Source organism: Physcomitrium patens, chromosome 13 (assembly GCF_059467195.1).
Source record: "Physcomitrium patens ecotype Gransden chromosome 13, ASM5946719v1, whole genome shotgun sequence".
Taxonomy (NCBI): domain Eukaryota; kingdom Viridiplantae; phylum Streptophyta; class Bryopsida; order Funariales; family Funariaceae; genus Physcomitrium; species Physcomitrium patens.
In genome coordinates this window covers 9215580-9287668 of record NC_143422.1, presented here as the reverse complement: position 1 = coordinate 9287668, position 72089 = coordinate 9215580, and the positions used below count along the sequence as shown (strand labels likewise).

At 35.2% G+C, this 72089-nt stretch overlaps 5 protein-coding genes across 8 annotated transcripts; 2 read left to right on the top strand and 3 right to left on the bottom strand.

Moving 5' to 3' along the window:
• Positions 1 to 30153: 30153 nt before the first annotated feature.
• Positions 30154 to 35042, top strand: LOC112290144 (uncharacterized). Of its 2 annotated transcripts, none has more exons than XM_024536133.3 (15): positions 30154 to 30323; positions 30520 to 30645; positions 31081 to 31168; positions 31827 to 31868; positions 32026 to 32115; positions 32243 to 32365; positions 32511 to 32579; positions 32729 to 32841; positions 32999 to 33020; positions 33172 to 33237; positions 33358 to 33414; positions 33684 to 33730; positions 33970 to 34051; positions 34317 to 34406; positions 34511 to 35042. In XM_024536133.3, the coding sequence occupies exons 1-15, from the start codon at positions 30253 to 30255 to the stop codon at positions 34670 to 34672; spliced, it is 1248 nt and encodes a 415-aa protein (XP_024391901.1). In that variant the 5' UTR covers positions 30154 to 30252; the 3' UTR covers positions 34673 to 35042. The 2 variants fall into 2 exon arrangements, with proteins under 2 accessions (XP_024391901.1, XP_073394373.1); XM_073538272.2 differs by having other exon boundaries at positions 30175 to 30323; positions 30517 to 30645.
• A 9759-nt stretch (positions 35043 to 44801) lies between these two features.
• Positions 44802 to 47565, bottom strand: LOC112290211 (uncharacterized protein At4g37920). Its single transcript, XM_024536280.3, has 6 exons — positions 46955 to 47565; positions 46476 to 46772; positions 46172 to 46340; positions 45761 to 46005; positions 45260 to 45432; positions 44802 to 45057 (listed from the first exon to the last, which is right to left on the bottom strand). The coding sequence occupies exons 1-6, from the start codon at positions 47255 to 47257 to the stop codon at positions 44898 to 44900; spliced, it is 1347 nt and encodes a 448-aa protein (XP_024392048.1). The 5' UTR covers positions 47258 to 47565; the 3' UTR covers positions 44802 to 44897.
• Positions 47566 to 48191: 626 nt separating this feature from the next.
• Positions 48192 to 51298, bottom strand: LOC112290398 (phenylalanine ammonia-lyase). Its single transcript, XM_024536590.3, has 4 exons — positions 51293 to 51298; positions 50437 to 50927; positions 49914 to 50140; positions 48192 to 49702 (listed from the first exon to the last, which is right to left on the bottom strand). Exons 1-4 carry the CDS (start codon positions 51296 to 51298, stop codon positions 48192 to 48194), a joined length of 2235 nt encoding a protein of 744 aa, XP_024392358.3.
• Positions 51299 to 53821: 2523 nt separating this feature from the next.
• On the bottom strand, positions 53822 to 55721 carry LOC112290229 (dirigent protein 11-like). 3 transcript variants are annotated; one of them, XM_024536311.3, is made up of 2 exons: positions 54653 to 55721; positions 53822 to 54477 (listed from the first exon to the last, which is right to left on the bottom strand). In XM_024536311.3, exon 2 carries the CDS (start codon positions 54452 to 54454, stop codon positions 53924 to 53926), a length of 531 nt encoding a protein of 176 aa, XP_024392079.1. In that variant the 5' UTR covers positions 54455 to 54477; positions 54653 to 55721; the 3' UTR covers positions 53822 to 53923. The 3 variants fall into 3 exon arrangements, with proteins under 3 accessions (XP_024392079.1, XP_024392078.1, XP_073394128.1); XM_024536310.3 differs by having other exon boundaries at positions 55652 to 55721; XM_073538027.2 differs by having other exon boundaries at positions 54865 to 55100.
• A 2786-nt stretch (positions 55722 to 58507) lies between these two features.
• Positions 58508 to 60152, top strand: LOC141046086 (cytochrome P450 CYP82D47-like). Its single transcript, XM_073538137.2, has 2 exons — positions 58508 to 58961; positions 59094 to 60152. The coding sequence occupies exon 2, from the start codon at positions 59506 to 59508 to the stop codon at positions 59866 to 59868; it is 363 nt and encodes a 120-aa protein (XP_073394238.2). The 5' UTR covers positions 58508 to 58961; positions 59094 to 59505; the 3' UTR covers positions 59869 to 60152.
• Positions 60153 to 72089: the final 11937 nt, after the last annotated feature.

Below are 72089 nucleotides of genomic sequence, written 5' to 3'. Positions count from 1 at the left end.
CACTTTTATATACGTTCATTAATATCATATCTATGCCAATGAATAAGATATTCCAAACTATTTTAATATCTCTTTGAATCTAAAATTTCTTCTACTTCAAATTTTTAATTATTATCTATTTTTATAAAAAGAAGTGATATTTGTCTTCTTCTTGAGATATTAACTATTTCATATGGCTCAAAAAAAAATACATGAAATATAAAATGAATCCGTTTTCGTGTTATGGTTTGGCTACTATATGAAAATAATGTAATTATGTAATTAATATATAACTTATTAAGTAACATGGTGAGAGCCATGTTAGTAGTTTTTAGTTGGTTGTAGAATATAATTTGATTATTACTTTGAGAAGAGGTTGTTTAAAAAGATTACTATAGAATTTGTATAACTTTAATTTTCTTTTGATAGTGGCTTTTAAGATTGGTTTTGGTTGATAGTAACTGTCACGGCCATAATCATGTAAGCTAATAATTACATATAGAAATAGGTAGAAGTAAGTAAAAGTAGATAAAAGTAAGTTAATTCTATAATATTTAATATAGAAGCTTCTTAGAAACTTCCTAGACGTTGCTTTGACTTCATAGGTGTCTTTAATTGACTTTTTGGATTAGAAACGTGGTCAACAAGTTGGCCATGTGCCACACATGTTGTTAGCTTGAAGATCAAGCTAATTATATGGCCCACACGTAGAAAAACTTGCCTTGTAAGTTAAGGCATGCGTCCTACAAAGTCAACACATATTAGAGGTCCTATAGAACGTCGCCACGTAGCCCCTAGTTAGATAGTATATATAGAGACAAGAGTGAAGGCTTCTTCACTCTTGTCAACTCCTTTCTTGCTTCTAGTCCAGGTTCAAGAGTCTTTAGTTTCTTGTCTTGTGGCAATAGCCATTCCAGTTTCCTTTTAATATACCTACTTGTTTATATTTTGACTTATTATATCGAGATAGCCTTTTTGTGTATATTTCCCTTCATCGAGTCTTTGTCCTTGACAGATTGACAAGAGTGCACTTACAATATCAGAGCTTTGTTTTTCTTGAATAAGTGTGGATTATCCCTTTCTCTTGACAAGGCATAAGCGTATTAGAAGTTTGCGGATTATCCACTTCTAAACTGATATTGTTCTTAGTATCTTCTTTGTTATCAAGTCTTTCTTTTCTTTTGTCTTGAGCAATATCAAACAAATTTTTTTTCTTAGTGTCATTATGGCAGAGCTTGTTGAAATGAAGAGTGCAATGGCACAAATGCAAGAGCAAATGAGGGAGTTAATGCTTGCGTTGCATCAACTCAATTCACCAACACATGAAAGAACAAGAATAGCAGAAAGTAGGAATATAGAGATGATCGGAGCTGCTTCAACATCTGCAACAAATCACGTTCCTTCTCCAATTGTACAACAACCTGTAAGCACTAGAGAACCAAGAATTGCCTTACCCAAGAAATTTCATGGTACGAGATCAAAGTTTCGAGGATTCATCAATCAAGTAGAATTGGCAATTGAACTTCAACCGCAAAGCTATCCAACTCCAGGATCACAAGTCAGGTTTATTGGCACTCTACTTTCTGGTTCTGCATTATCGTGGTTTTCGTCTTTTCTTGAACAACGAAATCCAATATTGGACAATTTGGAAGCTTTTTTGGCGGAGTTTCGATCTATGTATGGTGAATACGATGTAACTCGTGTTGCAAAAAATAAGATCCGAATTCTGTGACAAAGAAATCGCTCAATAGCAGTATATGCTTCACAATTTCGACAACTTGCAATTGACATCAAGTGGGATGATGCTGCACTCATCAGTCAATTTCTTTATGGATTGTAATACGAAGTAAAGAAATTGATGCTCAACTTACCTGATCCTCAAACTTTGAGTCAAGCAATCGATTTTGCGGTAAAATGTGATAATCGACTTTTTGAATTTCGATCCGAGAATCATTCACGGAAACCTCAACGTTATTACTCAATGGCAACATCAACATCTTTGCCAAACATACATTCGGAAGTAGAAGACATGCAAATTGACGCGGTACGTTTTAAACCCCTAACTGAGCAAAAAAAGATTCGTCGTCGTCAAGAAGGATTATGTTTATATTGGGGAGAACCTAAGCACATTGCTCAACATTATCCAAAGAAACGACGCAACTATAAAATGAGAGGTACGACGGTCAAAGAAGACAACATGTCAGAAAACGGATTCGTCCAGCTACAATAGGGACCGTGCAGGTGGAACCTTGTACAACTCCTAATGAAGGTCCTATCCTCTCCTCAGAACCCTCTCCTTATTTTATAATAGACTTATATTTAGGACCTAAGAATTACAAAGCCTTTGCTTTATTAGATTCAGGAGCCTCAGCATGTTTTTTAGATGAACAATTTGTTAAAAGTCGTAAAATATCTTTTGTACAGAAACCTAAACCAGTACATATAGAAGTCATAGATGGTCGTCCCTTGTCTTCTGGAGATGTCACTCATGAAACTCATCCTATAAAAGTAACAATAGACGGTCATGATAGCTACATAGCTTTTAACATAATTAAATCCCCATCCAATCTAATTATTTTAGGTTTATCCTGGCTAGAAAAATATAACCCTCGAATAGATTGGAATTCACACAAACTTGACTTTTCCTAGAGCGTTATTAATAGTTCTACCAACCAAGTAAAAAATTATAAGTCTAGTATAGTAAAACCTGTACTGATAGGTACAAAAGCATTTATACACGCAGCAAAAGAAGGATCAACTTTTGCTATTTATGCTGCACCTATTTCTGAAAACGTAAAGACTTCAAGTAGCATTCCAAGTCAATATCAGGAGTATCAAGACGTTTTTGAGAAAAAGAATGCAGATATTCTTCATGAGCATCGTCCATATGATTGTTCAATCGACCTCAAGGAAAGAACTCAGCCACCATTTGGACCAATTTACAGTTTATCGCAAGATGAGATGGCTGAACTCAAGACATATATTGACGAGAATTTAGCGAAGAATTTCATACGCCATTCAAAATCTCCAGCAGGAGCTCCAATTCTATTCGTAAAGAAAAAAGATGGATCTTTACGAATGTGTGTTGATTATCGAGGACTCAACAAGATCACAATCAAGAACAGGTATCCATTACCTTTGATATCAGGACTCCTTGACCAGTTGAATCAATCTAAGATCTATACAAAAATAGATCTAAGAGGAGCATATAATCTAGTACGGATCAAAGAAGGAGATGAATAGAAGACTGCGTTTCGAACCAGGTATGGACATTTCGAATATAATGTCATGCCCTTTGGACTCACGAATGCACCAGCTGCTTTTCAACATCTCATGAATGATGTATTTCGTGAATTCTTAGACAATTTTGTCGTCTGCTATCTAGACGATATCTTGATCTATTCTAAGAACGTCGAAGAACATGAAATACATGTCCGTCAAGTATTACAAAAACTTAGAGATGCAGGATTGTACGCTAAGATGGAAAAGTATGTATTTCACACTACTCAAGTTGACTTTTTAGGATACATCATTTCAAATGATGATCTCATGATGGATTCTAAGAAAGTCCAAACAATCATGGATTGGAAGATTCCAAGGACAGTAAGAGATGTCCAATGTTTCTTGGGATTTGCCAATTACTATCGGATCTTCATCAAAGATTTCTCACGAGTTGCAGCTCCACTTACACGCTTGACTAGTAGAGATAAATTCCAATGGAATCAAGAAGCGGAATCAGCATTTGAAGCCTTGAAGACATCGTTTGTCTCTGCACCAGTCTTATATCGTGTTGACTTTTCCAAGGCATTTTTTATGGAAACAGATGCATCAGATTTTGCCTTGGGTGCAGTTTTATCACAAATGGGAACAGATGCTAAACTTCATCCGATAGCTTTTCATTCAAGAAAATTCTCAGCAGCCGAGATCAATTATGAGATCCACGATAAAGAACTTCTTACGATCGTGGATTCCTTTCAAGAATGGCGTCATTATCTAGAAGGCGCTTCTAGTCCAGTCACTGTGTATACAGATCACAAGAACCTCGAGTATTTCATGTCAGAACGCGTGTTGAATCGTCGTCAAGCTCGTTGGAGTATGTCTTTGTCAAGATTCGAGTTCATTATCACTTATCGGCCAGGAAAACAACAAGGTTTGTTCGATGCCCTATCTAGACGTTCTTATTTTGCACCAAAAGCAGGAGATGCAACTTCTGAGCAACAAAGAACGGTCCTCTTGAAACCAGAGCAATTTCATCTCCGAGCAATGAAATCAACATTGACTGTTGATTCAACTTTTGTCAAACAAATCCAGTCCAGTATGTCCTCAGACCCTCTTGTTTATGATATCGAGAATAATTCTTCCAAGTCTCATGATCCTTCTAAGTTCGAGTTCAAGAATAATCTATTATATTTTGAAGGATGCCTATATGTTCTAGAAGGAGAAGCACGTTTACGTGTTCTTCAAGCACGTCATGACTTTCAAACAACAGGGTACTTTGGATATAATAAGACTTTGGAACTCATATCAAGAGATTTTTGGTGGCCACAAATGTGGAAGTCAGTCAAAGACTTTGTACAATCATGTGATATTTGTTCAAGATCAAAAATTCCTCCTCATCGACCTTACGGACTTCTTCAGCCATTACCTATATTAGAACAACCATGGTCTTTTGTTTCTATGGATTTCATCACATATCTTCCAAACTCAAAATCTTATGATTCTATATTTCTGATAGTAAATCGTTTCACCAAGATGGCACATTTTGTGCCATGTACAAAATCTATCACAGGTGAAGAAACAGCTAAGCTTTTCATTGATAATATCTATCGCTATCATGGATTACCTAAAGATATCATATCGGATAGGAGAACTCAATTTGTGTCAAGATTTTGGAGGACCCTTTTCAAGATTTTAAAAGTGGACATAAAGCTATCTTCGGCTTTCCATCCTCAAACTGATGGACAAACAGAGCGCGTAAACCAAGTCTTGGAGCAATATTTAAGGTGTAGTATCAACTACCAACAAGATGATTGGACAACCCTTCTGCCATTGGCAGAGTTTGCTTATAATAATACGGTACATTCTTCCACGCAACAAACACCTTTCTTTGCCAATTATGGCTATCATCCACGACTTGATACTTTTGATTTTTCAAAAGTTGATAATCCTACAGTAGAAGATATGGCAAATCGGTTGTCAGAGTTACATGCAATAATGAAGACGTAATTGAAGGAAGCTCAAGAACGACAAAAGATAAACGCAGATCTATATCGTAAGGAGCAACCACAAATCAATGTGGGTGATAAGGTATGGCTACTTCGTCACAATATCAAGACTACTCGACCTTGTGACAAGTTGGACTATCGTAGGCTTGGCCCCTTTTCTGTTTCTGAACAGATCAACCCAGTTGCATATCGGTTACATCTACCGGAGTCAATGAAGATCTATCCTGTATTCCACGTGTCTCTTCTTGAACCATATGAGACAGTGGATATACAAGGAAGAAGACAAATGCCACCGCCTCCTATAGAAGTAGATAATAATGAAGAATTTGAGGTGGAAGAGATATTAGACTCAAGGCGGCACCGAAATAAGCTGAAATATCTTGTTCATTGGCGCGGATATGATACTATTGAACGCACATTGGAGCCATCCAGGAATGTAGCAAATGCATCACCTAAAATTAAAGTTTTTCATCAACGACATCCATCAAAATGAAGATGAAAATCTCTCTTATAAAAGAGACAAGATTGAGGCAAGATAACATTCAATTTCCTATCCTTGTTTGTAACTTCTTTGCATTTGTGACACTAATTAGATGGAGAGCCAACAACCAGCGGATTCAACTCAAGAACCTTCGTTTGCTGACCTACCGGATGAGACATTACAATTGTCACAACCTTCAAGACGACGCAATCGAGATGAACATCTTCAAGAATGACATGTTCTTCCTCGAATAGATGGTGAGATACAACGCGTTTGGTATCACGATTTGGGAAGGGACTCCCGATGTTTGATGATTTTGCTAGAGGTAGGAACAACTCCTGATGGTGTTCCAAATATTCTATTCGAAGGAAGTTACGAAGGCCTCAACAATGATCAAATAACTGGGTGGTCTTCCCACCCTGGTATGGGACACTACCGATGGTTGAGAGGCCCTATCAATCAACTTCGAAGAGAACAGAGATCAGAGTATGTGGCGAATACAATTCGTCGTATCATAGATTTCCTCAACATATGATGACCGCTCCTCGTGGAACTCGTCTCTAGAAGGGGGGGTAATGTCACGGCCATAATCATGTAAGCTAATAATTACATATAGAAATAGGTAGAAGTAAGTAAAAGTAGATAAAAGTAAGTTAATTCTATAATATTTAATATAGAAGCTTCTTAGAAACTTCCTAGACGTTGCTTTGACTTCATAGGTGTCTTTAATTGACTTTTTGGATTAGAAACGTGGTCAACAAGTTGGCCATGTGCCACACATGTTTTTAGCTTGAAGATAAAGCTAACTATGTGGCCCACACGTAGAAAAACTTGCCTTGTAAGTCAAGGCATGTGTCCTACAAAGTCAACACATATTAGAGGTCCTATAGAACGTCGCCATGTAGCCCCTAGTTAGATAGTATATATAGAGACAAGAGTGAAGGCTTCTTCACTCTTGTCAACTCCTTTCTTGCTTCTAGTCCAGGTTCAAGAGTCTTTAGTTTCTTGTCTTGTGGCAATAGCCATTCCAGTTTCCTTTTAATATACCTACTTGTTTATATTTTGACTTATTATATCGAGATAGCCTTTTTGTGTATATTTTCCTTCATCTAGTCTTTGTCCTTGACAGTAACTTCTAAATATTTAGAGTCACCTTTGTTAGGCATTGGAAACATTTGAAAACTTATTTTGGATCTTTTATTTGGTATTTAGAGCATAAATTATGTAAATCTTATAAGAAAAAGGATTGAAGAAGGATTTTGGTAGCAAAGGGAGTAATTAGGGCACCAATATAGATGAATGGAGATGAAAAATAAAAAATCTCCATTCCTATTGGTCAAAAATCATGACCAATGGGCTTTGAGGAGGTTGTCCGAGGCCATATTAGGGATTAGGATTAGTTTCTTGAAGCGATTCAAACATTGAAGGCTAGGGTCAGAAGGTTTAGATTTTTGGTGCAAGTTTTGTGCCATTTAGGTTTTTTATGAAGAAGTTATAGGCACTCAAAGTTAAGGTGTTAGTTTTGGACCTACTGCCACTCTTTTGGGCATAACGCACGCGTACGGATGGCAATTGAGGATCGGCGACTGCGATTGGAGAGAGCACTTTTGCGGCTATACTTTTCACATATTGCTTACTGGATTCTAAGTTGGGATGAAGGAGTTATTGGATTTTGATGTCAGCACATGCAATCTAAGGGTAGTAAGTGAACCGATTCACTAGTATTTGTCTCTTGAGCTATATCTTGAGTAATTTGTCAAGGTTTTGGCTCAAAATTTCGAGGAATGTGTAATTTCATATTAATAAACTTCGTGCATAAGTTTTATGACATTTGGACTTTGGATTTTTGAGATATAAGGAAAATAGTTTTTCTGGTGCTTGTAAATTAGGGTTTGGAGTGTCTGCTAGGGTTTCTTAGATGCCAAAAGATCGGAAGTGAATTTGCAGTTGGTTTTTTTTTTGATAAAATGCAAGGATAAATTCTACCTATCTTATAAATTTAAAACAAACTGAACGGTGAGATCAATAGTTATGATTTTCTAAAATTTGGAGCGAGAAAACTCTTCACGGGAAAAATATGTTTTGAAGGGATTTTATTATATTTGGAGTTTTATACAAAAATAAAGGAGTTTTGGAAGCTAAGAAAAGAATCATATAAAGGTTTAAGGTACACTCTCTATAGCTAGATATCCAGTGTATTCCCGGATAGCAAATCATGCCATACGACACCGAATAGATTTTGATAGATGTAATTGATAAGCAATAGGATTGACTTCTTCACAAATAAGAAATAGTCCAAGCTTATGGTAATCTAACTTGTTGCAAGGGCGGCTAGTCTAGATATTCTAATGAAGTAATCATATTTTTTTGCTAATATAGAATTGATGTGACCCTTGCAATAGGCATTTACTTTGGTCTTTTGTCATTTATAAGCTTCTTTTAATTATATTTTCATTATTATAAGTAGCTCAAAAAAATAAATTGCCAAATCTTTTGCTGCACGATTATCAACTTTTGAGAAGTCAAAAGCATCAAATTATAGATGATAACCATAATTAATAAAAAAAAAAAAAAAAAAATTTACTTAGAGAAATTTATTATATTATTATAAGAAAATCCAATCAATAATAAAATAATTATCCAATTATCTTATTAGTAATTGATGATACACCTTAAATACTATTTCAAAACTTAATTCATGTACTCTATTTGTCCATAATTTTGAAGATAAAAGACCAAAGATAGGTTTATGTTTATTTTTAAAATCTTCATGCAAATTGAATCTCTTTATTTGATATAATATCCTTGAGTAATCTATAATAGCAATAGGTAAGATAACATTCTACTTTCAATCCTTGTTTGTAGCTTCTTTGTAGTTGTGACGCTGAGGAGATGAAGAATCAAGAATCAGTAGATTCAACTCAAGAATCTTTGTTTGCTGACCTGCCGGACGAGACATTATAAATCACAACATTCAAGACGATGTAATTGAGATGAAGATCTTCAAGAATAATATTTTCTTCCTCAAATAGATGGCGAGATATAATGCGTTTGATATCACGACCTTGGAAGGGACTCCCGATGTTATGTGAGTTTATTAGAGGTAGGAACAACTCTTGACGGTGTTTCAAATATTTTATTTGAAAGAAGTTATGAAGGCCTCAACAACAATCAAATAACTGGGTAGTCTTCTCGTCCTAGTATGGGACACTATCAATGGTTGAAAGGCTGTATCAATCATCTTCAAAGAAAACAAAGATCAGAGTATGTGGCAAATACAATTCATCGTATCATAGATTTTCTCAAGATATGATGACCGCTCCTTTTGGAATTCGTCCTTAAAAGGGAGGTAATGTCACAGATATATACATGTAAGCCAGTAATTATATATATAAATATGTAGAAGTGAGTAAAAATAGGTAAAAGTAAATTAATTCTATAATATTTACTATGAAAGCTTCCTAGAAGCTACATAGATATTGCTTTGACTTTATAGGTATCTTTAATTGAATTTTTGGATTATAATCATGGTCAACAAGTTGGCTATGTGCCACTCATGTTGTTAGCTTGAAGACCAAGTTAACTATGTAGCCCACACATAGAAAAACTTGACTTATAAGTCAAGACATGTATCCTACAAAGTCAACACATATTCGAGGTCTTATAGAACATCGCCATGTAGCCCCTAGTTAGATAATATATATAGAGACAAGAGTGAAGCCTTCTTCACTCTTGTCAATTCTTTTTTTACTTCCCGTCTAGTTTCAAGGGTCTTTAGTTTTCTTGGCTTTTGGCAATAGCCATTCTAATTTCTTTCTTAATATACAGATCAAGTTATTTCTATTTTATCATATTTTTTTGAAAGAAGTCTCACTTGTTTATTTATTTTTATCATATTCTTTTCCTTGATACTAAGTTCATATCTCTATGACAAGGATCATATTCAGCTACCTCATATGCTATTGAATTCCAAAATCTTATTTGTGACATAAATTAGCATGATAAACTTTTTATCAATTTCAATATAAATTAAAAGATAGTATCAAAAATTTATCGTTGATAATACCAAGAGAAAATTTATTAAAGCAATTTATTATGAAAGCTATTGCATGCAACAATTGATTCTTTATAAGACAACAAAAACAAAGATTTGATTGAAGACATACAAGTCAAGTCATGGCAATACCTTCTAAGTTTTTGGAAGCTTATTTGTCAAAGCCAAAGCCTATGCAAATTGACACAATATGTTTTAAATTTCTTACTGTAAATAAAAAAAGACTCTTTGTTGTTATGAAAGTTAATATTTATATTATAGAAAATCCAAGCACATTGCTTAATATTATTCAAAGAAGTAATGTAATCATAAAAAAAAGAGAATGGTTGCCAAAGAAGACAATGTATTAAAAAATGAGTATTTTTTAATTATAATAGAGATCATGCAGCTAAAATCTTATATAATGTCCAATAAAGGTCATATTTTCTCTTTAAATCCCTTATCTTATTTCACAATAGAAGTTTATTTAGAACCAAAAAATCATAAAGTCTTAGTCTTATTAGATTTAACTATCTCAATCTATTTTATAGAGAAAACTTTGTCTTAAAATAAAAAATATTTTTTATTAAGAAAATCAAATCTATGTATGTAAAAATAATAGATGTTTGTTTATTGTCATTTAGAGATGTTATACATAAAATTTTTCCTTTAGATGTAACAACTAGTGGTTATAATATTTTAATGATATTTAATATAATTAAATATTTTTCTAATCTGATTATTTTAAGATTATTGTGACTAAAAAAGTATAACCTTCAAATAAATTAGATTTCTCATAACCTTGATTTTTTTCATAATTTTTTCTAAGATTCAATTAAGTAAGTAGAAATCCATAAAAATAATATATCTAAATTATTATTGATAGATGAGAGAACTTTCATGCATGCAACAAAAGAAGGATCATTGAATTTAATTAAGAACTTCATATACTATTCTAAATCTCTAATTGAGGCTCTTATCTTATTTGTGAAGAAAAAAAATGGATCTTTGTATATATGTCTCAACTATTGAGGATTCAATAAGATCACCATCAAGAATAGGTATCTTCTATCTTTGATTTTATGACTTCTAGATCTTGTTTCTTTTATAAAGAAGATTTTCATCTTGATTTTGATAGATGTCATCAATGAAAAGCCTCCACTGCCTTTGTTGTATTTCCAAGATTCTTTATTGGCTCCCATGTGAATTCATTAATATCATATCCACGCCAATGGATAAGATATTCTAATTTATTTCGGCGCCGCCTTGAATCTAAGACTTCTTTCATTTCAAACTCTTCATTATTGTCCACTTCTATAGGAGGAGGTAGAGCTTGTCTTCTTCTTGATATGTCCACTGTCCTGTACGATTCAAGAAGAGATACATAGAATTCTGGATGGATTTTCATTGACTCCGGTAGGTGTAAATGATATGCAACTGGATTGATTTGTGTAGAAATAAAAAATGGTCCAAGCCTTCAATAGTCCAGCTTGTCACAACGACGAGTGGTCTTGATATTGCGACGAAGTAACCATACCTTATCACCCATGTGGAATGATGGTTGTTCTTTTTGATAGACATCCGCATTGATCTTTTGCTGTTCTTGAGCTTCTTTTAATTGTACCTTTATCGTTGCATGTAGCTTTGACAAATGAATTACCAAATCTTTTGTAGTACGATTATCAACTTTTGAAAAGTCAAAAGTATCAAGTCATGGATGATAACCATAATTGCAAAGAAAGGTGTTTATTTTATAGAAGAATGTACAATGTTATTGTAAGTAAACTCTACCAATGGCAAAAGAGTTGTCCAATCATCTTGTTAGTAATTAATGGTATATCTTAAATACTGCTCCAAAACTTGATTAACACGCTTCATTTGTCCATCAATTTGAAGATGGAATGCCAAAGATAGTTTTATATCCACTTTTAGAATCTTGAAAAGAGTTTGCCAAAATCTTGATACAAATTGAGTTCTCCTATCTAATATAATATCCTTGGATAATCCATGATAGCGATAGATATTGTCAAGAAAGAGCTTAGATGTTTCTTGACATGTGATAGATTTTGTACATGGAACAAAATGTGCCATCTTGGTAAAACAGTCTACTATCACGAATATGGAGTTATAAGAACTTGAGATTGGAAGATCCATGATGAAATCTATAGAAACATAAGACCATGGTTGTTTTGGAATGAATAATGGCTAAAGAAGTCTATAAGGTTGATGACGAGGAGTTTTTGATCTCAAGCAAACATTACAAGTTTGTACAAAATCTTTGATTGCTTTCCACATTTGAGGCCACCAAAAGTCCTTGGATATTAGTTCCAAAGTTTTATTGTACCCAAAATGTCCTGCTGCTGGAAAGTCATGACAAGCTTGAAGAACACATAATCGAGCTTCATCTTTTAGAATATATAGGCGTCTTTCAAAATATAGTAGATTCTTCTTGAATTCAAACTTGGAAGTATCATGAGACTTTGAAGGATTTTCCTTAATATCATGAATAAGAGGATTAAAAGACATACTTGACTGAACTTGCTTAATGAAAGTTGAATCAACATTTAGTGTTGATTTTATTGCTCGAAGATGAAGATGCTCTGGCTTCAAAAGAACTGTCTGTTGTTGATCAAAAGCAACATTTTCTTCCTTTGATGCAAGGTAAGATCGTCTAGAGAGTACATCTGACAAACCTTGTTATTTTTCTAGTCGATAAGTGATCTTGAATTCGAATCTCAACAAAGATATACTCCAACAAGCTTAGCAAAAATTCAAAATACGTGCTAACATAAAATATTCAAGATTCTTGTGATCCGTATATATTGTGACTGGGCTAGAAGCACCTTTTAGATAATGGCGCCATTCTTGAAACAAATCCATGATTGTAAGAAGTTCTTTACCATGGATCTTATAGTTGATCTCGACTGCTAAAAAGTTTTTGGAATGAAAAGCTATTGGATGAAGTTTATCATCTATTCTTGTTGGTGATAATATGGCAACCAAAGCAAAGTCTATTGCGTCTGTTTTCATAAAAAATAGCTTAGAAAAAATCAACGTAATACAAGATTGGTGCAAAAACAAAGGTTATCTTCAAAGCTTCAAATGCTACTTCTACTTCTTGATTCCATTGAAGTTTGTCTTTACAAATCAAATGTGTAAGTGGAGCTGCAACTTGAGAGAAGTCTTTAATGAAGATCTGATAGTAGTTGGCAAATCCTAAAAAGCATTGGACATCTCTTTCCGTTTTTGAGATCTTCCAATCCATAATAGTTTGAACTTTCTTAGGATCCATCATAAGTCCATCATTTGATATGATGTATCCTAAGAAGTCAACTTGAGTAGTATGAAATACACACTTTTCTATCTTGGCATAGAGTCTTGCATCTCTTAGTTTTTGTAATACATGACGAACATGAAGTTCATGTTCTTCTATATTCTTAGAATAGATTAAGATGTTGTCTAGGTAACAAACAATAAAATCATCTAAAAACTCCCGAAAGACATCATTCATTAGATGTTGGAATGCTGCTAGTGCATTTGTAAGTCTAAAAGGCATGACATTGTATTCAAAATGTCCATACCTTGTTCAAAATGTAGTCTTCGATTCATCTCCTTTATTGATGCGTACCAAATTTTATGCTCCCCATAGATCTATTTTTGTATAGATCTTAGCTTAATTCAATTGATCAAGGAGTCTAGATATGAAAGGTAGCGGGTACCTATTTTTCATAGTGATTTTGTTGAGTCCTTGATAATTGACACACATCCACAATGATCAGTCTATTTTCTTCACAAATAAAATTGGAGCTTCTACTAGAGATTTGGAATATACTCCTTGAATTTAGCCAACTCATTTTGAGATAAATTGTAGATTGATCCAAATGGCAATTGTGCTCTTTCTTGAAGGTCAATTGAACAGTCATAGGAATGATGTTCTGGAAGAGTATTCGCATTCTTCTTCTCAAATACATCTTGAAAATCTTGATATTAGCTTGAAATGCCACTTGAAGTCTTTTAATCAGTAGAAACAGGTGTGGCATAAATAACACAAGGTGACCCTTCTTTTGCAGCATGCAAGAAAGCTCTTGTACCTACAAATATAGGTTTAATTATACAAGACTTATGACTTTCTACTTGATTAACTACGCTCTTAGTTATACTTTCAAAAAATTTAAGACTACGAGAAGTTTAATCTATTTTAGGATTATATTTTTTTAGCCATGATAAATCTAAAATGATTAGATTAGAAAGAGATCTAATGATATTAAATATTACAAAGTTACTATGACTATTAGTTGCTACTTCTATAGGAAGGGTTTTATAAGTAACATCTCCTGAAAACAACAGACGACTATCTATCACTTCTACATGAATAGCTTTAGTTTTCTTCACTAAAAATATGCTATGTCTTTTAGCAAATTCTTCATCTAAGAAACATGTTGAGGCTCTTGAATCTAGCGAGGCAGAGACTTTGTGATGTTTAGGTCCCAAAATAACATTTATCATTGTTGTAATGTGTCAAGTCTTGCTTGAGAATGCTCCAAGCACCTCACTAAAGAAGGAAGAATAGAAATTGCGATAACAAAATCCTAAATAGAATACTAACAATGCTCTAATTAGACTATAATGATGGTAAACAAACGTAATCAAATTCAAAACAACTCAAAGAAATTTCAAACAAACAATAAAATTCTTAAAGAAATATTAGAATGATCACAAATTTTACTCAAATATATGTCAATTCAACCTTAATTTAATTCTAGTTAAAACCCTATTGAATTTCACTCAACTTTAAACCAAACCTAATTAAATCTTAAACCCTAATAATTCCTAAACCCTAAGTCAAATCCTAAACAAATCTTAAATTAAACCCTATTTCAAACCCTAAATCCTAAACAAAATCCTAAATCAAACCCTAAACCAAATCCTAATCCAATCCTAAATCCTAAATCAAACCTTAAATCAAATCCTAATCAAATTCTAAACCCTAATCTAAATCCTAATCCAAACGCTGATCCAACCCTAAACTCTAATTCAAATCCTAAACCCTAAACCAAACCTTAAATCAAACTCTACTCCAAACCCTAAATCAAACTCTAACTAAACCCTAAACCCTAATCCAAACCCTAATCCAAATCCTAATCCAATTCTAAACTCTAATCCATATCCTAAATCCTAAACCAAATCTTAAATCAAACCCTAACCAAATCCTAATCCACACCCTAATCCAAACCCTAAATCAAACCCTAACCAAATCCTAAATCCTAATCTAAATTCTAATTCAAACCCTAATCAAAACCTAAATCCTAATCCAAATCCTAATTCAAATCCTAATCCAATCCTAAATTCTAATCCAAATCCTAAATCCTAAACCAAATCTTAAATCAAACCCTAACCAAATCCTAATCAAACCCTAAACCCTAATCCTAATCTTATTCCAAATCTTGATCCAATCCTAAACTCTAATCCAAATCCTAAACCCTAAATCAAACCTTAATCCAAATCCTAAATCCTAATTCAAACCCTAATCCAAATCCTAATCCAAACCCTAAACCGAATCCTAGCCAAACCCTAATCCAAATCCTAGTAATTCCTATGATAGATTTCAACCTCAATATCTAATGAATAAACTGTTGATTTCAATTCAAAATTTGCACACTTCTTAAAAATCAAATTCAAAACAAGCAAAAAAATTTTGAAAAGGATCGGAGTTACCAAATTGACGAAAACCTCAAAAATGTGTTCGGGTGTTAGCCGGCCTCCTTCTCCAATCTTGTTGCCAACCTTCTAGAGTCAATTTCTCTTCTTTGTGCCGTTCGATTGGTTTCAAATTTCTCATGGACATAGCAAAACAAGTCTTATATCCTCTCACACAAGTTTTACTCCAATCCAACTAGTAGATTGCATGAAATCTTAAAAACCCTCACTAGACCTAAAATTCTACTTTCTGAGACCTTGACTCACTTAAACCTCAATATCTCTCAGTTCAACTGTTAGATCAAGCTCAAATTCACAACATGTATTCAACACAACTATAACCATGAACCCAAAAAATTCACCCATAGATCTGCAACAAAACTCTCGAAATCACTCAAAACATAAACCATATTTTGTTTCATAAAACCCAAGTCATCCAAAAAAAACTCAACTTTGCAAAGCTCTTACAAATTCATATCAACTCCAAATCATCCAAAATCAACGCCCATAGAAACCCTATCCAATCTTCTCTCAAACCCTACTCTCCGATCTGCCAAAGAGTCCCGGAGTCGTCGTCGAGACTCAGTTTTGTGCCTCAGGGTCTGATTTCGACCCTGGTTCATAACCGGCCCTCTCCGGGTATCAATATCTAGTTTTTCTAAGTAATTTTTTCCTGAATTTACTCTTAACTTTCTTCTAAAGATTCCTATATCATTTATTTTTCCAATATACTTTGATTTGCCTTACTTATGGTACTACAAAGTAAGTAGAAGTTACCTTTCTAAAAGGCAGCATTGATACCTTTTAATTTTTCTACCCCTTTGGCTATTAACTATATTTCTAAGATAATTTGTTCTAATACTTTGAACTAAGATCTCTTAAATTATAATAATCTCTACACTCTTTCACCTATTAATCATGTTACATCACAACATCCACCCCCCCTGAATCTGTGCATCCTCCGGCATGCACCAACGATTCTTCAATATGTTGATGTAGAATGTTCTTCATCTTGGTACAATTCTTGATCTTCAATATGCTCTTCTATTCCAATCTCAATATCTTGTATTTGAGTTTGTTCTTCATCAAAACAAATGCCTTCATCTCTTTGTTTAAATAACTTGATTCGTTTGCCTGTTATGGGTACCTTCAATTCTGTACCATCAAGTTCTTGTAATGAATATGTTCCATTGTTGTGTGCCCTTTTGACAATATAAGGTCCAAACCATCTCTTTGCAAACTTCTTCATTGTATTGTGTTGATTGTCTAAGCTACTATTATAAACTAATATCCAATTACTATCTTCAATAGCCTTGGGTCATAATTGATGTTTTTTATCAAATCTTTTTTTATTCTTTTCCCTTGCTTCTTTCAAATTTTTTATTGATATTTCAATATTATTGGGTCTTCTTTCTACTTCCTGAATCCATAATGCTAAAAGTTCTTCTCTATTGAGATCATTCTTCCAAGGCAATACACCCTATGTAGGTACCACATCTTCTATTGGTATTACTGGTTTTTGACCATATACTAATTCAGAAGGCATATAACCTGTTACCGAACTATAAGTTATACGATCTGCCCATAGTACAAATGGTAGTAGTCTAGGCCATTCATGTGCTTTTCCATTGCATGCCTTTACTAATGCCTTAACAATAGGTGAATGCCCACGCTCACTTTTACCATTACCTTCTGGATTATATGCAGTTGTTAAAGAAAGCTTAATTCCTATCCTATTAAAGAATTTTCATGCTTCCTTTCCATTCAATTCACCTCTATATGCCTTAATTTTTTCAATACAACCATAGTGACAAATAACTTCTTCTAATAGAAATCGACATACACCTTTAGTATCCTTTGTTCTTAATGCTCGTCCTTCAACCATATTTGATAAATCTTCTCGTGCAAGTACCAAATACTTCATTTGTCCAAGTCCCATAGGCATTGCCACTAAATCCACCACTCATTTGTAATGTAAAGCCAAAGGGTATGTTGGATGTAACCCATCTTGATGTCCAATATTTGAATATACTTAGCAAGTCTCACAAGATTCTACAGATTTTGCTATGTCTTTGTACATTTCCTTCCACCAATATTTTTCCTTTGACTTAGTGAATGTTGTCCAAATACCTCGATGCCCTACCCATAAATTTTTATGAAATTCTTTAATAAACTTTTGTTGAACTTCTAAACCACATATTACCCTTTGTAGTACTTCTCCTCTCTTTTTTGGATGCTTCCATAAATATCCATCATGTAAAAAATATCCATAGGCTTTCTTATGAATTTTCTTAAATTCTTGATCTGTCCAATCTTTTTGTCATTTTAATGTGCTCAAATACTCTCCAACATCTTTCCATTCATTTTTATATAAATTTCTTAAAAATGCTTCTAATGGTATATTAAAACATACACCCTTTTCCTTTGATAACGCATTGGTATAAAATTTTGTATCCACATCATCTTCTAAATTAATCATCTTTTTTTCATCATTATATCTTGCTCTCGATAATATATCTGCAACTGAATTTTCTTTCCCTGCAATATGTTTAAATTCAGGATTCATAGATTTGATATATGCTATCCACCTCAACATAGCAATATCAGGAATTGAACAACTTGTAATCATGCCTAACAAAGGTAGACAATCTGTTTCTATAACTACTGATGCTCCAATCAAGTACTCTTTTTCATTTTTCATATCTATTACTATACCCCATAATTCTCTTTTGATTTGCGCATATGTCCTTTGCCTAGAATTCAATACCTTTGCTCCAAATCTTACTACATATCTATTTCTTTGTTCATCATCTTTTCCAACCGTCCAACCTATTTCAATTGGACTTGCATCAACTGTTAATACCACTGGCCTTCCACCTTCATAATTTACTTTCTTCAAAGTTGGAGATGAAGAAAGAAGTTCTTTCAATTTTTCCATAGCTTTCCGTTGTTCTTCTTTCCATTGAAATTTTTGATTCTTTCTTAACAACTTATATAATGGATCTGCTATATGTGCAAAGTGAGGTATCCATATATGATAGAAAATACATGCTCCTAAAAATCTTCTCACTTCCATTGTATTTGTACATTCTTTCATCTTTTTAATAATATCAATCTTTTCTATACTTGGCTTACGTCCATATGAACCACATATGTGTCCTACCACCAAAATTTCTTTTACTCCAAATATTGATTTTATCCCCGATAAGGTTAAATGAACTTCTTCCAATCTTTTCAAAATCTTCTCACAATCTTCAATACGATCTGCCTCAAACTTCCTACATCCCTTTGAATCTAAAGTTTCATCCTTTCTTTCTTCTTCACATCTCTTAATAGGTACATCATCCAAAAAAGGCATTGTTATTCTTGAAATAAAATCTCTTAATACCTTATGCATTCCATTCATCATATGTGCTATAAAATTTGTAGCCCCTTGTGGTAATGTGCACATTCTAATCAATCCTAACGGTGTCTTCATAGTTGTCAAATCCCTACTTTGTATTGCCAATTGGAATTGATCATAACCTGAATAAAGATCACCCATTGAGTAGATAGCTCTTCCAGCAAATGCTTCTGCAAATTCATCCACAATTGGACTTGAACCCATATTTCTAATAGTCACTTTATTTACGGGTTGCATATCTTGTATAAATCTCATTGTTCTATTTTTCTTTGGCACTATAAACCATCGATTAGAATAAGGTGCTATAGATGGTTTCAAAATTCCCATTTTAATCTTTTCATTGAGTAAATCTACTAACTTAGATAAATGCGCTTTTGGTACTGGAATTGGTCGCAAATTCCATGGCTCATGAGGAATAATAAAAAATAACCATGGGTGCTACAATATTTGGATCAACACATCCAATTTCATGTGCTTCAAATGCAAAAGCTTTTCCATGACGTGAAAGCATATCCCTAAAACATTTTTCTTCACATTTTGTCAAAAATCCATCACCTCCAATATTTAACCCATCTAATGTAACATTCGTAAATTTATGCCCTATCTTCCTTAGATCTCTTAGATTTGGTTGTGTCGATGCTCCACTTATCATTTCTTCACAATCACATGGTAGTGGCAAAGCCATTGGTTTGACCTTCTTTCCTACTGATTTATACTTAGTTTCAACATATACCTCTTGACGACTTAAATTTTCTTTAAATCCTTGAATTTCATCATAAAATTATTTAGAACATACATTAATAACTCTATTCTCTACTTATAACCTACATTATAATAGATAATTTAATTCCCCCATAGTATCTGCAAAACCTACTTCTTCATATGTTCTTGAAATAAATTCATTTTCAACCAATTCTCCATTTTCTTTCAAATTTTTCTCTATATTTTTAATATAACATTTTTCCCTCTTTTTCATTTTGTCAATAGTCTTAAAAGTCAATACACAATCTTGTATCATTCTAATAAGTCCGGTAGATAACAATTCTTTTTCTAAATTAAGCGGGAGCATTTCTTTTTCTAATCCATTGCAACCGCGCCTTACAATGGTGTGTGGTAAAATCCTCAAGGTCTTCAAATTTCTCATTTGATATTGGTTTCTCTCTCAACTTATCATAATTTCTCTCATGATTAGTACAAACAGTTAAAAATTGAACTGCTTTCATCCCATCTTAGCTTCTTATTCTTGCATAAGCTGAACCATCATCCATTACTTTTGTTTCCATTCGTGTGGAAATAATATATGGTTGTCCCAATATAATAGGGTATGTAGACATGTCTTGCACAAAGGAATTTTGTTCATGAATAACATCTCCAATTGTCACTTTGATATTTGGACATGCTCCATACAAATCTCCCTTTGAATTATTCGCAGCTCTTATCATCCACTCATGTTCATTATCAATAGGCCATTTTTCCTTGTTATATAATTCCTTTGACATCAAATTGATGTCAAAACCATGATCAATTAATGCAACAACAAGTTCTTCTAAATTTCCCAATTTTATTAAAATCTCCGTTGTAGCCCTTGCCCAATGACTTCTACAATAATGGCTAGAAGCTTGAATGACATCTTCTTTTTCTGCAAACCTTACTCACAAGACATCTCCAAAATTTTGTATTTCATCTTTTTCATCTTCATTTCTTTCCATTGCTCTTGTTCCTTGTGTATTTGATGTCATAGAGTCTCCTATAGATTGTCATTTTCTCTTTATTGTATCAATAATAATTTCATAAAACTCATGCTTTACAATTCTTAGAATTTCACCAATTATGAATTCAACCTTTCCACTTAAAATCCGCTCCTCCAATACCTTCTTCAAATCTATAGCTGCTTCAATATCTGATTGTAATTTATAAGCAAGAGCCTTTGATTTTTTTTTTTTTCTAATTTCCCTCTCTTTTGTAGAAATACTCTGCATTGTCTCTTCATATATAGAATTCTTTTGTTGTCATGTTTTTTTTCTCCTTGTAATTCTTTTTGAGGGCCCTTCATTATTTTCATCTCTTCTTCGTTTTTCTTTTATTAATGCTTCATATTGACTCCTTGCAATATGAGCATGTACAGATAGTCTATCTACTGGATCATCCCACCCAGTAATTTATCAAATATTATTACTAACCCATTTCAAATCATCTCTAGTAAAATTTCTCCTTTCAGCATACCTCATTGCACTTGTCCACAAAGAACTAGATTCTATTGGAAACTCAAGGTTTATACTTAAACATCTACTAGGATCTGCTTCTATCCAATATGTTGATGCTTCATTGCTTGAGATTGTCTGCACTTTAAAAGTATCTCCAATAAATAACTTCATTCTTCCTTTATCAAAATTTTTTTCCAATTTTTTTCCATTTTCTTTTGAGTGTATCATACCATCTTTAAAAAAAATAACTCCTTTACGTAATGCCTCTGTAAATTCTTCACATTCCCTCCTCGAGTGATCTATGCTGTCACACCACATGCATCTATGTACTACACCCTCCATTGACCTTGGTCTTTGTTTTGTTGATATTCTTGATGATTGATCTTTCTCTTCAAGTTTTACAAATTTTATTTACAAATCTCTCATTCCACGTATGATTTCATCAATTCTTGTTTCTTCTTTCTTTGATGTAGCCATTGAAGGTTGAATTAAAGATGTTGGATGGATACTAGACACCTTTATCTTAGATGGTTGTAATGGTCTTTGATCACCTCCCATATCTTTTCTCTTTTCTCTTTTTGTCGTCGTCCTTACAGCATCCTCTACCCTTTCCCAATTTGTTGTCAATCCTTCATCTTCTTCTTTATCTTCAAGCATGAATTCCAACTTCTCTTGCAACTTTCCATTAGCTGCTTGAAGAAAGAGCTCCACCTTACTTGGATCCAATAACTGTCTTTCTTTCTTTGATAAAGAAGAATATTACTTTTTAAACTCCCTTAATAATTCTATTGCTAGAAGATCCTTTTTTGGCTTTTCAATCCATTCAAAAAAAGACCTTTTTGTAACCCTATCACTATCTTCTAAGAAAAACTCATCCTTCAAAGCTTGAGAAAATTTCTCCCATGAACCTCCAAAGTGTTGAATAAGAAACTTAACTTGATTTCTTATCTCTCGTGCAAAGGCTAATTCAAATAATTGAACCATCTCACTTTCTGAAATACGCTTCAATTCTATTTTCTTTACATAACATCTTAAATATTTTATAATATCCTTTCCTTCAAATTGATCGATCTTGTCCATGACCGCTTGTAATGCTTTGTTAGCCATACTCTCTTTGCGATCTTTAACCTGTTGCTCTTCTTATTGCATGAATAAGGTTAAGGCTTCAAACATGCTTGTGGAGTTAGGATCAAAATGCATACCTTGTCCTCCAAATGAAGTTCTTCTTCCAACTCCACTTGAAGCACTATCCAAATTGCCTCCTTCCATTCTCCTTTAATTCCTTCTTTAAAATTCAAATAAATAATAAAAAATAATAATAAATTCCTTCTACCTCAAGCGTTTCACGTCGGATTCACCAAATATGTCGTAATGTGTGAAGTCTTGCTTGAGAATGCTCCAAGCACTTGGCTGTAGAAGGAAGAATAGAAATTTCGATAACAAAATCCTAAATAGAATACTAACAATGCTCTAATTAGACTATAATGATGGTAAACAAATGTAATCAAATTCAAAACAACTCAAAGAAATTTCAAACAAACAATAAAATTCTTAAAGAAATATTAGAATGATCACAAATTTTACTCAAATATATGTCAATTCAACCTTAATTTAATTCTAGTTAAAATCCTATTGAATTTCACTCAACTTTAGACCAAACCTAATTAAATCTTAAACCCTAATAATTCCTAAACCCTAAGTCAAATCCTAAATAAATCTTAAATTAAACCCTATTCCAAACCCTAAACCCTAAGTCAAATCTTAAATAAATCTTAAATTAAACCCTATTCCAAACCCTAAACCCTAAACCAAACCTTAAATCAAACCCTAAACCAAACCCTAATCCAACCCTAAACCCTAAATCAAACATTAAATCAAATCCTAACAAAATCCTAATCTAAACCCTAAATCAAATCCTAATCAAATCCAAAATCCTAATCTAAATCCTAATCCAAATCCTAATCTAACCTTAAACTCTAATCCAAATCCTAAATCCTAAACTAAACATTAAATCAAACCCTAACCAAATCCTAGTCCAAACTCTAATCCAAACCCTAAATCGAACCCTAACCAAATTCTAAATCCTAATCCAAATCCTAATCCAAATCCTAATCAAATCCTAAATCCTAATTCAAATCCTAATTCAAACCCTAATCCAACCCTAAACTCTAATCCAAATCCTAAATCCTAAACCAAACCTTAAATCAAATCCTAAATCAAATCCTAATCAAATCTTTAACCCTAATCCAAACTCTAATCCAAACCCTAATCCAAATCCTAAATCGAACCCTAGCCAAATCCTAATTCAAATCCTAGTAATTCCAATGACAGATTTCAACCTCAATATCTAATGAATAAACCGTTGATCTCAATTAAAAATTTGCATACTTCTTAAAAATCAAGTTCAAAACAAGCAAAAAAAATTTGAAAAGGATCGGAGTTACCAAATTGACAAAAACCTCAAAAATGTGTTCGGGTATTAGCCGGCCTCCTTCTCCAATCTTGTTGCCAACCTTCTAGAGTCAATTTCTCTTCTTTGTGCCGTTCGATTGGTTTCAAATTTCTCATGGACATAGGAAAACAAGTCTTATATCCTCTCATACAAATTTTACTCCAATCCAACTAGTAGATTGCATGAAATCTATAAAACTCAACTTTGCAAATCATCCGAAAAAAAACTCAACTTTGCAAAGCTCTTACAAATTCATATCAACTCCAAATCACCCAATATCAACGCCCATAGAAACCCTATCCAACCTTGTCTCCAATCCCACTCTCCAATCTACCAAAGAGTCTTGGAGTCGTCATCGAGACTCGGTTTTGTGCCTTAGGGTCTGATTTCGACCTTGGTTCATAACCGGCCCTCTTCGGGTATCAATATCTAGTTTTTCTAAGTAATTTTTTTTCTAGAATTTACTCTTAACTTTCTTCTTAAGATTCCTATATCATTTATTTTTCCAATATACTTTGATTTGCATTACTTATGGTACTACAAAGTAAGTAGAAGTTACCTTTCTAAAAGGCAGCATTGGTACCTTTTAATTTTTCTACCCCTTTGGCTATTAACTATATTTCTAAGATAATTTGTTCTAATACTTTGAACTAAGATCTTTTAAATTATAATAATCTCCACACTCTTTCACCTATTAATCATGTTACATCATGACACCGTATCGGATGATTGAAGGTTTTTCCAATAGATCTGTTCAATTGGAGGATTTCATGGACCATCGCTTCAGTATGCGCATTAACGAGAACCAATTGCGGTTATATAATACATAAAACTCGGGACTGGTTTTCATTTTTTTTGGAAGGGTGACTTCAAATGGACACAAGGTAGACCTAAGTATGGTATAAGTGCATTAGGGTGTAGAGGCGGCTAAAAAGATAGTTAGTAATTATTAATGTGTTAGATGGGACAGAGGTGAGAAATGGACAGTATGGGTAACATGTTGTCATGATCACTGGTAGTAAGAGAATAGGAGTGGGGCACCAATTAGAGGTCATTCTATGTTGTCGTTCTTGATTGTTTTCTGAGATTGCTAGTTCTTGTGTTTCTTATATTTTCGAGCGTAGTAGTTCCAATTAAGAGTTTGAGAGAGGAAGCATCATAGCAATTGAAAGTGGAAAGTGAGTTACAGATAAAGAGGATAGTGGCCGAAATGTGAGAGCTAGACGTGCATGAAAACCACTTTCTGTGATAATCATTACCAATATAGAGCCGATGAAGTTGGATATGTGTTGAACGCCAAAAAGAATAAAAGACTTTCGGAATGCACAGTTGTTCCAGTTTTTGCACCTGTCAAATCGCTTACCATCAATTAATATGTTATTAGTAGAAGAATATATCGCAAACTACGACCTAGAGGATGGATCGAATGTGGTACAAGGGCGAATTATCGAGATTGATGAAATAATCCTAGAAAAGGTATTGTGTCTTCCCATTGGAGAAATTGCGGTAGGAGCTGATGACTCAAGCGACTTTAGTCCAAGAAGATATTTCAAGGGAGGTATGTCAGCCTTTGAGAGGAGCCAAGGTTGGCGGACCCTTGAGGCAATTTCACCAGAACTGGTGAAATGGTTCCATTTTGTGGTGAGGTAATTAGGATTGTATCAACACTCCACATATATATATCTAAACGATTATTGTATGCAATAGTAGGGGCACTAGAAAGGATGGTGTTCAACTGGGTAGCGTACGTAGCCACTCATATTCATGCGGAGATAGGAGTCAAGTAGAAATTAGAGAAATTTACTTATTTGCTTTGTTCCAATTATGTGTATGTTGTGATCGCGTACACATTACGTCAAACAATGCCATTAGAAGACAGTCCTATACCAGTGCCAATGCCAGTGCCTCCGTAGAGAGAACAAAATTCATTGGCATAGAATGTCAATACAATAGAGGTAATACACGAAATTGGGGAGTCAAGTCGTACAGTGGCACAAGGGGTTGTTCTAGTTATTGAATCAAAATGGGTTCCAATTCGTTTAGCAATGGACGAGGAGAATGAAACCCCAATTTTGATGGATATTAATCAGTTGGCGTTTCCACAAGGTCGATTATCCAAAGGAATACCTCTTAAGAATGCTTTATTAAAGCACATTTTACAAATACATTGTATGGTGCGAGCATTGGATGTAGAGGGTAGTAGCAAACGAGATTTAGAGGACAGTAAGAAGGTGATATCAGAGCAAAATCAAAGAATTGAAGAGCAAAAATGGACGATAAACAAAATTGGAAATCCAAGTTGATATTGGAGCGAAAATGGGTTCACCAATATGAATCTTGGATAAAAAAAAAAAACACATCTTATGGATTGTGGAAGGATAATGGAACGAATTGATCCAGAATTACAAGACATGGAATTTGAAATGGAAGAAACTCAAATGCCAGTTGCAGGCGGAAGGAGACAAGGTAGAGTTATTGACGAGAAAGAAAGAAGCATTGAGTGACCAATCCAAATGCAAAAATGGAGAAGTTGAGGTCCAAAATCAAAGTTTTACAAGCTGAGGTGTTAAAATTGATCGAAGAATTAGGAGTGAGAAGTTAGTCTCAAGTGTCAATTGAAGATGTTTCAGAATGGATGAGTTAGCAGCAGCATCAGTTGGAACTCCGTGATGCCTAGATCTTGAAACTGGAGGCTCAAGTCTGTGAATTGGATGAGTATAATGAAGATCTATCAAACCAGCTGAGGAAGGAGCCGATGGATGGATTGGAGGAGGAAGAAAATTTGAATTTAGAACTAGAATTGATGGAACCTACATTCGATAATGCAGCAAATGATTAATTGGATGGACTAGAGAAATTAGTAATTTTATAGAATTTTGTTAAGTAGTTTTTAGATAAGAATCAATTGTGTGTTTACGAAGATGCTGCACAGATAGGAGTGGGACTATGTAGAATAGATATTAGTTCGTTTTTGTAAGATATTGGTAAAATAAATTAATAGTCCATAGAATAGTCAGTTTAGGAGGACGGATGATTGATTCAGTTATTAAAAGTGGTTATTATAGGATTACGGTGTCGTGTTGTGGTTCGGCTACTATATGAAAATAATGTAATTATGTACTTAATATATAATTTATTAAGTAACATGGTAAGAGCCATGTTAGTAGATTTTAGTTGGTTGTAGAATATAATTTGATTATTACTTTGAAAAGAGGTTGTTTAAAAAGATTACTATAGAATTTTTATAACTTTAATTTCTTTTTGATAGTGGCTTTTAAGATTGGTTTTGGTTGATAGTAACTTCTAACTATTTAGAGTCACCTTTGTTAGACATTGATGACATTTAAAAACTTATTTTGGTTCTTTTATTTGGTGTTTAGAGCATACATTATGTAAATCTTATAAGAAAAAGGATTGAAGAAGGATTTTGGTAGCAAAGGGAGGAATTAGGGCACCAATATAGATGAATGGAGATGAAAAATAAAAATCTCCATTCCTATTGGTCAAAAATCATGACCAATGGGCTTTGAGGAGGCTGCCCGAGGCCATATTAGGGATTAGGGTTAGTTTCTCGAGGCCATTCAAACTTTGAAGGCTAGGGTCAGAAGTTTTAGGTTTTGATTAAGGTTTTGGTGCAAGTTTTGTGTCATTTGGGGTTTTTATGAAGAAGTTATAGGCGCTCAAAGTTAAGATGTTAATTTTGGACCTACTATCACTCTTTTGAGCATAACGCACGCATACGGATGGCAATTGAGGATCGGCGACTGTGACTGGAGAGAACACTTTTGCGGCTATACTTTTCACATACTGCTTACTGGATTCCAAGTTGGGGTGAAGGAGTTATTGGATTTTGAAGTTAGCACATGTAATCTAAGGGTAGTAAGTAAACCGAATTACTAGTGTTTGTCTCTTGAGCTATATCTTGAGCAATTTTGTGAGATTTTGGCTCAAAAATTCAAGGAACGTGTAATTTCATGTTAGTAAACTTTGTGCATAAGTTTTATGACATTTGAAGTTTGGGTTTTTGAGATATAAGGAAAATAGTTTTCGGGTGCTTGTAAATTAGGGTTTGGAGTGTCTGCTAGGATTTCTTAGATGCCAGAAGATCGGGAGTGAATTTGCGGTTGGTTTTTTTTGTGGTACAAGTGAAGGGTAAATTCTACCTATCTTGTAAATTTGAAACAAACTGAACGGTTAGATCAATAGTTATGATTTTCTAAAGTTCCGGGCGAGAAAACCCTTCGCCGGAAAAATATGTTTTGAAGGGATTTTGTTATATTTGGAGTTTTATACAAAATAAAGGAGTTTTGGAAGCCAAGAAAAGAATCATATAAAGGTTTAAGGTACACTTTCTACAGCTAGATACCTAGTGTATTCCCAAATAGCAAATCACGCCATATGACAATGGTTAGAATCTAGAAATCAGTAGCAATTATATAGGAGTTGTAGAAATTTATCGGGGAGTCAGATTGTGATAGTCATAAGCCAAAGTTAAGCTTGGTGCTTCCTCTTTGTTTCTTTTGTTGTTGAAGACTAATGGATAGTTTTTGAATATTGAGAAGTGAGTCTGTGGAATAAATCATAGATTGATTTATGAGTTATTGATTATGTAATTGGAGTATTGAGTGATTGAATTATATGAGAAGTTATTGGAAGATTGATTATGGATGGAAGATTATGATTGTTGTTTATTGAGAGTTGTGTGTGTGTTTCGACAGAGGAAGTCTGTGATTACAGGAATTTTGTGAATTCAAATTGATTGGAATGAAGTCTGTTATTCTTGGTGTTGAATGGAATTTATTGAGTTTTGAGTGGTCTTTTGAGAGTGTAGGGTTGCACATTGTGGTTATCAGTTTATGAAGGAGTATTGTTACTGGGAGGAAGTATTGTATTATTTTTTAGTGTTTTAGTGGTTTAGAATATAGTTAACTGTGTGATCCTAATAAGTAAAACTCATGTGCTTAGTCTTTCCCTATGTTTGAATTCCCCTATACATGTTTATTCTGGAAGGAAATTATAAAAAAGTAAAATAACAATCACACCCACATGTAAAAAACTTGCCTTGTAAGCTAATGCATGTATCTTACAAGGTCAATACATATTAGAGGTGCTATAGAACATCGCCACGTAGCTCCTAATTAGATAGTATATATAGAGGAAAAAGTGAAGCCTTCTTCATTCTTGTCAATTCTTTTTTTGCTTCTAATTTAGATTTAAGAGTCTTTAGTTTCCTTGTCTTTTGGTAATAGCCATTCCAATTTCTTTTTAATATACATACTAATTTATTGCTATTTTTTTACTTTTCTTTTAAAACAAACTTTTCAGATTTATGTATCTTCTTCTAGTTCATGTCTTTGACAGATTGACAAGAATATACTTACAATATTAGAGGTTTTTCTTTTCTTGATTAAGAGTAGATTTATCTTTTTTTCTATTTCATAAATAAAAATATCTAAAATACTAATATCTTTTTTTTCATATTTTAAAAATATATATCTATTTAAATTTATTTTTAAGTTTAAAAATTGTATTATATTTAATGTGTTTAGGCAAATTCTATTTTATCAAATTTTGGTTATTTTTGGCTAATAATTTTATCTACTTCAAAATTTCTTTGAAGAATAATTTATCTTTAAGAAGAAAATTATTTGAAATAATTTGTTTTATGTATTTTATAAGAATTTTAGAATATATTGTCAATAGAAGCTCTCAACTCCTTTATACATAAAATATATATAAAGATTCTTATAAATTATAGTATATAAGTTAATATATAAATTATTAAATATACTTTATTATTCTTTACTTGATTTTCAATAACCTTATAGGTTTTTTTTTACAACTATTAGAAACATGGTTATTACAATGAATTCTTATGCACTTTTTAAATGCAATAATTTTGTTTGTTGCCATACATAATATTTTATGGAATGTATAAATAAAAAAAATCCTCTTCTTTTGAAGACTTGTTTATTTACCTTTTGATTGCTTAAACTTTGTCATATGCAAGATTCTATGTTCTAAGCATTATTACATGCATTTTGCAAAAAATGTGAAACTACCAAATTATAAACTTCTTATCAAGTGATATTATAAATGACAAAAAGGAGTGGCAACCACATTAAAATGCAAGCAAATACTATACAATTTAATTCATTGATCTTTTTGTTACAAACTTGTAGTGATGTTGAGTTGCATTATACATCAAAATATTGTGAGAGACAAAATTATAATATGTTAAACATTATCTCTCAAGCAAACATCATTCAAAGATATTATTTCAGGTCATGATAATTGTGTTCACGAATGATATTATTTGCAAATCAACCCATATAGTGATTGATTTGTACCAACAAACAACCCTAATCACATGTGAACGAATGTGAAACTCAACGGTAGCTTAAACCCTAATTTCCTTGTCCTCTTTCTGGTGGAACGTGCAGAAGCATAGGACGACAATGGGACGATATTCGTCCTAAAACCAACGAGATATTTTCTCGCTCGTCGACGACAGTTGGCGTTCGTCATGAGTGGTTTGGGCAATGCCATTAGGAACATGTACTCCATTCGGTTCACGTGGTGGGAACTTCAGTTCTCACGATGGTGACGCGGTTATGGGTTCCAGCGGTGGTGGGGGAAAGGGGACCCCATGATCACGGATAGCGAGAGAGAGCTTCACGAGAGCCGCCTCATCGTCTTCCTCGTCGTCGTCGGCGTCTTCTTCTTCGATTTCTCAGCTTCACCGAATCCCATTTGAGTTGTTGTGATTGTTGCAGCGATGGCGCGAGCCTGCCTGACCGCGGCTCCCCCGACCTTGTTGCGCTCCGCGTCTCTCTTCTCAAAAAATCCGTATGAACTTTTGCGTCCACACGTGATTACAGTCCAGCTCGGAAACCGTTGATTGGTTGCGAGAGTGTCCGCTCCAGGATTAATGCAGTTCAAAGTCGTTCTGGATTCATATTGTTTTTTTTGTAGAGGTATCGATTTTTCTGATCATGGCGTGGAAATCAGAAGTGTATGTTCTTCTGTGATGTGCTCATAGCAGGTCTGGAATTAATGTTGGGCTGCCGGGAGGATTATGGCGACCGCTGTTGAGGGCGAATTTGGCTGCTTCTGCTGTGTCGAATTCATCAACAGCTGAGAAGCCGTTAGAGAATGTAGCCGTCACCAAGTAATTTTCTGAAATTCACGTGAAAACTTGTCATTGTCACTATCATTGGGTCGTGGAGTGGGACTTGTGTTTGTTCGCGGCAGAGAAAAGGGGTGATCCAAAATGCATGTTTAATGAAACCTTGAATTATTGATCTTTTCTTCTTGGTAGTTGGTCACTGCGGCATTGTTGAATTATAATCGTATGAATTTGATTTCGTATGTAATATCGCAGTAATTGCTTGTCGTTTGCTATTGAATTGAACCTAAAATGTGGGCAAAGCGTGTAAATAATGGTGGAAGAAAATAGCCTCTAGCACTTAGAGCATAGTTTTTAAGCTGACTAATGATACATTTTATCTCAATTGAGCTGCCTACATTTGCTTTTAACTCGCATAAGAACCCTCTGTCCTTTACTTTTACGCCATTGAAATCGTAATGTGAAGTTTTGGGTCAGGAAACGTGTTGTCTCGGGTGTACAACCGACGGGGTCGATTCATTTGGGAAATTATCTCGGGGCGATCAAGTCATGGGTTGGATTGCAGGTTTGTCCTGCTAACAATCATTTCATTTTGAACTTTTCTCAAGGACCTTCATGGCTAGGGTTCTGAAGCCTCTTGTGTCACAATTCACGTAACAGAACCAGTAATGAGATCTTGTTTAGAGTTCGTTATCATGTGAATCCTCTGAGCAATGCTTCTGCAGCGGTTGGATTCCACGTGACTAATGCTCGTGATCAGTTTCCATTCTTCTTCTAAGCGTATCTGCTTTCCTTTTTTTTTTTCCTTTTTTCTTTATTTCCACCAATGAACTCGGGGTCCATCAAGCTAGTGCTTGATAAATCTTTTGATACTTAGTTGTGGATTTGTTAGTAATTTATTTTTTGCATTAGATTTGAATTCAAAACCCTAGACTCATGATTGCTGACCTGCATATATCCCAAGACGCCGATTCGCTCAAAGTCGAACCAAGCTTATGAATTTGAGTAATGTACTCTAAAATATAGTCTTTTGTACGTGAATCTTGAAATTTATATGTAACTGAGCTGGTCTTCTCAATCACAAAACCTCCCACCAGTACAGCTATCAAATTAAAACGGTTGATTTGGATGCCAGGGAGATGATATGTTGTGCTTCAGAGTGGAAGGTTTATCTTCTGATTCTGCTATTTTCGTAATTAGCTTTTGTTCTTTGGTGTCCGCAGGATCTTTACGATACGCTTTTCCTCGTTGTTGACCTCCATGCGGTATTAAACTAAACTTCAAACAATCTGTTCGCAGAGGTCAAATTTGTTTAGCTGGTTTTGGATATTTTGGGGAACTTCGAGCCGTCCTTTGCTTTGACTTGGATTCAAACATTCATTCCAAGGGTTTTGGAACATGTTTTCTAACTCGTATTTGCAGATTACGATGCCACATGATGTTGAGCAATTAACCAAGTCAACAAGAACTTCAGCAGCCTTGTACATTGCATGTGGCATTGATCCCACCAAGGTGAACAAGATCAATTTAAAACACATAAATTGGCACTTTTACACTTCAAAACAAACTTCCTAAATTGCACAACTGGATACTGATGCTCACCAGGACTGATGTACTCACCGAGTTGCCTTTGATGCAGTCATCTATATTTGTCCAATCCCATGTATCGGCGCATGCTGAGCTGACTTGGTTGTTGAGCTGTGTTACTCCAATCAGTTGGCTTAACAAAATGATTCAGTTTAAAGAAAAGTCCCGCAAATCGGTAAGTATTCCACTTGGTTTGATTTGCTCCTACTCCATCTAATCATGTTGAGAAATTTCCAAGCTGCAAGGTTGTAAGGGAACCCCCATATACTCGTGAATTTTACCAGAAGTTAGCCTGCAACTTAGCACGAGGTGATGTGCAGGGCGAGGATGTCGGAACTGGTCTTCTAACTTATCCGTTGCTCATGGCTTCTGATATCATACTATATCAAGTAAATTATCTACCTCTTCTCACTAATTTTTTTACTTGTATATGACGATTAGAAAATTACTAGTAAACCAATCCTGCGCGACGATTGCAATCATGGTCTCTTTTCAGTCTCAGAGCTTAGTTTTGACTCTATAAGTTACGTTATGGCAGTCTGACCTTGTTCCTGTCGGAGAGGATCAGAGGCAACACCTCGAATTGACTCGAGATGTGGCTGATCGTGTCAACCATCTCTATGGTGGCCGAAAATGGAAGAAACTTGGCGGGTTAGTGGTACTCCTGCTTATTGTAACATCTTTGTAGAGATTTGTGTTCATAAACCAAGTTCTGATCAGTGATGTTGAAGTCGAAGGCACTATGTTTTTTTGTTGAAGTGGAAGGTCGTAGAAGGCTTATTCAACTGAGGTTAATTTTTGGATGCAGACGAGGTGGGAAAATTTTCAAGGTTTGACTCCCAACCAATGGAGCTGTAGCAAGCAGATGGCTATATGCCAAATACTCATCAAATTGTCTTCAATGCACAATTCTCGATGCATCCTCAAGTTTTTGATAAGCTTTTCTTTTTGCCATTTAACTTTCATTGTATCTCTATCTAGGTTCCGGAGGCCCTTGTCCCTGAGACGTGTGCTAGGGTTATGTCGCTGACAGACGGCACTGCAAAAGTGAGCTGATTCGTATCTGATCTTTTACTATGCAAATCTTTCAATTGTAGCTTACATATTGTTGCTCCTAATGAAGCTATTCTAGTTGATTTAATGTGTTTGATGGTTTTAAATGTACAGATGTCAAAATCAGCTCCTTCAGATCTCTCACGGATTAACCTTCTTGATACACCTGATGTAAGTATTAGTGATAATTGCCGCATACTACGCTCTCTTTGTTGTGTTGATATGAATTTTGCAAGTCGAACTATTGATATGTTAATATATGGATCAGGAGATTATAATAGTCTTCTTTCCACATGTGTAGTAAGCCGTTGTTTCAAGCGTTGAGGAACGTCTGTCGAAGTGCTCACAGTTCATTGCTTCTCACAGTTCAGTGCTCACAGTTCATCATTGTTGGTTCTTGCAACATTGTTCTTGATGTGTGATGGTGTTCTTCGCAACAGCAAATAGCGAATAAGATAAAGCGATGCAAGACAGACTCCGCCTTAGGGTATGTTATCTGAAGGCCATGATGGGTGATCATGTATTTATGTGTCTCAGACGTGTTTTGTATTTGAAGAGCATTTTGACTAGAGATTCAGAGGATTATAGAATGATCTGGAATGACCTTTGCTTATCAAGCACTTCAATGTCATGTGACAAATGTAACCATGCTGTTGGAGCAATGGTTGACTATTTGTAATATTCAACCGCTATGTTCTCAAACGGGTGATGTTTATGCGTATGCAGAATGGAGTTTGGAAATGTGGAGAGGCCAGAATGTAACAACCTATTATCAATCTATCAACAAGTTACCGGGAAGACTCAGCAGGTATACCACAGTATTTTCGGTTCGTAACTTGCAGTTTACAGTCATACGCTAGTTTAATAATCCCAGTTTCAATAGCCCAATTCTGGGCTACCCGAGTTCCGAATTCACTCACGGGTTACGATTCAAAGCGACCTTTCAACTTTGACAGTCCTAGAATTGATCAGAATGCTTCGCAGTTACTATTCATTCACTCGTATTCATGCTTGAGGGCTTCTTTAAGATTCTACTCTAATTTACTCATGATCCAACTCTCATATGCGGGCAGGAGGTAATTGCTGAATGTGGAGAAATGAGCTGGGGACAGTTTAAGCCAGTTCTCACTGATGCCCTGGTTGCACACTTACAGCCGATTCAGGTAAAGGACTTATACGTTCAATTGTGCACGTTCCAAAGAGTGTTTGGTTCAATGTCCTACCGAGGACTGAGTGTACTGAATTCATTATTAACTTGCACGTGCAGAAAACTTACAGCGAAGTCATTGCGGATCAAAGTTATCTTGATAGTATTCTTGGCGAAGGAGCTGCCAAGGCAAACCTCATAGCAAATTCTACACTTAAAAACGTATACAGTGCAATGGGCTTTGTTCCTCGAACAATACCTTCCACGAAACTGAAGGTTTAATCAAATTTCTTATTAGATGCTAATATTTTCAGGCTAAGGAAGACGTTGGCGGATTTTCCAATTTCTTTATTTATACCCTGCATGAACCAGAGGTTATATGACTTCTGTTTCTGTTTGAGGACAGCAGCGATCATTGAAAATTGGTTTGTTTATCTCTGTTCCATGCACTCAGATTAATGGCAGGAGTTTACAGCTAAAACTAGAGTATTTTTGCACGGCTTTTGTATACAATGTCCATTTATTCAGTGTGGAACTTGAAGTACACTATTCAGTGGAGGGACCTGCCGGATTCTGGCCAATATAGAGTTTCTGAACAATGTATTGCTTTATTACATTAATCTGGAAGTGCAAACGTTAATCTTTCTAAAAACGAGGGAATTCAGAGGTAATCTGGGAGGTCAGTCGTTCAGTTGCGTGATTAATTGGATGAAAGCTAAAAGCAGACTTTGGCTCGCTGAAGTCTTTTTTAACTTGGTACTTTCAATCCAGTTAGAGATGCGAGGGCAAAATGATTTAGTATTGGCTGATGTATAGTCGGTAACTTTTCCACAGGAACAAATTGTGGACTTTTTTGCCCATGGTCATAACTTGAACCTTGAAAAGATGTTTTAGAAAGATGTTTTAGTGTTTGCAGAGGAATAAATTGTGGACTTTTTCGCCCATGGTTGTAACTTGAACCAGGTTTAGGGTTTAGGGTTTAGGGTTTTCCAATTTGTTTATTTATATCCTGGTTGATTTTCATTATACTTTACAAAGTTTTTTTTTGCTTTGAGGATGCAAGTTGATTCTTTCTCATCTCATTGCAGTGCAAAACTATGTAGCAATTATAATTTAAATATGACTATTGTTCAAATGCACATAGATCACTATTTGAAAGATGAATATTTGATATGCTTCTCCTTTGAGCTTCATTGTTTCATTCATTTATGCCATAGGTGGAGAAGAATGATTGTAAGTTGATTACATACATCTATGTTTGTTGTATTACATGCCAAACACGTTTTTACTAATGTTGGTGAATGATAAACCTTATTTATGTAGATAGATCAATCCACATATTCAACTCTCCAAAGAAGATTAATTCAAGTCTCTATGTAGTTTTCAATTAATGCTTTCTATACTCTGCCTTTTAATATACTACCAAATGAATTTTGAGCTAAGATTGTTGCTAGAGGACATAATAAATATGGCAAAGTGTTCCAATCTATTAAAGCATCTTTTTGAGATTCTTGTATATCCCTCATTACCAACTAATGGACATCTTCAACAACTTTGTAGTGCAACATTAGGCTATTTAATTTATCTACTTTTGTCTCAAGTTCACCTTATATAATGATTGCAAGTTTCTTCTTCACAAATCTAATCATGGATACCTGATAGTTTCAATGGATTTTGCTACATTACAATTAATTGCAATCTTTGCAATACTATAAAACAGTAGGAGCTTCAAGCTCACTTTGTTTACATTTGGTGTCTCTTCAAAGACAAAGATTGGTAAACACCTTATATTTTTAAAAATACATGGTATGAAGTTCACACCTTTTGGTTATGTATGTCATATGCCTATCAAGAAGTAGAATTATTCATGAATCTATGACATTCAAACAAGTTATATAATATAAATTTCTCAACAAAAAGATCTATGATATCTATATCCATCAACATATATTCATAGTGTCTCTATCTCCTAGCTTTAGAGATATACATTTATTGCAAGATAATTTATGATTGATTTTTTAGAACTTAAAAGTAAATTTTAAAATATATTTAATTATAAATTTATATTCATAGGAAAATATGTAGGATGATATATGATACTATTGTGTTTTTGTTACTCCTTCACTTACGTCTTCAATCATAGCTAACTTGAGTTTGGTTATTTGTTATATATGCAACTAATGAGGTGAATAAAGATGAACTTGCATCTTTAAACTAAAAAAACCTTGTATAATACAATAAAAATGGGCAAAAAAGTTGCAAATATAAGGTTTAGATTTCAAATTTTCCTCTAAGAACTTTGTCCTTAGAGGTCCTCGTAAGGAGCACTACTTCTTAACACTATCTGCTAATTGGTTAGCAAGACCACCAAAGGAGGTGCCCCTCTAATCTCCCCTTAATTGTATCAAGTAGCAAGGTCCACATAACAATACCTAATTAATCCTAAGCCTTTACATTTTTTACATGTGCATATAACAATATGAAATATATGTGTAGCAACTTAGGATGAACTTGTAGCTAGAGTCTTTCACTTATCTTTCATATTAAAGTTAATTCTTCATACTTGTACTATGTATATCATATTATGGATATATTATGGTTGAATTTGCAATAATGCAAAGTCTCTAAGACAATCAAACCTTATCTTATAATTTTTTTCACCTAGGCTTCTATAGCATGTATATTTACATAAATGAAACTAAATCCAATGACAACATGATTAATTATAGGGACTCTTAGTATAAACAATAAGTGATTCTTCTCTATTAGACAATCTATAAATCAGTTTTTTTATTCAACTCTCTCTTTTATTTTATTTTCTTACAAGTTGTACATAAATCTTATTGTCAAGGACAAGAACTCGATGAAAAATAATTCAGACAAGTGAGCCTTCACTCAAAGAGAGGTAAATAAACAAATATATATATATTGAAAGAGAAACTGGAATGGCTATTGCCAAAAGACAAGAAAACTAGAGACCCTTGAAACTAGACTAGAAGCAAGAAAGGAGTTGACAAGAGTGAAGAGAGCTTCACTCTTGCCTCTATATATACTATCTAACTAGAAGCCACGTGGTGATATTCTATAAGACCTCTAATATGTGTTGACTTTCTAGGCCACATGTCTTTGCTTGCAAGGCAAGTTTTCTATGAGTGGACTACGTAGTTAGCTTGTCCTTCAAGTTACCAACATGTGTGGCACATGGCTAACTTGTTGACCAAGTTTCTAACCTAAAAGTCAACTATGGACTCCTATAAGGTCAAAGCAATGTCTATGAAGCTTCTAGGAAGCTTCTCTAGAAGATATTACATAATTAACCTACTTTTATCTACTTTTACATACTTTTATCGACTCTTGTAGGTAATTATATGTATATCCGTGACATTACCCCCCCTTCTAGAGACGAGTTCCACGAGGAGCGGTGATTATATGTTGAGAAAGTCTAATATGCGACGAATTATATTTACTACATACTCTGATCTCTGTTCTCTTCGAAGGTAGTTGATGGGTCCTCTTAGCCATCGATAGTGTCCCATTCCAGGGCGACAAGACCACCCTGTTATTTGATCATTATTGAGGCCTTCATAACTTTCTTCAAATAATATATTTAAAATACCATCAACAGTCGTTCCTATCTCCAGTAATATCACCAAACATCGAGAATCTCTTCCAAGGTTGTGATAACAAACGCGTTGTATCTCACCATCTATTCGAGGAAGAACATATCGTTCTTGAGGGTCTTCATCTCGGCTGCGTCGTCTTGAAGGTTGTGACAATCGCAATGTCTCATCCGGTAAGTCAGCAAACGAAGGTTCTTGAGTTGAATCCGCTGGTTGTTGGCTCTCCATCTAATTAGCGTCACAAAAGCAAAGAAGTTACAAACAAGGATAGGAAATTGAATGTTATCTTGCCTCAATCTTGTCTCTTTTATAAGAGAGATTTTCATCTTGATTTTGATGGATGTCGTTGATGAAAAACTTTGACTTTAGCTGATGCATTTGCTAGATTCGTGGATGGCTCCCATGTGCGTTCACTAATATCATATCCGGGCAAATCAACAAGATATTCCAGCTTATTTTGGCGCCGCCTCGAGTCTAATATCTCTTCCACCTCAAATTCTTCATTATTATCTACTTCTATAGGAGGCGGTGGCATTTATCTTCTTCCTTGTATATCCACTGTCTCATATGGTTCAAGAAGAGACACGTGGAATACAGGATAGATCTTCATTGACTCCGGTAGATGTAACCGATATGCAACTGGGTTGATCTGTTCAGAAACAGAAAAGGGGCCAAGCCTACGATAGTCCAACTTGTCACAAGGTCGAGTAGTCTTGATATTGTGACGAAGTAGCCATACCTTATCACCCACATTGATTTGTGGTTGCTCCTTACGATATAGATCTGCGTTTATCTTTTGTCGTTCTTGAGCTTCCTTCAATTACGTCTTCATTATTGCATGTAACTCTGACAACCGATTTGCCATATCTTCTGCTGCAAGATTATCAACTTTTGAAAAATCAAAAGTATCAAGTCGTGGATGATAGCCATAATTAGCAAAGAAAGGTGTTTGTTGCGTGGAAGAATGTATTGTATTATTATAAGCAAACTCTGCCAATGGCAGAAGGGTTGTCCAATCATCTTGTTGATAGTTGATAGTACACCTTAAATATTGCTCCAAGACTTGGTTTACATGCTCTGTTTGTCCATCAGTTTGAGGATGGAAAGCCGAAGATAGCTTTATGTCCACTTTTAAAATGTTGAAAAGGGTCCTCCAAAATCTTGACACAAATTGAGTTCCCCTATCCGATATGATATCTTTAGGTAATCCATGATAGCGATAGATATTATCAATGAAAAGCTTAGCTGTTTCTTCACCTGTGATAGATTTTGTACATGGCACAAAATGTGCTATCTTGGTGAAACGATCTACTATCACAAATATAAAATCATAAGATCTTGAGCTTGGAAGATCTGTGATGAAATCCATAGAAACAGAAGACCATGGTTGTTCTGATATAGGTAATGGCTGAAGAAGTCCGTAAGATCGATGATGAGGAATTTTTGATCTTGAACAAATATCACATGATTGTACAAAGTCTTTGACTGACTTCCACATTTGTGGCCACCAAAAATCTCTTGATATGAGTTCCAAAGTCTTATTATATCCAAAGTGCCCTACTGCTGGAAAGTCATGACGTGCTTGAAGAACACGTAAACGTGCTTCTCCTTCTGGAACATATAGGCGTCCTTCAAAATATAATAGATTATTCTTGAACTCGAACTTAGAAGGATCATGAGACTTGGAAGAATTATTCTCGATATCATGAACATGAGGGTCTGAGGACATACTGGACTGGATTTGCTTGAGAAAAGTTGAATCAACAGTCAATGTTGATTTCATTGCTCGGAGATGAAATTACTCCAGTTTCAAGAGGACCGTTCTTTGTTGCTCAAAAGCTTCATCTCCTTCTTTTGGTGTAAAATAAGAACGTCTAGATAGGGCATCGGATAAACCTTGTTGTTTTCTTGACCGATAAGTGATAATGAACTCGAATCTTGACAAAGACATACTCCAACGAGCTTGACGACGATTCAACATGCGTGCTGACATGAAATACTCGAGGTTCTTGTGATCTGCATACACAGTGACTGGACTAGAAGCGCCTTCTAGATAATGATGCCATTCTTGAAAGGAATCCATGATCGTAAGAAGTTCTTTATCGTGGATCTCATAATTAATCTCGGCTGCTGAGAATTTTCTTGAATGAAAAGCTATCGGATGAAGTTTGTCATCTGTTCCCATTTGTGATAAAACTGCACCTAAGGCAAAATCTGATGCATCTGTTTCCATAAAAAATGCCTTAGAAAAGTCAACACGATATAAGATTGGTGCAGAAACAAACGATGTCTTCAAGGCTTCAAATGCTGATTCCGCTTCTTGATTCCATTGGAATTTATCTCTACTAGTCAAGCGTGTAAGTGGAGCTGCAACTCGTGAGAAATCTTTGATGAAGATCCGATAGTAATTGGCAAATCCCAAGAAACATTGGACATCTCTTACTGTCCTTGGAATCTTCCAATCCATGATTGTTTGGACTTTCTTAGAATCCATCATGAGACCATCATTTGAAATGATGTATCCTAAAAAGTCAACTTGAGTAGTGTGAAATACATACTTTTCCATCTTGGCGTACAATCCTGCATCTCTAAGTTTTTGTAATACTTGACGGACATGTATTTCATGTTCTTCGACGTTCTTAGAATAGATCAGAATATCGTCTAGATAGCAGACGACAAAATTATCTAAAAATTCACGAAATACATCATTCATGAGATATTGAAAAGCAGCTGGTGCATTCGTGAGTCCAAAGGGCATGACATTATATTCGAAATGTCCATACCTGGTTCGAAACACAGTCTTTCATTCATCTCCTTCTTTGATCCGTACTAGATTATATGCTCCTCTTAGATCTATTTTTGTATAGATCTTAGCTTAATTCAAATGGTCAAGGAGTCCTGATATCAAAGGTAATGGATACCTGTTCTTGATTGTGATCTTGTTGAGTCCTCGATAATCAACACACATTCGTAAAGATCCATCTTTTTTCTTTACGAATAGAATTGGAGCTCCTGCTGGAGATTTTGAATGGCGTATGAAATTCTTCGCTAAATTCTCGTCAATATATGTCTTGAGTTCAGCCATCTCATCTTGCGATAAACTGTAAATTGGTCCAAATAGTGGCTGAGTTCCTTCCTTGAGGTCGATTGAACAATCATATGGACGATGCTCAGGAAGAATATCTGCATTCTTTTTTCTCAAAAACGTCTTGATACTCCTGATATTGACTTGGAATGCTACTTGAAGTCTTTACGTTTTCAGAAATAGGTGCAGCATAAATAGCAAAAGTTGATCCTTCTTTTGCTGCGTGTATAAATGCTTTTGCACCTATCAGTACGGGTTTTACTATACTAGACTTATAATTTTTTACTTGGTTGGTAGAACTATTAATAACGCTCTGGGAAAAGTCAAGTTTACACGAATTCCAATCTATTCGAGGGTTATATTTTTCTAGCTAGGATAAACCTAAAATAACTGGATTGGACGGGGATTTAATTATGTTAAAAGCTATGTAGCTATCATGACCGTCTATTATTACTTTTATAGGATGAGTTTCATGAGTGACATCTCCAGAAGACAAGGGACGACCATCTATGACTTCTATATGTACTGGTTTAGGTTTCTGTATAAAAGGTATTTTACGACTTTTAACAAATTGTCCTCTAAAAAACATGCTGAGGCTTCCGAATCTAATAAAGCAGAGGCTTTGTAATTCTTAGGTCCTAAATATAAGTCTATTATAAAACTAGGAGAGGGTTCTGAGGAGAGGATAGGACCTTCATTAGGAATTGTACAAGGTTCCAGCTGCATGGTCCCTATTGTAACTGGACGAATCCGTTTTCCAACATGTTGTCTTCTTTGACCATCGTACCCCTCATTTTATAGTTGCGTCGTTTCTTTCGACAATGTTGAGCACTGTGCTTAGGTTCTCCGCAATATAAACATAATCCTTCTTGACGATGACGAATCTTTTCTTGCTCAGTTAGGGGTTTAAAACGTACCGCGTCAATTTGCATGTCTTCTACTTCTGAATGTACGTTTGGCAAAGATGTTGATGTTGCCAATGAGTAATAACGTTGAGGTTCGCGTGAATGATTCTCGGATCGAAATTCGAAAAGTTGATTATCACATTTTATCGCAAAATCGATTGCTTGACTCAAAGTTTGAGGATCAGGTAAGTTGAGCATCAATTTCTTTACTTCGTATTGCAATCCATAAAGAAATTGACTGATGAGTGCAGCATCATCCCACTTGATGTCAATTGCAAGTTGTCGAAATTGTGAAGCATACACTATTACTGAGCGATTTCCTTGTCGCAGAATTCGGATCTTATTTGTTGCAACACGAGTTGCATCGTGTTCTCCATACATAGATCGAAACTCCGCCAAAAAAGCTTCGAAATTGTCCAATATTAGATTTCGTTATTCAAAAAAAGACGAAAACCACGATAATGCAGAACCAGAAAGTAGAGTGCCAATAAACCTGACTAGTGATCCTGGAGTTGGATAGCTTTGCGGTTGAAGTTCAATTGCCAATTCTACTTGATTGATGAACCCTCGAAACTTTGATCTCGTACCATCAAATTTCTTGGGTAAGGCAATTCTTGGTTCTCTAGTGCTTACAGGTTGTTGTACAATTGGAGAAGGAACGTGATTTGTTGCAGATGTTGAAGCAGCTCCGATCATCTCTATATCCCCACTTTTTGCTATTCTTGTTCTTTCCTGTGTTAGTGAATTGAGTTGATGCATCGCAAGCATTAACTCCCTCATTTGCTCTTGCATTTGTCCCATTGCACTCTTCATTTCAACAAGCTCTGCCATAATGATACTAAGAAGAAAAATTTGTTTGATACTGCTCAAGACAAAAGAAAAGAAAGACTTGATAACAAAGAAGATACTAAGAACAATATCAGTTTAGAAGTGGGTAATCCGCAAACTTCTAATACGCTTATGTCTTGTCAAGAGAAAGGGGTAATCCACTCTTACTCAAGAAAAACAAAGCTCTGATATTGTAAGTGTATTCTTGTTAATCTGTCAAGGACAAGAACTCGCTGAAAAACAATTCAGACAAGTGAGCCTTCACTCAAAGAGAGGTAAATAAACAAATATATATATTGAAAGAGAAACTGGAATGGCTATTGCCAAAAGACAAGAAAACTAGAGACCCTTGAAACTAGACTAGAAGCAAGAAAGGAATTGACAAGAGTGAAGAGAGCTTCACTCTTGCCTCTATATATACTATCTAACTAGAAGCCACATGGCGATATTCTATAAGACCTCTAATATGTGTTGACTTTCTAGGCCACATGTCTTTGCTTGCAAGACAAGTTTTCTATGAGTGGACTACGTAGTTAGCTTGTCCTTCAAGCTACCAACATGTGTGGCACATGGCTAACTTGTTGACCAAGTTTCTAACCTAAAAGTCAACTATGGACTCCTATAAGGTCAAAGCAGCGTCTATGAAGCTTCTAGGAAGCTTCTCTAGAAGATATTGCACAATTAATCTACTTTTATCTACTTTTACATACTTTTATCGACTCTTATAGGTAATTATATGTATATCCCTGACACTTATGCATTAGAAAAACAAAAAGATAAAAGTCTCATTAAATAGAACATATAAAGACTAAGGAAATTTCATTTTGTGACTAAGTTCAAATTTTATTTATTTTTTATTACTAGTTTTATATTAATAGAACAAATTATAACAATCAATGTGAATTATGAAACTATAATGACATCTACTTTTAAGCAAAATAAAGTATATTGTTAATATATATGGACTAAAACTAAATTCATATCTAAAAGTGATATGTTTGTAAGAAATATTTTTTAAATAATAAAATAATAATAGTAATGATAAGATTTAGAATTTATTAAAAAAATAAAAATAAAAAATAAAAATCAAAGTAGAAAAAATATCAAAAATTAATCTAGATTTTATCTCCAAATTAAATCAAAAAACAAATTCTCATTAATTATTTAAAGATGTTTCTTTAACTTCTATTATATAACCTCAAAGTTTGAATGAAAAAATTAAGAATCAATTTGATGAAAATTTATAATTAAAAGACTCTATTTATCAATAAAGGCATCAATAAATATCAATTCAACAAATTTGTTTAGAGCTCAAACCACATTTTTTACTCTTTAACAGATTTTGAATAATATAGTTTTAGTCTTTAAAGCTATGTATTAGATTAAAATATCAAATATACTTTTATTAATACTCATTCCAAACTTTATTAAAACTTTTGATTGTATTAAGTGGAAGTTTCTCTTTCAATCTATATAATCCCTATGATTTGGCAATAATTTTATTACTATGACAAAAATCCTATTCTTAAATATTGAACCATAAGTTAACATTAATGCTTCAAAATCTTTTAATTTTTCAATATATAGAGGGCTAGACAAGGTTGTTTCTAGATTCCTCATATATTTTGATAACAGAAGAGGTGCTTAACTTCAATCTCAAATAGGATGTCAGAAAAATCTGTATCAAAATAATAATATTGTAACAAAATTTTAATTTAAAAAATATTAGTTTTGTTGTTATTTGTGTTTTAATTTTTGCTGCTTTGGTTCAGTGCAACGATTGGAATAGTAATTTCATATGAAACTCTTTGAAAACAATTCTTATCAAAAAATATTTTAAACATTCAATTGTGAACCAGGACCTATCTTGAATAGGTAACACAAGGCCTCGGCTTGTGAATATTCAAGGAAGATATAGGAGCACACTTTGAGGTTCACGTAACATAGAGAGGGACTAAAAAAATCTACACAAGTTTAAGGGAAGGCCGAAGAATAAAACGATTGCAATAATCAAGCTTCACTATAAAACACTGTTCATAGAGGGTATGCAGATAACTGAAAGGACCCCATTAAATAAAATACTTAACTATTAAATCTCTGAGAGTCACAAGTCTAGATATAAAACTAGGGTTCAACATACCTTCAGCTTCTTTGATAAGCGTTCCTTTTTGTTTAGAATAGAAAGCCTCTAAAACAGCACTAATCCACTCCAACAGTTTCTCCGGCTCTCTGCAACCAATCAAAACATTAGCTTACAAAGTATGATTTCAATAGAATGAGACCCAGGAACGTACAAAGACAATATGCAGGAATGGTGCGGTATGCATGTGACGAATTGGTCATTTACAACCGAGATATTTTGTTGCAGGGCTACAGCAACCGAATGTATGTTTCTCATAAGTTGAACATATCCAAAGCACTAGAATCTTACGTGTAAATGCCTTCCAATTCATCGCCAGGCGTAAATGCTTTCTCCATCTCTTCAAGCCTTTGACAAGGGTCCTCTATGCTGAGAAGATGGCGTATGATGTGAACCTCTTTGGGGACGCTCTTAGCCATGTTTGCCCTTGCATGCTTATACAGATAGTACAGAATGTCCTTAGCCTGCCGAGACAACCCAATGTAATGAACCATTAGTGAGATTTACAGACATCAAGGCTTACAAAAAAAATTTGAATTGCACTCATACTGTAAATCTAATGCTCATCCTTCAAAATTCTTAGATAGCTCGTATACTGGTGAAAAGCACTGATGAGTTTGGGAGATTCTGATGATGATACAGGTGCTGTAATCCATATGACAGAATTTTGCATTGCTACAGATAAAGACTGAGGTGAACCTCTTCCTTTTGGCAACCAATAAAAACCACTAAGAGATGAAGCTCCTATGGTTTAAGGTTTAGAGTTTGAGGTTTGAGAAATAGGAAATAGACCTCATCTGTCATCAAGGTAGATTCTTTCGCTGAAGCCCAGGCTTTCGTCATCAAGAGCATGAATGTGGAGTCCAACTGATTCGTCTTTGCGAGGTGGTCAATTTTGGCCGTGGCTGCTTCCAAAGAAGGGGAGCTCAAAATGTCCTCGTATTTCATTTGCGCCAGGTCTGAATTCTGCTCGTCTACTGAGGCTCTATCATGTCCTTCAACGGCTGCGAGACAATTCGATGCTAGGGTTTCGAGTTCTGTAGGACAAAAACATCTAGTACCTGGTCAGAAACATCAAACGTCCTAAAGATCAAGCCACTCGAACCCAACTAGTGTGGATGAGTTGCAGAATGTACGAGGAAACAGTTCCCTAAGAGACACGAAAGAGAAAGATGTGACAGCCGTGGAAGTTGTATGTCGCACCTTCTCTCTTCTCGGCGTCGTTTCGACAAGCCTCGATGCGTAAGTGAAGGTGCTGGAAGAAATCTCCAGTAAAATCCTGCCTGTGGCGCGCGACAATGGTGTCGAGTTCTAGGGGAGATTCTTTGAGCATAGCTATGGTTTTATCATGACGTTGCATATCATCATCCACCTGGAAATAGCAACCACCAACCAAACTTCAGATCCATAGAACTCAAGGGGCCAGAATCACAGTGCAAATTCCGAAGATATATCCAGATGAGTGTGTCCTCGGAGATGAGTGCCGTTAGGAAATTCGATGACATACCTCTTTCATTTGCCGAACAAGTTTGAGCAGGTCGGCCCTCTTCTTGGGGTCGACTGCTGCCTTCGCCTGAGAATCGCAGCGCCTGAAAAAGTAAGGCCGAATTGTAGGCCATTCTTTGCTAAATGCTATAAGAATTCGCCAATCCTCAGGTTTTGTCTTCTCTACCAAGAATACATCTATCAGTTTATCACACACGGGGTTCATTTTGGTGTCAACCATGTTCTCGGACTCGTTGGAGTTCTCACGGATTCTGGCAGCAGCTTCACTGTCCTTGAGTATTCCTATGTCTTGCGACAGCTGGGCAAGGAAAACCCATAATGTTCACGTAAAGTTTTCGATCGCGAAAATAAAATTTGCATCAAAGTCTTATACCCAAGAACGAAATTGATGTAACTAGTGCATCGACCCTCAAACCCTAAACCCAAAGACAGGCAACTCAGAATCTTGAATTGGTTTCTATACTCTCGTGTAATTCCCACCTTCAAGGCCTCGCCATCGTCTTTCTTGTTGGAATGTGGGAGCCTACTTCGAGAAACCTTATCCTCAATAGCATTCGCCGCAATTCCTCGGCTCGGTGATGACCGGGACACGTAGCCGTGAACACCTCGCCTCTGGTCCCCAACTATCAGTTCTTTGCGATTCGGCACAAGCCATGCTTGCAGCTGAGCCCTAGAGCGCGAATTGACGACTAAAAGCGACCCAAATGGGATCGTGACTGACACATACTCCCTCCCACTCAAAGCTCCAGTCAGTGCGACTCTACTAGCAATAGCAACCGTCATACTTCCTACCGAGATGCAATTCAATAACCGCACAGCCACATTCTGCACACAACTAACTTACAAAACGCTCGCTCTTCATAATTCACCACTGAAAATAAGAAAAGAAAGGATCGGTTCCAGAAACTTCTCAAAAAGGCCCTAACAAATACGAAAGCGCTCACTGAACTCAGCATGCCCTCAAAGTTTAAAAGATCCTGAATATCTCACCGTCTCGTGGCATACATAAGCAATGTCGGGTCAATTTGATTATGCACTGGGATTTGCGGGACCCAATCTCACAGAATATTGGATATCGAATTCTGCATGGGCTGGAACAGGTTAAAGGAGGAGATGCGTGTGTTCATTAGTATGGGTTTTTAGGATGAATTGTTTGATGCGAGCTTATGTACAAGCTTATTGTGCAGTTGCGTTGGTTGTTATCGCTGTGCCTTGCATCCCTGAAGTTCAGATACCAATTTGACGATGAGCTTCAGATTTTGATCCATTTCGATATAATGATTGAGAGAGTATCTCGACGACTTGCAAAGGTAGAGAGGGCGCGTATAAAAATGGTTCAAGTTCTTTTCGATTGTAACGAACATTTGGTCGTTGAACACGCAAATTTCCAGGTCTCTAGCTAGATGCCAAGTAATTGAATTATAGCAACCTCAGCAAGCTTACCATCCTGCTTCACCTCTTTAGGCCTCTGTTGCTTCTGCTCCACTACTTAATATTCTCCAAATCGACTGTCTGGTATGTTTCTAATTGATATTGCCCGGCGCGGACAATCTACTCACGTCATAAGGTACTTAAGGGAGTTCGGCTCCTTGAATCGGTTGTCGGGCTCCGACTGTCAAGCTGAATATGCTTCACAGAATGTTATTACGTATATATTTTCTTTGTTGCTGAGGTTTACTAAATACCGACTCCGGCCACGGCGACCACATTAAACTCATCATGAGAATTGTCCAGGGGTGCCAGTCCACCCTTCGATGCATTGCAGGAGAGGAGCAACATGCTTGCCCTCGCAGATTGCATCGTAAACTTTCTCGATCTCTTGGCCGGGGGAGATAGTGCGCAGTCCGGAAAGGAGCTGGGTTTTCAAACCAGTGCGGACAAACTTGTAAAGCGGATACGTTCTGCAGTTCTCAATTCTGTTGGGGATGGAAGAGATGCCCTTATTGTCATAAGCCTCACGGACGAGTGGCACTTCGTAAGCCAGCCTTTCCTTGAGCTCGTCTTCGAAGGCGGTAATTCTGTTGAACACGGAGGTCTCCGGGTCTTTCTCGTTGATAGGATTTTTGAGTGCATATTGTACCAGAACTTGCCTCAATTTTTCCATGAGGGGGTTAGTCTGGCTGGATGGATCGTCGATATACGTGAACACGGGCTGATGGTCGACGACTCGGAGGAGCTCCTTCTCGGCGAATCTGGCGGGTAGGAGGATGCTATTCGGGCCCATAAAGAGTGTCTTCTTCGCAACTTGGCTAACTACGTTCTTGACAGTGGCTTGCATTGTCTCTTCGATGTGGCGAAGATCAATGGCCTGGCAGAGTCCGACCAAGAATGTGGAGCTCATGAGTTTCAGGATTTCAATTGCTTCGTCCGTCTTGCGTGCAGACACTAACCCCAGGGAGTTTACATCCTGGTTATGTTGCTCCGCACTTTGCACATGTGTGGTGACTGGGTTGGCCAGGTAGTTGAGCTCCGACAGGTAAGAGGCCATGGCGATTTCACCGCCCTTCATTCCGTAGTCCAGGCTAGGATTTGGTCTTCCACTGAGATTGGACGGCAAGCCGTTGTTGTAGAAATCATTGACAAGCTCGGAAAACTGGGCGAACATGAGCTTGCCGATGGCGGCAATGGCGAGGCGCATGTTGTCCATGGAGACTCCGATTGGAGTGCCCTGGAAGTTGCCTCCGTGAACTGCCCTGTCTCCTGCTGCATCGATTAGCGGGTTATCATTAACAGAGTTGATCTCTCTCTGGATAGCATGTGTGGCATTGCGAATCGCTTCAACCTGAGGGCCTAGCCACTGAGGTGAAGTTCGAAGAGCATAACGGTCTTGCTTGGGTTTGTTCAGCGGATCGGTTTCATGCGATTTTGCCGCTGCTTTCATGTACGAGCTCCCGTCCAATACCCACTCCATGATTGCTGCTGCCTCCATCTGGCCTGGATGATGCTTCAGCTTGTGAGTGAGGGGGTCGGCAAATTCCGGCTTTCCCTGCATCACCTCGCAGAAGAGAGCAGCCAGTACTTCGGCCAGAACTGCTAGGATGTTTGCATCGAAGCAGCAAACGGAAGCCAATGCAGATCCAACAGCAGTTCCATTCACCATAGCCAAGCCTTCCTTGGGCTGTAGCTCAAATGGTTGATCCCTGCCGATCTTCCTCAGGGCTTCCATTGCAGTTATCGATTTACCCTCCTCAGTTACTGCCTCGGAGTTTGGTCGCGCTGTCAAGAGTCCTGTGGATAACAAAAGAATGAATCACTTTGTTTTCTGAAATCCTGCTCTGTAAACTCAGTTGTGTACAAAAAGATCCCTTCAGTTTATATTGCGCTGCAAATCATCTGCGGTCTGAATTTCAAGAAAATTGACCCTAGAGCATGAATCCTAGACGATACAACTTGCATGTTGCGTGGGGCGAGGAATCCTATGGTAGAGATGATCGGTTACCTGCGATATACGAGAGAGGCACGAGATCTCCGGAAGCTGTTATGGTTCCTCTCAAAGGAAGCTTTGGAGTCAATCGAGCGTTCAGAAGTTGCTGCATGGCTTCTAGGATTTCCCATCGGATACCAGAGTAACCCTGAAGAAGGGTGTTGGTTCTAACAAGTATCGCAGCCCGGGTTGTACTCACCGGGAGAGTGTTGCCAGAGTTTACTACTCCCGCGTTCAGAAACCTGGCAAGCCGAGAAACCAACGTATTTCAGCAATCCTTCACATTATAATCAATCTGACACCAAGTTCAGACAACTGGATGACGGATTCGCCGTTATGCATGATCCAGAGGCAATCTGGACATCTCATCATCGTACAGAGCTGCCGTTCCTCATTCGCATTCTCATTTCTCTTCGAATAGATTGGACCATCCTGTTTTGAGATGTACTTGGGTGACATCCTTCACACGCTGTTGCACAAGTTATCAGAGTTGACGTGACCTTGCAAGAGCGTGTGGAGCTGAGTCTTGGAGACTGACCTGATGAGTTCCCTCTGCAATTCCACGCCTTGCTGGGTGCGGCGATGGGAAGTGGCTCCGAAGCCGGTGGTGACACCATAAATATCAGATCCCTTCATGATCTTCTTCTGCACCCAGTCGGAGCTTTCGTCCACCCGAGCCTTCGCAACGGCGGAGTCCAACTGGACTTGCACCTCGTGTCGGCGAGCAATCGCTGCGACATCGGCCACGGTCAAGCTCTGACCCTCCAGGCGAACAGTATCCGCCTCAAAGAAGATTCTGACAAGGGTTTTTACCTCCTCCAGGTGACTTATCTTCGATGCGTCTGCAGCTTTGCCCCAGTTCAGGGGGTCGTCGATCTTCGCCACAGTATTAGCTGCTCCAAGTATGCAGAACGGCTCATCCACTGTCTTTATCTTGCGAGATCTGTCGCCATCGAACTCACAACCGTTGTTGACGACAGCTTCCATGATGCTCGAATTTCTCTCGACCCGACTAACCTGCACTAGATTCTGTACCAATTTGCAGTACAGAATAAAGCACAAGAGCGGGAACCGATCTCACTCAACAGCTTGGGCGAGCTGCTAACCTTCGTTAAACTGCTTGTACTCCAGGAGTTTCTAGACTTCACCTTATATTTCACTCCACTCTTTCCATGCGACGACCAAGACCCACCTGGTCATGTGGCCGCCTTGGCGGTAAGTCGACGACGACCTGAATTGACTTCTCCCTCGGTGTGCTCACACAAGACGCCGAGTCTTGCACTGCAGGTCTTAACCTGAAGAATTGCGGTTTTTATATTGACGACGGTGACAGCGTGACGGAGGACAAGGAACCGATGAAGTCAAACCCTGTTGGTAAAATGGAAATCAGTAACCTGCATGGGTCATGAGCGAGGATCGTATGCTTCGTCAATATCCGCAGCACTTCTGCAGAAAAATAGAAACTCCCGTCAACGCGACATCGTTTCTGTGCTACAAGTACTAAGATCTCATAATATTCATATAGATCCAAGTATCACAATCACCAACTAGACGGCCCTAAGGTCCACCGCATGATGTTAACTGATTTGTGCTCAGATTATTAGATTGTTTCGCGTGTGTCTTTTTCTGACAACATGGGCCTGTTTGATTTAGTGCAACTGTGTGAATCACTATCACTGGGTTCATGTGTGGACGTGCAACGAAGTATTCTTGCCGGTCCTCGTAGACGATCAGGTGGGTTTGTTGCAGTTTGGTGAATTAGTTTCACCGTGTTTCTAATGATCTGGCTCCAGAATCCATTTTGGAATTTAAGATCCAGTATAACAAGTCTTATATAACTCGTACAAAAAATAATTACTCGTAACAGCATTGTATATTTTTTTAATATTAATCGTATTAATTATGTTAATGACCTTGTCATTTTGAGATGTCTCATTGAATTAGACAGACTCAACAAAGGGCATGTGGGGAGGTTCTTGATGTTTACAAAATAAAACTTCAATTTTTGGAAGTATAGATGTATATGAATTGAGCAGGAAACTATATCTAAGTCAACATGGTGCCACACAAGTTAGATGGCATGTTAGTGAGAGAAGATGTATTATGATAAATTATTACTACTTTATACAAGTTTATTGGAAATACATATAAACATAACTGAATTATTTTTAGAAAAGTAAATTTCAAGAATAAATAAGAATCTAGTGGCATATATCAGATTTATAAGGATGGGCCAATTTCTGATTACTTAAGAACCAAAGAATCATTACAAGGAGTAATTTCTAAAGAAAGAAACAGAATTCTATAATAAACTAAGATGTTGAATATGAAGATTTAAAATCTCAAATTTTCAACCAAAAAAATCATTACGTGCAAATACAATTATTAAAATGAGAATTCTAATTCTATATATATATATATATATATATATTATGGATTCATGAATCTGTTAAAAGTAAATCACATGATTTAACACATTAACATGTAAGTTTCTTTAGCTTTATTTTGTTGACATTTTTTGTTTTTATTTTTTTATCGTTCTATCTCTAAAAAAAACTCTTTTCAAAAAGATTTCTGAATGAAATTTTCATTACCAGAATTTAAATCTAATCAATGGAATTACTCTATAAGATAGCCCTAAAATAAAATTATTGAAATTCTGTGTCAACTATTAAAAATCTATTTAATAAGTTTAATATATTTATTTCAAGAAAAAAATAATAGAAAATCATTGTCTAATAAGTATTTTTAATATTTTTCACTTTCAGACCAATTTGAAGATTTCGAATAATATTTTGATAATATTTGATGATTTAAAATAACTAAAATGATATATATATATATATATATATATATATATATATCATACATAAACATATATATATATCATACATAAATATATATATATATATATATATATATATATATGGTTATTATTTATAAAATTTGTGACATTTCTTTAAAAGAATAAACTGAAATTACAACTGGATTTTCTTGGAGCTTGCAGTTTTCAAAAATTAATAAATTGTTACTTTTTATAATTATTGATGATTTTTTTAATGTTATAATGAATTATTTTTTGTAATCATACTGGCTAATGCTACTATTGCAATATGATATTTGGTATTTTTATTGACTTAACAATTTTTGAGTTTCGAAAAAACTTAAGCTTATAAAATAAAAAGATCAGTTTTTACTCTTGTATTGTATAATTTATAATCTTTGTTAGTTTGTTATACTTAAAATTATACAAGGTCACTCATCTTGGCTTTCGTCACAATCTTAACCTACATTTCGATTAATCCTTAGTATGCATTGAATCTTTTGTTTGCAACGAATTTAATAGTTTATAATGCACTTGATGTTTATTTAACTAAAAATTAGTACCTATACTTCTGTGGTGATTAAAAACATCATCTCAAATTTTTAAGTTTATCAACTAATCCAATGATTAATAAATATGTAACAGTAAAATCAAATGAATTTTTTTGCTATATTTTAGTTAATTTTAAAATAATTACCCTTAACAATCAATAATAAAAATAAACAAAATAGACGTGATTTCTATTTATTACAATGATGTCTATTTCGTAAGATGTTTTTGAAATTTTAAATCAACGGTGACATTCTTTATAGGCATGAACAATTGCAATAGATTCTTTACGATAGATCTTGAAATAAAAATTCATGAGATTCAAAGCCAATCGCATAAGCTATCAAACTTCATTAAAGAGACCCCACTAACAAGTAGTCAGAGTTGATTGTCTACTCTTAAGCATCAATGCATCACAACACAGAAAGCAGTAGCAAGAGCTGTTGTAACAGTTATTGCATCTGCAGTGAAAAACATCAATTCAAAACCCCCACTAATACGAACAATATGCATGCTAAAATGTATGACGCACCAAGTTGAAAGCAGTGGATATCGACCAAGAAGCTTTCATTGATACAAATGATACAAATGATACAAATGAGATACAACTGAAACGTTCACAACAGTTACAAAAAACCCCATAACTTGGACCTTAATAAGACAGAAACAGGTTCCACCGAAACACTGCTCTCAGTGGACCAGTCTTCACGGTTTCGACAATGGCATACCCTTTGGCTCCTCGAAAATCTCCTGTTCCAGCTATAACTGCAAGCTCAGAAGTGGGTTCAGGGCCACCCATGTTGCCTTGAAAGGTGAGAGTCCCATTATAGCTCGATCCCCTCCCAAACACAACAGTGGATATGAGCTGAATGCCTCGCTTGCCTTCTAGATCACTGATGGGACCGAACCCTCTCTGCCGGCCGAGCAAGACGCTGTTGGCTTCAGGACTCTCCCTGATTTCGTTGTCGAAAACAAGGAAGCTCCCGAAGCCAATCCTGGTGAGGTCGTCCTGTCCTGTCCCTGCAGCTGCTAGAAGAGTGGCATCGGGAGGTGCTCGAATCTCATGGACATAGAGGGTAAGTTTTGACTCCCTGGGAGCTGCTATCAAGGAGTATCCTAGCTTTGATAACGCCCACGAGGCGAGTGCTATGAGCGCCACTGCTCCTACTTGCTGGTTTGACATTGCGCTGACACGCTTTCAGAACACTGTACGTGATGCAACCAAGCAAACAGTCAGCGCACCACGACATTTAGATTCTACATGGATGGATCATTGACGAGATGATATAAGCCACTGAAAACAACAGATAAGTGCCTAATTATGCCAAAAATGACAATATGGTCTGGAGTAAAACTATCTCACGTAATGATACATATCAACCTTGATTGAAATGGATGAAGAGCGAAAACTGGTTGAAGATTGTTAGGGTATCCCCGCGGAAAAATAAGTTTCATACACGTTTTGCCATGTTGACATCGCCAATGATGAGAAGACACTACAATCTAAATTAACGACTAGCACATAAATTTTTTCACAATCATAAACCTCACAAAACTGTAAATTTTTTGCGAGTCTTGTGAGGCGTGAAGTACCTTAGGGTTACGGTTTAAAAACGTTCAGAAGTGAAAGTTTCAACTCCAACTCACTGACAAAACACCAAAACAAAATCCTCTCACTAATCTTCCGGACCTTGTAATGACAATTTCCAAAAGGCAACTAGATGACAAATTGTAAACTGTCACCTTATCGTAACCATCCCCTCACTCTCCAGGATAACTGGCACATTAGCATTATGCCATGCAACATTGGTTCGATATTCTCTTCCTAAGATAAAATAAAAGAAAAAACAAAAAAAACAAAAACAAAAAAACATTGGGAAAGATAAAGACCATTCCTGCACACAAAACGCACCCACACTTCTCCTGACCTAAATTTTCGGATCCCTTAAACCCTAATGCAAATTCAGAGCATTGTAAACCAATTCTCTGTCGTGTCGATTGGGTCGCCTCCCCAACCTCAATTCAAAACACTCAAAGCATCATCCCATTAACGCAATCAATTATCTAACATACTCTATTCACATACTGAACAAAAGCTCAATCAGGGCCAATTTCCACTCGTCTTCCCGCCATCAGACTAATCAGACAAATCAGACAAATCCCTTGCCCACTCGCATTCAAATCATCCCCACACGTATGGAATTCCTAGCCCTCTCTTCCTCAACACAAAAATAGGATAACGAATCCGGACCACCATCTGTTGCAACAACAGACATACTGCAATCCTAGTTAAAGCTACTGAACACACAAAAACACAAACACACACACAGAACCTTGTAAACAACAAGCGGGATTCTGATAGCAATTCTGATGAACCAACCTTCGCAGTTTCTCACCAATGGTGCAAATTGGCGCACACGCACCATCTCCGCACCAAAAATGACGTCTCTTTCTCTCCCCCACAAAAATTATGCAGAACAGCATTTCCAGAATGTCAAGGAAAGAGACACAAAAAGGAACCAGGGAAGCATGTACCACGTAGGTTGTTGACTGACACTTGGAAAATGGGTTCTACTGTTGAGCGACGTAACAAGAGAACAAGTTTTATGACATGAATATAATCTTAGTACAAAATACTTTTTACCATAATTTAAATATATAAATTAAGGAGAATGTTAAATAGACCCAATTTTTTAACATTCTCCTTAAATCAACCCACCCATTCTAACCATCATGAAGAAAGAAAAAAAAAAAAAAAAAAAAAAAAAAAGGTGACGTCTAGATTCATTTCTCCATATCCAATAAAAACCAACCACATTCATCATTGTCCATGCAATGGAGTGTTTTTCAGTTTATAGTACAACAATGGTATTTCCTATATTCCAAATTTTTAAAATTAAAAATAGTATATTAGAGATAGGAAGATAGAAAAACTAATAAATCTATATATATATATATATATATATATATGAAAGAAGAGAATTTGTTTGATTTTCTTCTAGTAAACTAAGGCTTAAATTACATTAGTTTATTTGCTCTAATGTTTAAAAATAAATTTAAGATTTAAAAGATACCTAATGTGTGAACTATGAAAAGCATGGATGCTACATAATATAATTTTGACACCTCATTTTTTTAAAGAAAAATAAAAGATCTATTATATTTAACTTTAAAGTTTTCTTTTTGTAGAATTCTCTACAATATAATTTCCAATTCATTCTTCTACTGTGGCGTTACTTAATGCATCATATGAAAAAACAAAATTTGTGCAAAGCTCTTATTTTTAGATAAATCCCTGTAACATTATAAAAAATTATGCCTTACAATAGTACAACTTTGTCCCCTAATTCAATCTCTATAATTTTGGATTTTACTATGTGAAAAGAGTACGTAATCTTTTAGAAACTTCTGGTCAATTATAAAAAAATTGATATTCTTATGGAATGTTATATTTATTTTTAAATTATTTTAAACATATACAAAAGTTGTACAGATGTCTATAAGACTCTTAAAGGTTCTATAATATTGTAAAAAGAGTGGGGCATTGTAGTCGGTTTTGTGTGCTTATGATATCCACTTAATAAATGCAAACCAATTTTTTGTGCAACAATAAACTAAGATCTTCTTATTATGTGGTCTACACATTCTAATAAAAATCTTTAAAGTTCTTGTTAAATAGAATTGATTCCAAAAAAATAAAAAAGTAAAAAATTTAGTCATTTTAGTTTAATGTATATCTATCTATATATATATATATATATATATATAGTGAAACTATGAATAAGCCTTCTTTTAAAATATAAAAAAACATATATATATATATATATATATAAATATAATTTCATGAATAAAATTTTCTGGAATGTGTAATCTCACTTTACAATAAAAGATATGGTCCAACCTAACAATATGATGCATTGAATTGTAATGGGTAAAATTATCTTCCAAAAACGATTTAAACCAAAAATCAATGATTGTATACAATGCCCTAACTTGAAGTTCAATTTTTAGTACTTTGGTTAGTACTATTAAGCTCTCTCTCTCTCATAGATATATATATATATATATATATACACACATATATACAAGACATGGTATCCTTAAATTGTAAATTTTGCACAATAATAGTAAAAATTTAAACTAATTTATCAACCAGGTTTTTAACAAATGATTAACAATTCCTTTACTTGAAGTAAAAAATATTTGGTAAAAATCTACCAAATATCCACAACTTGATAAATTAAAAAACCAAAACCCTTCATTCTTGACACCATGAACATGGACAATTTGGGTTCAATGTAACAAAAATGTCCTCTTATACTAACAACATGATTGCAGCACAAACACCATGAACATGGACAATTTGGGTTCAATGTAACAAAAATGTCCTCTTATACTAACAACATGATTGCAGCACAAACACCATGAACATGGACAATTTGGGTTCAATGTAACAAAAATGTCCTCTTATACTAACAACATGATTGCAGCACAAATCAACTCACTCTACTCATGTGCTAATTTTATTTTGTTTTAGAAGAGATTCCCAGATTGCATGCAACAGATCGATGCCGAAAGGCAAGGTCCACAGAGATTACGCATTGTTGAGGAGTGTACTGTGTTTCTTTTCTTAGCCATACAATACGAGTTTTTGGAAGCAGATTGCATGGTCATTTACTTGTAGCTTGTCCAAACCGTCATTTATTGTGATTTCCACTTAACTCGCTCCCGGATTTCTCGTTCAAATAGAAGACTTGTGGCAAAAACAGAAACCTAATTCGCCACGAGGAAGCAGCTAGCGTCTGCTTGATTGTGGCAAGTCTAGATTCTGGTTTGGTTCGAGCAACATTCCATCCAGCTCCGAGGCTATCTGTGCTAATTGTGGATTAGTTTAGGAATTGGTAGCACGCATTTATAGAAGTGTCTGACGTCCGCAACACAGTGGGATTAAGGTTACATGTCAAGCGCACGAACTCATCCAAAGCACGGTTTAAGGGGTCAGTAGGACGGCTCTAGAAGCCTTTGGAGGATCTGTCCAGTTGTTTCAGACTTATTCCTCGAGCGTTTTCGCAATCTATGCCTCTTTCCTGATTCCTCGCCGAATCTCTGGGGATATCAGCCGAAGTGCGGCTCTGTGCGTGGTTGACCCGCACGGTGTACTAGTCATGGAACATAATGGGTGTCAGGGTGGTGGGAACCGGCTTCCTTCCGGTGCCATTCTGACGGGTAAATTCTTTGGGATAGTGTTTCTAGCAGAATGGGCTTGCGAATTGAAGTGTACAATCGCCTTCTTGTGAACGAGGTCTCCATGTAAACTTAAAACCTGTCTTGGAGATGGAGTGTGGAGTGCTGGCTTAAAAGGAGCTGAGTATGTCGATCCTTAGAGGGGAAGTATTTGTAGGGGTATGAGAGGGTCAATGATACTGAGTGAAGCTGAACACAATTGAGCAAGAAACTGGGGTCGTTTCGAAGCTTGCTTGGTTTCCAGGTGCATTTGTGAGTTTGCGGTCTCGCCTGGTGAGGCAATTCACGATAACGCTGTCGGGTTTCAATGATTCTAGTGTGCTCTCAGTATTGATCAGCGTGCGAAATCAACTGGAGAAATCCCCGCTTGGTTTGAATCTGTCGTTGGTGGTATTAGCATTGCTGTCCATCGTCCCGACTATATTCGTGCGACGGCTCTCCTCAAGGTACTCTTCACGTTGTGCAGTATAGAAGCAAGAAAATGGAATCGGTTCTAGCGTCAGATTTTTAGCGACTCGATTTTGTTCCCAGATTATGTTTTAATCTCAATTTGTTTTGCACATCATCTGGCATTGCAGAAAGTTGCCTCCAGCTCCGCCGGAGTGGCCGTTGATCGGTCACCTTCATCTACTCGGCACACATGCTCATCAGTCCATGGCTGAACTAGCTGCGAAGTAACAAGGGATATTGCATTTGAAATTCGGACTCAAAGGGGGAGTGGTCGTATCAATTGAAGCAATGTCCAGAGAGATCTTTAAGAAACATGATCTGGCGCTCTCGCAACGTCTTCAGCTGACTGTTACAGATCTCCTTGTTACGAATAGACAAGGTTGGCTCATCCGGAGATAGTATGTTCGCGCAGTTGCAGCAAGATGAAGAGGACGAGATTTTGAATTCTAAACGTGTTATTTTTCAAGCTTCAATTCGCTTTTTGTAGGTATTGCATTTGGGCAGAACAATAAGTTATGGCGAAACCTCCGAAGGATATTCATGCAGGAGGTTCTAGCTCCGAAGAGAATGAAGTTCGCAGCGCAACTGACAGCGAATGAGATGGATTGCATGATGAACTCGATCTACCGAGATTGCACTCAGAACCCCTACGCAGCGATTGAAATCAACAAGAAGTTTCGGATGTTGACGGTCAACTTCATTGCGCGAATGGTGCTCAGCAATCGGTACTTCTCGAATGATCCGGAAGAAGAGAACGAGGAGACAGCGGAGTTCAAGTATGTCATAAACGAACAGTTCTTCCTGTTGGGAGCCATCTTTCCAGCGGACAGTTTCTCCTTCTTGAAGCCCTTCGACATGGGCGGACTGGAGAAATGCACCCTAGTTTTATTTCCCCACTTTTAAGGCATTCTCACGATCATATTGACAAAGAGACAAGAAGTTTTATTTCCCCAATTTTTATGGCATTCTCACGATCATATTGACAAAGAGACAAGAAGTTTTATTTCCCCACTTTTAAGGCATTCTCACGATCATATTGACAAAGAGACAAGAAGTTTTATTTCCCCACTTTTAAGGCATTCTCACGATCATATTGACAAAGAGACAAGAAGTTTTATTTCCCCAATTTTTATGGCATTCTCACGATCATATTGACAAAGAGACAAGAAGTTTTATTTCCCCAATTTTTATGGCATTCTCACGATCATATTGACAAAGAGACAAGAAGTTTTTATTGAAGAAATACTATAAGCATAACACAAGTAAGTAGAAATCAGCAAGGTTGCACATAAGAGAAGTGTGGAATGAGATGTCTCTTACTTCCAACACCCGTTACTTATAATCAGAGTTCACATCCAATATGTATAGACTTCATCCACATTCATCTATTACTAGCCGCCACTCGAGATCCTAAACTTAACCGCCTCTCGAGACTCTAAACCTAGCCGTCTGTCGAGACATTAAACCTAGCCGCCTGTCGAGACCCTAGCCGCCACTTAGTCCTTAGTTGCCTTTGACCATTAGCAACTTACCTAAGAGAATATTCTCTATAAGATAACTTATTCTACTTTTACTATTACCTATTTATTTCAACATCTTTATCTTTTACCTCAACACTCCCACTTTGCTAATTGTCAAAGCCCTTCAAACCTAATGCCTTTGTCAACATATGATGTCTATCTTTGACCAATGCCTTTGTTAACAAATCAGCAAGCATATCTTCTGTTGCACAATACTTCAAGTCAATCACTCCCATTTCAATCTTCTCTCTTATAAAGTGATGTTGAATGTCAATGTGCTTGGTTCTTGAATGATGCTTTGGATTCTTTGCAAAAGCAAGGCATCCTTGATTGACACAATTCAATGGAGTTGCTTCCAATTGCACAAGTCCAATATCCTCCAAAACTTGCCTTAACCATATTGCTTCCATTGCACCGTGGCTTGCTGCCATGTAATTCGCCTCCATTGTGGACCTTGCAATTGTGGGTTGCCTCTTGCAATTCCATGAAATTGCTCCCACTCCAACAAAGAATATATAGCCTGTTGTTGACCGCCTATCATTTACATCTCCTGCCCAATGCGCATCACAATAACCATGAAAAGCAATACTTTCACCTCCAAGGCACAATTTGAAGTCCAAAGTGCCTTTCAAGTACCTCATGATCCTCTTGACGGTTGCCCAATGAAGTGGTCCTGCTTTTGATATGTGTTGACTTACGACACTCACCGCATAAGCAAGATCCACCCTTGTGCCAACCATTGCATACATGAGTGACTCAACTGCTGCCTTGTATAGAATACCTTGCATTTGGCTTTCAACTTGTGCAAACTCTTCATCCGTGAGCTTCATCAACTTCAAATTGGACTCCAAAGGTGTTCCAATAGGCTTGCAATCCTCCATGTTGAATCGTTTCAACACTCCTTCAATGTACTTCCTTTGGCTCATTGTGATGGTCTTGTTAGCACGATTTCTTGCAAATTCCAAAACAAGATGTTGCTTGCCTTTTTCTACAAATCCTTGAGGTTGATCCATGTAGATGTCTTCTTCCAACTCTCCATTTAAGAAAGCCGTCTTCACATCCATTTGATGCATCTCCAAGTCCATTGTTGCCCCAATTGCCACAATGGTTCTAATGGTGGTGAACTTAGGCACGGGAACAAATGTCTCATTGAAATCAACACCAGCAACTTGTGAGTATCCTTTGGCAACTAGCCTTGCCTTATATCTCACAATATCACCCATTGCATCCCTCTTGGTTCTAAACACCCACTTACAACCAATTGAAGATCGATTTGGTGGAAGTTGAGTCAATTCCCATATTCCATTGCTCTTGAGAGATTTGTACTCTTCTTCCATAGCCTCTTCCCACTTCAACGCATTCGTAGACTTCATAGCATCACATATATTCAATGGATCAGCAATGAGTGCAACATTGGCATGTTCTTCACTTACTTGAGGAAAGATATGGTCCTTCGACCATTCACCACGTTGTTTTCTTTCTCTTGTAGGATATCTCCTATCATTTGAAGAAGATTCACCTTGATGCTCTCCAACCTTCTTTTCTTTTGAACCTTGTCTCTTCTCACTCAAAGGTTGGTATTCCTCATCATCATCATCATCTTCAACTTCTTCATTGTTTGTCATACTAATAGTATATACTTTCTTCTTCTTCTTTTTCATCTTCTTTGGTTCTTCATGTTGATTCAAATCTGCACTTTCTTCATTGTCTTCATCTTCTTCTTCTTCTTTCGTTACTGAAATTGAAGATGTGTCCACAAACACACCATTACTCCCACTTGGACACATCTCCAAGTGCTCACAAGCACTTTTATGCTCCATAAATTCAACATCACGACTTTTGATGATCTTCTTGGTATCCAAACACATTAGCCTATATGCCTTGGTACCTTCACAATATCCAAGAAACACACATTTTGTACCTTTTGCATCAAATTTTGGCCGCATACAATCTGGTACCTTTGCATAAGCAATGCATCCAAAAGTCCTCATGTGTGAAACAGAAGGTTTCCTCCCACTCCAAGCTTCTTGTGGAGTCATTGATGTAAGTGCATTTGTAGGACACCTTTTCCTTATATACACTGCATTCACCACAGCTTCCATCTTAAACTCATGCCCAAGGTTTTGAGCATGAATCATACACCTTGCCATCTCCACAATAGTTCGATTTACTCTTTCAGCAACTCCATTTTGTTGTGGAGTATAGGGAGTGGAAGTTTGTCTTGCAATACCATGAATCTTCAAATATTCATTAAAATGCTTTGACAAATACTCACCTCCATTGTCTGTACGCAACATCTTGATCTTGTACTCACATTGCTTCTCCACAAGTGCCTTAAATTCCTTAAACTTTGAAAAGCATTCACTCTTGGATTTAAGGATGAATATCCACACCTTCCTTGAAAAGTCATCAATAAATGTAACAAAGTATCTTAATCCTGCCAATGATGGTGTCCTCATAGGTCCACAAACATCAGAATGCACAATCTCTAATAATTTGGTTGCACGTATTGCAACTCCACTTGAAAATGAAGCTCTTTGTTGTTTGCCTTGAATACAACCTTCACAAGTAAGATTTGTCCATGATTGACCAAGATCTAAGCCACTAACCATGGATTGGAGCTCCTTCATACTTTTGGCATTCAAATGACTAAGGCGTCGATGCCAAATGCCAAACTTGTCTTGATCTTGTGGAAATTTAGCAAATGCGCCACTTCAACTCCATTCACCTTCTTACAATTGATGAAGTAGAGATTGCCATCTCTATAGCCTTTCAAAAGATTATCTCCATCCATTGTCTTCACAAAGCATCCATTCATATCAAATTGCACCTTACAACCATGAGAAACAAGTTTACTCACCGAAAGAAGGTTCTTCTTCATCTTTGGCACATGTAACACTTCCTTCAATCTCATCTTCTTCATTTGATTCTTCACAACAATCTCCACCACAATGGAGCCAATTCCAATAGCTTGCACCATGCCATTATCTCCTAACCATACTTTTGTTGTTGGAATAGTCTCATAAGTGTCAAATGAACACTTGTATGGAGTCATGTGCTTGGTAGCACCCGAATCAATGAACCATTTGGACATGGCAGCCATAGACGTGCCTTCTCTTGCCATGAATGCATAATCATCTCCACCAACTTCATCACATGCATTGTTAGCATTTTCTCTATCTCCTTTCTTGACCTTGTAGCAATTTCGTACAAAATGACCCGGTTTTCCACAAATGAAGCAAGTTCTTGCATTGCTTCTCACATTGTCACGTTGGTTGGAATAGGTACTTTTGCCTTGTCTTGAAAAGAGAGTTGAATCTTCACTTTGATGCTCCTTCTCTTTCCTTTTAGTTACTTCATGTGCAAGTCTTGATGTCACATAGTCCATTGTAAGCTCCTTCAACCTCAAAGACTCCAATGCCACAATGAGATAGTTGTAGGACTCGGGAAGACTCATGAGTAGAGTCATAACAATGTCACCATCCTCTAAAGGCTTGTCAACAATTACTAGTTGATTTGCAAGAGCCTTTACCTTATTAACATGTGCCATGAGGTCTTCACCTTCTTCCATCTTACTAGTGAAGAATTTCCTTCTTGTGAAGAGGATGTTGGATAAGTTCTTGCTCTCATATATGTTGCAAAGTGTCTTCCATGCTTCCGCTGGTCCTTTGCAATGGATTATGTGAGAAAAGTTGGCTTCATCCAAATTAGTGGCAATCATGCCAAAAGCCTTTTTTTCACGTCTTTTGAAGTCCTTGTGGTCCTTAGGGCTTGCATCTATGCTTGGAGGGTCTTCACTCTCATCTACAATATCCCAAAGGTCCAAAGACGCCAACAAAAGCTCCATTTTGACCTTCCAATGGTAGAAATTGTTGCCTCTAAACTTCTCAATCACTCTCAAACCTTCACCCTCACTAGAAGCCATGTCTAAGGAGGAGTGTATCAAAAAATATTGAGAGAAGGAGTCTCTAAAAGCTTAAAATCACCAAACGAAGTTTGCACTAGCAGAACCTCAGAATGCCCTGTTATGAACAAAAGAGTGGTATCTCACTGAAAACACTTTCAACTCAACTTGTGAAGCTTTCTACAAGTGATTGCACCCTCATGGAACTCACAATCACTCGTCTTAATCACTTTCTCATCAAAACACTCAAGAATAATGAAAAAACTTCACCAACTCAAAAAGACACTATCAAGGTCTTTCAACAAAGTCTTAAGCTCACAAAGTAAAGAGATAAGAACCCACAAAGCAATGTTAGAGATGTACAAGCTTAATACCAATAGCCTCCTTGTACCAACAAACCTAACATCAACAAATACCATAAGATCTAATCCACACAAAAGCAACAAACAGAAAATGACTTCAACTTACTTGAATAGCACAATAGAGAGTGTGTGGGCCCATAACCTATTGAAGAAATACTATAAGCATAACACAAGTAAGTAAAAATCAGCAAGGTTGCACATAAGAGAAGTGTGGAATGAGATGTCTCTTACTTCCAACACCCGTTACTTATAATCAGAGTTCACATCCAATATGTATAGACTTCATCCACATTCATCTATTACTAGCCGCCAATTGAGACCCTAAACTTAACCGCCTCTCGAGACTCTAAACCTAGCCGTCTGTCGAGACATTAAACCTAGCCGCCTGTCGAGACCCTAGCCGCCACTTATTCCTTAGTTGCCTTTGACCATTAGCAACTTACCTAAGAGAATATTCTCTATAAGATAACTTATTCTACTTTTACTATTACCTATTTATCTCAATAAATTTATCTTTTATCTCAACAGTTTTATTTCCCCACTTTTAAGGCATTCTCATGATCATATTGACAAAGAGACAAGAAGTTTTATTTCTCCAATTTTTATAGCATTCCCACGATCATATTGACAAAGAGACAAGAAGTTTTATTTCCCTACTTTTAAGGCATTCTCACGATCATATTGACAAAGAGACAAGAAGTTTTATTTCTCCAATTTTTATAGCATTCTCACGATCATATTGACAAAGAGACAAGAAGTTTTATTTCTCCACTTTTAAGGCATTCTCACGATCATATTGACAAAGAGACAAGAGAAGTGGAAATAAGCTGGTGTGTCATACTTGAATGTAGACTTGGTATATGTCCTCACAAACCAAGAGAAATCATAGAATGGAAGACTAAGATGCCTGGTTTGGGTACCAATCTTCCACTGAATTATATCCACTCTTGTAAAGAAATCATAGAATGGAAGACTAAGATGTCTGGTTTGCGTACCAATCTTCCACTGAATTATATCCACTCTTGTAAAGGTGCAATGTTTTCAACCTTATTCAACACCATGTTTTCTTAGGATACATCATTTCCAACAAAAGTCTAATGATAGTTTTTAAGAAGATTAATATGAATTAGAAGATTCTAAAAATAATAAGAGATATATAATTTTTTTTAGATTTTTTCAATTACTTTTGAATCTTCATCAAGAATTTTTCAGAAGTTGCAGTTCCTTTTATATGTTTAACTTATAAAGACAAATTTAAGTAAAGTAAAGAAGTTAAAACATCATTTGATGCTTTAAAAAAGAAATTTATTTCTATATCAATCTTATATTGTATTGACTTCTCCAAGGTATTTTTTTATAGAAACAGATGCATTACATTTTGCCTTGGGTGCAATATTATCACAAATGGGAGCAGATAACAAACTCAATACAATAGCTTTCTATTCCAAAAAAATTTCAGCAACCAAGTTTAATTATGAGAACAATGACAAAGAGCTCCTTGTAATTATAGATTCATTTCAAGAATAGTGTCATTATTTAGAAGGCACCTTGAGTCCAATCACTATGTATACAAATTATAAGAATCTTGAGTACTTTATGTCGATACATGTTTTGAATTGTTTCCAAACTTGTTGGAGAATGTTTTTATCAAGATTTGATTTCAAGAGTACATATCGACTCAAAAAAAAAAACAAGATTTATTGAATGCCTTTTCTAGACATTCTTATCAAGTACCAAAAGAAAGAGATGCATCTTTTGATCAACAAAAAATGATTCTGTCATAGATATATATAGGTATTTTAATAAATACCTATATAATTAGATAGAAGTAGATAAAAGTAGATTAATTTTATAATACCTTCTAGAGAAGCTTTTTAGAAGCTTCATAGATGCTACTTCGACTTTACATATATTTGTAATTGATTGGTAGGTTAGAAACTTGGTCAACAAATTAATCATGTGTTGTTAAGTTACGAAACAAGTTAACTATGTAACACACATATAGAAAACTTGCCTTACAAATTAAAATACGTGTCTTACAAAGTCAACATGTTTTGGAGGTTCTATAGGACATTGCTACATAGATCCTAGTTAAGAGTATATATGGAGGCAAGAGTGAAGCTTTCCTCATTCTTTTTAGTCTTTAGTCTTGTTCCAAAACTTTCTAGTCTTCTTGTTTTTGGCAATAGCTATTCTAATTCAATATTATATCATCTTTAAATGACTTTCTTATATCTTTTAGTGATATAAGAGTGTATTGAGGATTTTCTTTCTTTGAGATTCATGTCCTTGATAGATTCTCTTAAAGTCAAAGCATTTTACCTTCAAGCAATAAAATCAACATTGATTGTTGATTCAACCTTTGTCAAGAAAATTCAATCAAATATATTCTTAGATCTTTTTGTCTATGATATCAAGAATAATTCTATAAGGTTTTATAATACATCTAAGTTTGAGTTTAAAAACAACCTATCCTATTTTGAGGGACAATTATAAATTCTGGAAAGTGAGGCACAATCTTGTATTCTTCAAATTCGTCATGACTTTCCAGTACCTAGATATTTTGGATACAATAAGACTTTGGAGCTAATATTGAAAGATTTTTGGTGGTTCCAAATCTAGAAAGCAATCAAAGACTTTGTACAATTATGTGATATTTATTTAAGATTCAAAACTCCTCGCTATTGATCTTATGAACTTCTTCAACTATTACCTATTTTAGAACAATTATGATTTTCTATTTCTATAGATTTTATCACAGATCTTTCAATCTTAAATTTATATGATTTTATATTCATAGTAATAGATTGTTTTACCAAGATGGCACATTTTGTATTATATAAAAAATCTATCACAAGTGAAGAAATTACTAAGCTTTTTCTTAACAACATCTATCACTATCACAGACTGCTTAAAGATATTATATTGGATAAGAGAAGTCAATTTATATCAAGATTTATAGAACCCTTTTCAAGATTTTAAAAGTGGATATAAAATTCTCTTTGGCTCTTCATCATCAAACTGATAGATAAATGAAACAAGTGAATTAAGTTTTAGAGTAATGTTTGAGGTGAATCATCAAATATTATCAAGATGATTGGACAACTCTTTTACTATTGGCAAAGTTTGCATACAATAATTTGATATATTCTTCTACTGAATAAACACCTTCCATTATCAACTATGGTAATCATATACGACTTGATATTTTTAACTTTTTAAAAGTTAATAATCTTGTAGTAGAAGATTTGATAATAATAAAGGTGAAATTAGAAGAATCTCAAGAACGACAAAAAATTAATGCAGATGCCTATTGCAAGGAATAAACACAATTCAACGTAGATGATAAGGTATAGTTATTTTGTCATAATATTAAGACTACTCGTCTTTATGACTAGTTGGACTATCATAGGCTTGGATCTTTTTTTATTAATAAATAAGTCAATCCTATTGCTTATCAATTATATCTATTGGTGTTGTATTGTAGTTCTGCTATCATATAAAAATATTATGTTTATATGTTTGATATATGATTTACTAAGTAACATGGTAAGAGCCATGTTATTGAATTTTAGTTGGTTATAGAATAGAGTTAGATTACTATTCTAAAAATAGATTGATTTAAAAGACTATTATTAGAATTTATATAAGTTTATTTTCTTTTGATAGTGACTTTTGAAGTTGATCTTATTAGTAGTAACTTTTAAACATTTAGAGTCATCTTTGTTAGACATTGGTAATCCTTATAGTTTTATTTTGGTTCTTTTATTTGGTGTTTAGAGCATATATTATATAAATCTTATTAAAAAAGGATTTGAAAAGATCTTAAAAGTAAAAAAAGAAGTTAGGGCATCCATATGGATGAATAGAGATGGATGATGAAAATCTTCATTCCTATTAGCCAAAATCATATCCAATGGGCTTCAAGGAGGCTACCCGAGGCCTTATTAGGAATTAGGATTATTTTTTTGGGACCATTTGAGCTTTAGAGGCTAAGTTGAATAATTTTAGGTTTTTGGCTTGAGTTTTGGTACAAATTTTGTGTGATTTGGAGTTTATATGAAAGGGATATAGGCGCTCAAAATTAAGGTGTTGATTTTGTACCTACTATCACTCTTTAGGACATAATGCATGCATACAAAAAGCAATAAAAGATTGGTGACTAGGATTGAAAAGAAAAAAAATTTGACTATACTTTTGGTACATTATTTGATATATTCTAAGTTGGAATAAAAGATATATTGGAGGTTGAAATCAGTACTCATAAATCTAAAAGTAGTAAGTGATGTAATTCACGAGTAGTTATATTTTGAACTATATCTTGAGTACTTTGACGAAATTTTGGTTCAAAATTTTTAAAAATGTATATAGTTATGTCAATAAGTCTTTTGAATAAATTTTGTGGCATTTAAATTTTGGATTTTTGAGATATGAAAAAAATAGTGCTTAGGTGCTTGTAAGTTAGGATTTAGAGTACATGCTAGGATTTCTAAGTTGCCAAAAGATTGATAGTGATTTTACAATTCATTTTTTTTGTAGTAAAGCTTAAGGGTAATATTTATATTATGTAAGAATTTTAGAAAAATTCAATAGTTGGATCAAAAGCTATGCATTTCTAAAATTTAGGAAGAATAAATACTTTGCAAAAAATTTATATTTTGAGGGGTTTTTCTACAATTTGAAAATTTTATGTAAAGTGAAGAGGTTTTGGGAGCTAATACTTTGTATATAAGTTAAAAGTAGAATAAATTACTTATTAGAATTTAGCCAATAAGTTAAAACTAAATTCTCTATAGTTAGATACTTCATATATTTTCAAACTACAAATCACACTATACGACATCAAAGTCCATAAAGATCCACTCCATATTTCAAGTGTTCTTTCTTGAGCCATATAAAATAGTGAATATCTTGGGTAGAATATAAATGCCACTTCTTTCTATAAAAGTAGATAATAATGAAGAGTTTGAAGTAAAAGAAGTCTTAGATTCAAGGCGATGCTAAAATATGTTGGAATATCTTGTTTATTGGTATGGATATGATATTAGTGAATATAAATGGGAGCCAACAAAGAATCTTGAAAATGCAGCAAAGAGAGTTGAGGCTTTTTATTGATGACATCTATCAAAATCAGGATAAAGAATAACAAATCTTTGCTATAAAAGAAATACGATTCACAGAAGATAACATTCAATCTTCTATTCTTTTTTATAGCTTTTGTATATTTGTGATGCTAAAGAGATGGAGAATCAATAATCAATAGATTCAATCTAAGAGCTTTTACTAGCTAACTTATCAAACAAGACATTATGATTGTTACAATGTTAAAGATAATGTGCTTGAAATGAAGATCTTTGAGAATGACATGTCTTTTCTTAAAAAGATGGTAAGATACAACATGTTTGATATTACAACCTAAGAAGAGACTCCTGATGTTTGGTGATTTTAATAGAGATTGAAACAACTTATGATGGTATTTCAAATATTTTATTTGAAGGAAGTTATGAAAGCTTCAACAATGATCAAATAACAAGGTGATCTTTTTGCCCTAGTATGACATACAATCAATGGATGAGAGGACTTATCAACTATCTTCAAAGCGAACAAAGATTAGAGTGTGTGGCAAATATAATTTGTCACATCTTAGATTTTATCAATATATGATGATCACTCCTTATGAAATTCATCCTAAAAGAGGGAGTAATGTCATGGATATATATACATATTCTTGTAAATATCTATATGATTAGGTAGAAATAAATAAAAGTAGATAAAAATAGATTTATTTCATAATATTTTTTAAAAAAATTTCTTAAAAGCCTCATAGATACTTCTTTGACTTTACATGTATTTGTAGTTGATTGATAGGCTAGAAACTTGGTCAACAGATTAACCACGTATTGATAGCTTGTAAAATAAGCTAACTATGTGGCGCACATATAAAAAACTTACATTGTAAGTTAAGATATGTATCTTGTAAAGTCAACATATTTTGGAGGTTCTACAAGATATTTCTACATAGCTCCTAGTTAAAAGTATATATAGAGACAAGAGTGAAGCCTTCTTCACTCTTATCAATGACTTTCTAGTCCTTAGTCTTGTTTCAAGACTTTCTAATCTTCTTATTTTTGGCAATAGCTTAGTTCAATATTATATTATCTTTTAATGACTTTCTAATTCTTTTAAGTGACACAAGAGTGTATTGAGATTCATGTCCTTAAAAATATAAAATAATATTTTTTCAATTTATTATATTGTAGATTTATTTCCTAAGCTATTTGTTTAGTTTGTTATATTATATTTTTTATCTTGGTCTTCTATAATCTATGAGTTTAGACAACATTTGTTGTTTAATATGTATTTTATATTTGCACCTTCAAATACATTTGTAGTTTTTTAGATCTAAATTATTCATAAATATATTCTATAAAGAAGGTAATAAGTTGTTTTAAAATATCTTTTGCAAAAATTACTTATTTTCTATAAGAATACTTTTTATTATCTTTATTTCTATAGATTGTAGTTATTTTATACATGAGTGATATTTCCTAATGTCAAATACATTCAACTTATCTACATTTAAAAAAATCTATTGATGATTGTTTATAAATCTTGTCAATAGCATTATTAGAATTAGTTTGATATTTATTTCTTTGTTTGTTCTTTTTTCTCTATAAATCAATTAAATTTTTTAATGCTATATTAATAAAAAAAAACATTACTTCTTTTTTAGCCTTGAATTTAATATATATTATTTTTTAATTTATTTTAGAATTAAAGACTAATATAAGAGCACATTTGGATTTATTATATATTATCACATTTTTAATTCCATGCAATGTATGTCTATTTCATTGGTTATATTCTTAGTTAGGTATTCTATATCATTACATTTGCATAGTCATTTGTATGGCTTAGAATCAAAATTTGACTCTATTAATTGGTAATTCTAACCATGTAATTTTTTGAATTTCCAATTCTAAATTTTTTGCTTAAAAGAAGAATTTTGGTATATAATCATTATAATTCTAATCTATTCTTTATTTTAAAAAAATATATACTTCTTCTTAATAGATCTACTCAAATAAATAGAATTCTTAATAAGTGGTTGAATTAAAAAGACTTGTCACTAAGTAACAAACTATATTTTAACTCTACTATATTTCTTAATTTAATATAAAATAATTTTTTCATTAAAAACATGTTTAAATCTTTGTATACCATTTTTTCTCAAGATTTGCAATCTTTCGGAATTATATATCATTTGGAACTATTAAAAAATTATTATTATATTATGAAACTTGTTTCAAATATAATATCAAATATAGTATTATTTTT

Bases quoted from the DNA above. Each gene is read 5' to 3' on its own strand.
- LOC112290398 (XM_024536590.3), bottom strand. The intron at 50,141-50,436 runs GTCAGTCTCCAA...TCGGCTTGCCAG, and splicing joins TTGCAGAGGGAACTCATCAG to GTTTCTGAACGCGGGAGTAG. The intron at 49,703-49,913 runs GTAACCGATCAT...TGTTATCCACAG, and splicing joins GCCTCTCTCGTATATCGCAG to GACTCTTGACAGCGCGACCA.
- LOC112290211 (XM_024536280.3), bottom strand. From the start codon at position 47,257: ATGACGGTTGCTATTGCTAGTAGAGTCGCACTGACTGGAGCTTTGAGT. The intron at 46,341-46,475 runs GTATGTCATCGA...TGCTATTTCCAG, and splicing joins TTGTTCGGCAAATGAAAGAG to GTGGATGATGATATGCAACG. The intron at 45,058-45,259 runs GTAAGATTCTAG...GATTGGTTGCAG, and splicing joins GAATTGGAAGGCATTTACAC to AGAGCCGGAGAAACTGTTGG.
- LOC141046086 (XM_073538137.2), top strand. From the start codon at position 59,506: ATGCAGGAGGTTCTAGCTCCGAAGAGAATGAAGTTCGCAGCGCAACTG.
- LOC112290229 (XM_024536311.3), bottom strand. From the start codon at position 54,454: ATGTCAAACCAGCAAGTAGGAGCAGTGGCGCTCATAGCACTCGCCTCG.
- LOC112290144 (XM_073538272.2), top strand. From the start codon at position 30,253: ATGGCGCGAGCCTGCCTGACCGCGGCTCCCCCGACCTTGTTGCGCTCC. The intron at 32,580-32,728 runs GTAAATTATCTA...ACGTTATGGCAG, and splicing joins CTGATATCATACTATATCAA to TCTGACCTTGTTCCTGTCGG. The intron at 33,415-33,683 runs GTAAGTATTAGT...TCTTCGCAACAG, and splicing joins ACCTTCTTGATACACCTGAT to CAAATAGCGAATAAGATAAA.